Below are 72,089 nucleotides of genomic sequence, written 5' to 3' on the forward strand. Positions count from 1 at the left end.
GCCAAACACGCATACAACCATCATTGGCACCAAGGCAGAAGCGACTCTCATCGCTGAAGACGACACGTCTCCATTCGTCCCTCCATTCACGCCTGTCGCGACACCACTGGAGGCGGGCTGCACGATGTTGGGGCGTGAGCGGAAGACGGCCTAACGGTGTGCGGGACCGTAGCCCAGCTTCATGGAGACGGTTGCGAATGGTCCTCGCCGATACCCCAGGAGCAACAGTGTCCCTAATTTGCTGGGAAGTGGCGGTGCGGTCCCCTACGGCACTGCGTAGGATCCTACGGTCTTGGCGTGCATCCGTGCGTCGCTGCGGTCCGGTCCCAGGTCGACGGGCACGTGCACCTTCCGCCGACCACTGGCGACAACATCGATGTACTGTGGAGACCTCACGCCCCACGTGTTGAGCAGTTCGGCGGTACGTCCACCCGGCCTCCCGCATGCCCACTATACGCCCTCGCTCAAAGTCCGTCAACTGCACATACGGTTCACGTCCACGCTGTCGCGGCATGCTACCAGTGTTAAAGACTGCGATGGAGCTCCGTATGCCACGGCAAACTGGCTGACACTGACGGCGGCGGTGCACAAATGCTGCGCAGCTAGCGCCATTCGACGGCCAACACCGCGGTTCCTGGTGTGTCCGCTGTGCCGTGCGTGTGATCATTGCTTGTACAGCCCTCTCGCAGTGTCCGGAGCAAGTATGGTGGGTCTGACACACCGGTGTCAATGTGTTCTTTTTTCCATTTCCAGGAGTGTAGCTCCCAGATAATTTCTGAATCTGATCTTCGACCTCTTAAATGTGTCAATTGTCGGCACCAATATTCACTCTCAAAGAATTCCTGCCCCTGTTATCATGAAGCTTGGCCATGATAAACTCGCGCCATAAATGATCCTGTTTTTGTTCAGACCAATATTCTTCCGTAAACGTTTGCTTGAATTCTTCGAACGTCATTCGTTCGTTCGGATTCCCCAGCGCTTAGCGTCACCTGCTAAGGCGCTAATTACTACGTTTATCTTTTCCTGATCAGACAAGTGTTCAGGAAATATCCTCTCGCAATTTTTGATGAAATCTAACGGATGCCATCCGTTATGTTTCTTGGCGGGATCGAAGCGTTCCTCACCTTCTAACAGCTTCGTAATTGGTGTGCCATTACGGACAACACCAGGCCTATCTTTAATTTTACTCTCAAGGTCGAAAATTTTGCCTTGAATTTTCGAAGAATTTTGTTCACATTTTTGTACACATTCGGTAACTTTCTCACCTAAATCTCTTTCAGTGTCTGAAACTGCCTTTTTCAATTGTGAGATTCCGTGTTGACATTCGTTTACGATCTCAGTTTTAAGACCGAAAACGTTTTCGTCTACCTTTGTTTCGACTAGAGGTTCTACTTTCTCTTGGATGTTGAGAATTTCAACATCGAACCTACTATTAATGTTGCCAATTTCCCCCTGCATAGTATCCATATTTTTGTTAATGGTATCAATTTCGAATCTCATAGTATTTACCACAGAACTTAAATTACCCACTTTTTGTTCTACCTGTTCTATTTGTTTACTAATTTTAATTCCTTGATCTTCGACCTGTGCTTTAATTTGACCAATTTGTGTTTTAAGCTGCTCGTTCTGTGTTTTGTGCTGATTACTTTGTGTTTTGAGCTGCTCGGCAACGTGTGTTTTAAGCTGCTCGTTCTGTGTTTTGAGCTGCTCGTCAACGTGTGTTTTAAGCTGCTCGTTCTGTGTTTTGAGCTGCTCGTCAACGTGTGTTTTAAGCTGACTAACCTGACTACCGACTTGTTTTTGAAGCTGATCATTCTGTCCTGCAATTTGTTTAGTTAATTGTTCAAATAAATCGTTGATGCTTAAAATTTTCACACTGTTTTGTTCTACGGAATCTGGGTGTTCCGATCCTACTTCAGAAGTTTCTTTCGGTTCTTTCTTTATCTGTGGTGAATCAAACATGTCAGTGCATTCATTCACATATCCACTATCATCTACAAAGTCACCCTCTACTTCTTGTTTTATCCCTTGTTGTGTTCGAGGCGATCTCGACATTTCAATCTGTTCGTTAACGTGTTCTTGATATTGTATGCACGCCAATTGTCTTCCGCTAACGAAATCTGTTATCTGGCCGCGTAAACTCCTGCTACTGCCAGCAGCGTTTTCCATTACGCTCGGCACATCTACTGTTTCTACATTCTTGTCCATACCGAATGCCAATCACACCACACTACTATACTTGACGTTCACTGCTATTTGCTTTACTGAATATTATTACAATTCGTGTCACTGAACATCCACTGTTCGGTATTCACATTAATTTGTGACCGACAACAACTGGATGTCCTGTCACCGGGAAGCCACTTGTAACGCTACAAGCAGCGTTTACGTTAACGTAGCTTACACTATGGTATACCAAATTTGGTTTATTACGTAGCTTGTCCCAACAGAACAAATAGTCCTGTCACGAAAAAGCCACTTGTAACGTCCCCGCTCTTGCGTACGTTAACTCTTTAAAGCCTGTACTATGATAAGTTGACGGGCTTCACCTTCTAAGCAAGGATTTTATTAAATAAGATGACCGCGTGTACCTGAATAGAAGCAAAATCGGACTTATACCCAATCAGTAACAACAATGATACGTCAAGCGAGTATAAAGTGCAACTACACATTAGGACGGGCAAGAAACACATACAGTAGATGCTACGAATGGTTAATCATACGGTCGCCAGCCTAATTAGGCATTACGTGAGTTTTTCCCTTGTACAAGTGGATGTACGTACAAACATAACAATACGAAGTAATACTGCATTATATGGAAAATTTTAGAAGCAGAAAAATCTACTAAAGTAGTATTTTCCCTTTCTGTACTGATTTGGACAAGCTACAAATACACAACATTACGCTACAATGATTACTACACACTGCATTTTGTCTATTGATCCAACTGAAATCGGGCATAGGTTGCCCTAGAAATAGCACTTTTGAAACACACATACAATGTCAATCTTAATAAGGAAAAAACACTGATAAATTTAGGTTTTATATTGGCTTTCACTTTGCAGATCAAATCAGTTCAGTGCACTTCAGCATTTAAATGAATAGAAATGAAAAGAATGAAAAAGGGGGGGGGGGGACCCTGAAACTGTTATGGTCACTGTGTTGAAACTATTAACTATTGAAAACGTGAAGCACTCAAGATTTACAAAATAGGAGTTACTATTCTTTTTGTCTTATTAATTCCTCATTTAACTACCATTGTTTTTGTCTCTGATTAATTAAGCTTTAATACTAAACCACTTTCAACATTATCTTCAAATTTTGTCAGGTCTATTATTTACCAAAATATTCATTAACAACAAAGTTCTTTAAATATCTTTCTAGCATAGAAAGATCTGCACGTAATTCTTATTAACATGAATCTTGAATCTTCATTTCGGGACACTCGGATTGCACAACATGCGGAAAGGACCCTGTCCAGGTTAGTGATTAGGATAATTAATTAATAGGGCAATTCTAGTAAAAGTCAAGTTATTATTGAACAGTTAGGAACAAATTTAACACTGGTCCATACGGATACACTTGTAAAGATGTAACCTGTGCGAGTCGATGCGGCGGTTGGCGAGCAGCGAGATGGCGAGGCGCACGGCACACATACAATCACAGTTATGGCACTTGCTGTATCGGCTCTTTGCTTCTTCTTGGCGTCGTAATCCTTTCCAATTCAGTGCCTATTGGGTATAGCCATGCTGTCTAGTCGTCGGAAACGGCACATCCGAGGCTCAAATGAAACCACTTTTTCCAGGATAGCCTCCTCGATCTGGAACGTGTTCCTCAGACCGATGCCCAACTCCGACTGTGTTGCTGAGCCCGTTATGCCGTGCCGCGCCCGTGTGCATTTTCCCGCGCTCGCCTGCCATCCACCTTTTACCGCTCCCCTACAGATGGGGTATTCACCAAAGGTTTTACATTCCACATATCCTAATACATTGCCTACGTATGGACCAGGCCTACAATTACAACTTTCACCTCTTACAATATTCCCAACATTATTTAAACTTCATTTCTATTATAATATTACTTGAAATTTAACATAAATATTAAAATTTACATCGAAATGTGTTTACAGTGTCTTTAACATAACGACATGACAAGAAAAGAAATGGCATCAAAACATCGCTTATATTAATCCATCGAAAATCAGAAGAAAAATTTTTATATGTACAGTTTTTGTTGTTACACCATCTCCTTAAATTCCCACCTTTTTGCAGTTTCTTCAGTTTTAATCTACAGTTCATAAACAATAGATTGTGGTCAGAGTCCACATCTGCACCTGGAAATGTCTTGCAATTTAAAACCTGGTTCCTAAATCTCTGTCTTACCATCATATAATCTATCTGATACCTTTTAGTATCTCCAGGGTTCTTCCATGTATACAACCTTCTTTCATGATTCTTAAACCAAGTATTAACTATGATTAAGTTATGCTCTGTGCAAAATTCTACCAGGCGGCTTCCTCTTTCATTTCTTAGCCCCAATCCATATTCACCTACTTTTCCTATTGACGTATTCCAGTAACCCATGACTATTAAATATTCGTCTCCCTACACTACCTGAATAATTTCTTTTATCTCATCATACATTTCATGAATTTCTTCGTCATCTGCAGAGCTAGTTGGCATATAAACTTGTACTACTGTAGTAGGCGTGGGCTTAGTGTCTATCTTGGCCACAATATTGCGTTCGCTATGCAGTTTGTAGTAGCTTACCCATACACCTATTTTTTATTCATTATTAAACCTACTCCTGCATTACCCCTATTTGATTTTGTATTTATAACCCTGTATTCACCTAACCAGAAGTCTTGTTCCTCCTGCCACCGAACTTCACTAATTCCCACTAAATCTAACTTTAACCTATCTATTTTCCTTTTCAAATTTTGTAACCTACCTACCCGATTAAGGGATCTGGCGTTCCACGCTCAGATCCGTAGAACGCCAGTTTTCTTTCTCCTGATAACAACGTCCTCTTGAGTAGTCCCCGCCCGGAGATCGGAATGGGGGACTATTTTACCTCCGGAATATTTTACCCAAGAGGACGCCATCATCATTTAATCATACAGTAAAGCTGCATGACCTCGTGAAAAATTACGGCTGTAGTTTCCCCTTGCTTTCAGCCGTTCGCAGTACCAGCACAGCAAGGCCTTTTGGTTAATGTTACAAGGCCAGATCAGTCAATCATCCAGACTGTTGCCCCTGCAACTACTGAAAAGGCTGCAGCCCCTCTTCATGAACCACATGTTTGTCTGGCCTCTCAACAGATACCCCTCCGTTGTGGTTGCATCTACGGTACGGCTATCTGTATCGTTGATGCACGCAAGCTTCTCCACCGACGGCAAGGTCCATGGTTCATGGGGGGCATGTTACTTAGAGACACGTATTTCCAAAATTTCGTTACTCTACTTTAATTACTTTTTGGTGGTGTGATTTTCATTGCGCCAGTGTACGTACACCTAAAGATGTGAATATAAGCCGGCCGGAGTGGCCGAGCGGTTCTAGGCGCTACAGTCAGGAACTGCGCGACCGCAACAGTCGCAGGTTCGAATCTTGCCTCGGACATGGATGTTTGTGATGTCCTTAGGTTAGTTAGGTTTAAGTAATTCTAAGTTCTAGGGGACTGATGACCTCAGAAGTTAAGTCCCATAGTGCTCAGAGCCATTTGAACCATTTTTCTTTGCATTAAACTTGGCGCTTACACGCATAAACTGTGTGAACAGCTTAAGGAAATTAAGACTTTACATGCAGAACACTAAGCTGTCTTCCCATGTAATTGCGTATTCTTTCAGTGCGTAGCTCCAAGCAAATGCATTCAGTCGAAAACAATGTAATTACACTCGCCTGTGGAAAGAGAGACAAGACGCTGTGAAATGAACGGCTACGAAGGAATTAGCGCAGATTTTCTGAGGAGCCAGTGGCGAAGTAGCTTTCAGGTGGAAGATTGCTCGGGGAAAAGCGTTTGTCTTTGGTCCCTCGCTGTTATGCTTCGCGCATTTTTGTGAGGGATTGAAATTTAGACAGTGTCTTCTCATGCGTAACTGCCTCGAGACGTACCAGTTGCAAACGACAAAAGGGCGAGAGGTCAGCAGAGCAGCGTAAGACGTTGTTTGCAAGTGTCTTCTGTCGGTGAAGTTTAGGCCCATTTAATACTCTTTTTCCACTGCGGCGTAGAATAAAGGAAAACCGTACTCCTCTCCAGATGGTGTTAGCTTCCTTTCTCCATTCTTCTTACGTTTATTTCCCTATTTCTAGTCATCTCAGAGGTTACAGCAGGGCGAAAGACGACTAGCTACAAATTTTGCAATGGGTCTTTGTCCGAATTTCCATAACCAAACGAAGATTGGTAAAGAGACAAAATTGGTACCTAATTGACTAGAGTAGAGTCTAGTTTTACAAAGGAGGGATTATTTGCTAGAAAGTTATCAGGATTATTAACAAAACATTAATTAATGAATTGACAGAAAACGTTTGTAAGAATTTTCGTAGCCAAACGAAAAATGGGAAACAGACAAATGTGATATCAAATTGACCAGGGTGAGATCTAGATTTTAATACAATATTTAATAGTTTTAACTAATCACAATAGTTACTAGAAACTTAATTATTGATTTCTGAGAAAATTACACAATGAATTCATTTGCCTAATTATCGTAGCCAAAGAAGAGTGAAAAATGGATGAATGGGATATCAGATGTACCAAGGTGAGGTCTAAATTCGCAAAAACGCTACTTGATTGCATCAAAGTAATCAGCGTGATTAAGAAAACTTAATTGTTTATTTTAGAAAAAAGTGAGTTATTCTGATTCAACTTTTGCTAGCTATGTAAATGAATTTCCAAAATATTTATCTCTTCCAGGCGATGCTATTTTGCACATAAAAAGTTACATCTGTATGATTTTTAAATGTCAAAAAGACCTCCTTTGAATAAAGCACTGAATTTGTAATACTTCGAGCTCAGGAGATGTTAGGAACGCCAATGAGGTATCAAAATGTCCACCACTACAATGCGTAGCTAATTTGCATGCAAATAACATTGATGAGACATTTGATTTTTAAAATGGCTTCTTTCGAATCAAGTTCTAAATTTAGGACATGTCGCCAACAGCAGACACTAGGAAGACAAGTGATGTATTGAAATGTTTATACCTTCAATATCTAACTATTTTGCAGATAAAAAGTTGCACTGGTGTGTCATTTAACTGACAAAATTATATCCTTCGAATAAAGTACTAAATTTAGTACGTTTTGAAATCTGCATACGATAGGGAAGAAAATGAGATGTCAGGACGAACACGCCTTGTGAATAAAACTTCAGTCAAATGTTTTGTGAAAAATGTTTTACGAGCCTTTGAATGATGCTAGAAATCACGTGTAGCCAATGAAATGTGTCACATGTTCCTATAATCAATTTTATTGCTGTCTCTTACAAAAATAATTTCTCATAACATGTGACCGATTTTTCTTAGTTTTTTATTTCAGTGTACGTTCATCATGAATGATGGGAAGCCTCTAGTGAATGTTAATACCCCTTGTACTAGAGGAGGTAAATGAAATAAAAATCTAGATTACGACAAAGATATTATAGACGATAAAATAAATACACCGACACTCATGTGCCGGCCGCGATGGCCGTGCGGTTCTAGGCATTTCAGTCCGGAACCTTGAGACTGCTACATTCGCAGGTTCGAATCCTGTCTCGGGCACGGATGTGTGTGATGTCCTTAGGTTAGTTAGGTTTAAGTAGTTCTAAGTTCTAGCCGACTGCTGACCTCAGATGTTACGTCCCATAGTGTTAAAAGCCGGCAAACACGCAGAGCAATGCGAGAAGAGAAGGCGTCGATGGAGATTCCTGGTACTGTACCGTCTGATTGCCTCACTGTTCACTGCCAGAGAACAAAACATCCACAAGCATGGATGCTGGGTCGGTATCACCCCGGCACGCCGGTAGGAGTCAAATGGCTACGAGCACTATGGGACTTAACATCTTAGGTCATCAGTCCCCTGGAACTTAGAACTACTTAAACCTAACTAACCTAAAGACATCACACACATCCATGCCCGAGGCAGGATTCGAACCTGCGATCGTAGCAGTCCCGCGGTTCTGTAGCGTCCAGAACCGCACGGCAACCGCGGCCGGCGGTAGGAGTCAGATGCAGAATACATTTGGTACAATAATACAAAGTAAATGTTACATAATTGCTATAAAGATATGACACAAAGCGCAGACCATGTAATTACATGAGCAAATGTGTAGCTTATATCGTAATTTTAGTTATAAAACATCAAAATCCTAACAAGCATGATGTGGAAATCAAAATTTGCTCTGTAAATAATTGATACACCTAAAGACAGGCAACTCATCTTACGTCATTCTCAACCAGGATGGATGATGTAAGCTGGGCTGCTTATCTTTAGGTGCATGTTGTTTTTTCTTCTTCCGAAGACAGTTTCAATTTTGTTAGGAGGTATTGCCAAAGGCATTATTCGGCAAAGTGGACGGGAGGCTTGATCATAGTTCCCGCAATGGACTGTGTACTTACAATAGAAAGGGAGGATTGGCAGTATCACGTGAGTAGTCTTACAAGAAGAGTAATGCAGCGTGCTGCGCACCTCTGGCTTATGTAGCATTGCGATGAAATATTGACCTGGACTTCTATCTGACAACAGTCACCACGCACTCAGGGCACATTTACAGCGTAATGTGTATGAATCCAATATTCGTGGCGGGTACTCATCAAACCTGTCAGAAGGCCAATAAGTCAAAAAATAAAATATATACCAAAATAAAATCGTCAAATCGTTTCTGTTATAATTTGTGCAACAGTAATAAATACAATAAATAAGTGAGACGTTTGTAGCACCTAATTTTCTATAGACAGTTTCGCGCATCATTGCTGGTCTAAGCTGTTTCATTTCTTGCTGTTAGACAAATCATTTCACAAAACATCACGTCAAATCCTTTCTGGAATTTTTTCATTTTATAGGATTTGCTCAGAACTCTTGATCGTGTTGACACCTCATTCGCTTTACTAGTGTCTTCTGTTCTAGAAATATCCTGAATTTAGTGCTTGATTCGAAGGAAGCATGTTTGACAAATTTCATATCACTATTACTTCTTACGCTCAAAATAGTTTGGCCTGGAAGAGATTAATTCTTTGACACTTCATCTACATAGCTAGCAGTAGCTGTACGTGAAATATTTACATTATTCCTAAAACCAAAATTTTAGTATTTTTAGTACCCTGATTACTTTAAAAGAAATAAATTTATTTTATTTTTAACTGCGACACCACGCTGGTCATTTTGATATACCGTTTGTTAATTGCCCATTCTCCGTTTCGATTTGAAGATAAGGACAATGATTCTCGTGCAATTTTCCATCAAATTGCTGGTGAAGGTTTTCTTAATTACGATGATTACAATGAAGCAAAGAAAGTCTGTTTTCCATAACTAGACCTAGTGCTGCTCTCTATGATACGGCGTTTGTACATGGAAATTCTGAGTAATGCTCATTGTGCAATTTACAGGGAATCTTGTTTCCGCTCCGCTGAATCGTTTGACCAAGTCACAAACAAGCTAGCAATCATGCTAGGAAATTACGGGCAAATAAGTTATAAATCCCTGTCGTGTAAATGATGATATGAGTCACTGCCAAACCAATCACCATTGCAGTTATATAAGTACGTTTTCCAACTAATTGCTCACTATGATTATGAGATTAAACAAATGTATGAAAACAGTCTGACGACTGATTTTAGGCATCCCACGGTGATTTGTTCGTTGTTCGAATCTATTCATTGCATGACAGCGACTACAGTCAATATCTTCAGTTATGCGTTGTACGCGTCCCCATGTGTATCTTTCCTTACGCTTGTTACCTCTGTTACCTGGATGCTACTCTCTGATATCTCAACATGTATCCTGAATTCTCTCCTACTCTCCATTCGTTGTTGAACACTTATTCTTTCCGTCCGTGATTCTACTGAGTAACCCCTCATGTTTTACGTCCACTAAATTTTCGCCATACTTCTGTAACACGGCATCTCAAACGCTTCGACTCTCTTCATTTTCGGTTTTCCCGCTATCTGTGATTCACTTCCACACTACGTTGTGGTCCAAACGTACATTCCCAGAAATTCCTTCTCCATTTCAAGTGTTACCTTTGACACCATTTCACTTCTTCTAGGGAAGAATGCCTGTGTTTTCCAGTTTCCTCCTTGTTTCGTCCGTTATGCTTTATTTCTCTTCCGAGGTAGAGGAATTCCTTCACTTTGTCTACTAGGCGGTTTCCATCTCTAATGACAAGCTTATCGCTAATCTGATCCTCACAACCTCTCCCTGATACTCGTCATGGCGCACAGCGATACAAGATCCTGTTCCTCAACATCTGATCGCTCCCATCAAACACATACCTTTCATGCAGCGTTCATCTTTTCTCCTCTGTCCGGTTTTTTGTCGCGCTCCAAGACTTCTCCTCCTGCGTCACGTCCCATCTCCATTATTTGTTGGACACATTTCAGTCCATGCCTTCCCCTTCCTTCACTTTTGGCTCTTTACGAATATCTGAAGCAAAATGGGTTGCATCATTTGTTCAGTCATTCTTGTCAGCGTCTTACAATTATTTGGCGAATGGCGAAGCTCTGAACAAAGTGCTCCTATATACAGAAGCATCATCTTAATTTTCCTGTAGTATCCCCCCGCCCCCCCCCTCCCAAACACACACACTATACCCAAAACTCTGCGCTCGAGATCTTTTTCAGATTTTCAACGCTCCATGATTCACTTTCACATTTTCAAGCGCTGAGAGATTGTGGTGGTGGGGGTTTGGTTATAGGGGGGAGGGGGGGGGGGTTCACGCGCTTCGTGAGTCGTCCAATGCAGACAACGTAATTTCAGTAGCTGCATTTATGTACTTATACACATCAGCTTACGATTTCACAGCTAACTTCCTGAAAAGTTAAGTGCCTCACACATGGCGTAGAACGGTGAGAATTACAAGCTGTGTTAAATACAGCTTTTCACCTGTTTGAGTGATGATCTATCCTCGTGGACGGTTTATCGACCTGACCTACAAAACCTTAAAAATGACCTTGAAACAGATTCGCTGCACGATTCCTGAACTCATTCTCAGTTTGAGTATAATAAACATTCTTGAGACCGAAAAGCTTCTCAGTACGAATCAGCACGGTTATAGAAACTATCGGTCGTACGAAACTCAGCTTGCCCTTTCCTCACATGGTATCCTGCCAACAATGGATGAAGAGGAACAGACAAATTCTATACACCTAAACTTCCGAAAAGCGTTTGACTGGGTGAGCAATGCAGACTGTTAACGGAGGTGGAATACGTTCCCAGATACGTAACTGGAAGGTTTTTTTACGTAATAGAGCCCACTATGTTTTCTTCTACGGTGAGTGCTCATCAGAGGCAAGGGTATCATCGGGAGTCCCCCACAGAAGCGCGATAGGACCGCTGATATTCTGTGTATACATAAATGATTCGACAGCCGAGGCGAGCAGCACTCTTGTGCTGTTTGCTGATGCTGCTGTGGGTTATGGGAAGGGGTCATCGTTTAGTTATTGTAGAAGTAGACTTATTTGTAGTTTGGTGTGATGAATGGCCGCTAGCTCCAAATGTAAAAAAAAATGTAAGTTAATGCAGATCGGTAGGATAAACAAACCATTAATTTTTGGACACAGCGTTTCTAGCGTGCTGCTCTGCGCTGTCACAACGCTTAAAGGTCTGGGCGTAACGCTGTAAGGCGAGATAAGATGGACCGTGCATTTAAGGGTTGTTGTAGGGAGGGCGAATCGTTGACTTTGGTTTACTGGGACAATTTTAGAAAAGTGCGGTTCATTTCTAAAGGACACCGTATATAGGAAGCGAGTGCGACCGATTAATGAGTACCGCTCCAGTATTTGGAATTTCCACCAGGTTAGATTAATGGAAGGCGTCGAAGAAATTCATTGGCAGACTGCTAGATTTGTTACCGGTAGGTTCGATAAACAAGTTACTATTATGGTGATACTTCTGGAACGCTAATGGGGAACTCTGGAGGGAGGACAGTTATCTTCTCTAGAAACACTATTAGAAAATTTAGAGAAGCGGCATTCGAAGCTGAATGCAGAACCATTCTACTGCCTCCAACGTACATGTAACGTTAGGACTACGAAGATAAGAGAAACCAGGGCAGGTACGGGGACATATAGATAGTCGTTGTTCCCTCGCTATGGTAGTAGCACGAGATATCCACGACAACGCCCATTACGGTGACTTGTGGAGTATCTATGTACATGTAGATGTAGATTTCAAGCAGACAAAGGCCCACATTCACAGGCTGACCACATCTGCTCTCAGCAACAGAGCCGGCGCGCTTCGTTATTCCACAGGTAGAACTGGAAAACTATAGGAGAAAGACACTAAAAAAGTAAGAAGAAGAAGAAAAAAATGTGGTATGCGTACTGTAAGACCTTCGGTACACACACCATCAGATCATTTGACTTGTCGCTCTAACGAAGTAGGCGAATGTCAGCAATATGTCTCGTGGTCTTATCGTGGCGTGTTTATCTTCTGCCGTTAGGCCAGACGATAGAAATGCCACTTGCACGCTTAGAGTAGCAGATTGATGGTGACCAACTTTAAACAGAACTTGATTAATTTTCACACACATTTATTAACATAATAATAATCATATATCTTACTTAACTTGATTCTGGATGCTATTTATAATTGACAATCTGAAGTTCCTTTGGTCTTGCTACGTTAACCGTATTCTCACATATCTCTGATACTTGACAAAGTGTCTATTCATTTATCTTCATGGCTTTGAACAGGAATATGATAATCTTATTAGGTGCAGACAGAATCTTGACTATAGACAAATGCAGACTAATGCAGACTGACTAATCGGAGGTCTGTACACTCGTTATAATACCTCGCGCGTTCAGTTATCACTGCGCGAGTGTGATCCGCGAGGAGAAAAGGTTCTACGTTAGCAGCAATCTCATTGGCTGCGTTACATATTAATACGCGGATTGGCGGAAGCAGAATTTGGTCCGTCTCTATGACAGCGCCATCTCGTAGTGCGGAGACGGACGAGCGCTGCGCCTGCGCTGTTGTGCTTAGCGGGGCGCGCTCTAGTGGGAAAGTTGTGTACGCGCTGACTACACGGAACTATGTACACAACATCCCTCCCTTCCGGGGGAAGAAAAAAGCTTTTGAAGTTTGCTAGAAAAGCCTTTCTTTCCTGCGTGCCTATGTCTGTGGGTGCACACATGTTGCTCCCCATGGCATTCGCCCGCGATCCGCTAGGAAAACCCACTCAAAACCTACGGAGCAGGGAGACGGAAGAGCAAAAATTTTGTTACATAATTGGTCCTAGCTTAAATATAATTCTTCTTCGACGTCCATCTTCTCTGGGGATGTCGGCTGTGGACGTCTGGTGTAGTCGGCTGCCCCTGAAGGTGCTGCGTCGGTGTCGGCGGCGGTGTCGGCGGCGGCGGCGACGTCGGCTGCCGGGGTTGACATCTGCCTCTGAGTCTGCAAAATGAAACAGCCTAGGAGTTCTGCCTATTTATGTGACTGCTGTCTTTGCTGCCATCATTGATTAGTGTGGCGAATAACTGTGCCGCTTTGCGTTCTTGTTCTATACATGACATTTCCAATGCATTCTACAATGATTCCTTGTTTCCAAGTACGTTTTCCTCGACTGTAGACAGTTACGAGGACTTTGTCGTTTACGTGGAATCGTCGTCCTCTCGACGTTCGTTGATCATTTTCTGGATGCATTGTGGGTTTTAAGATAGACATCAAAGTCCTGCGTTGTCGCCCATGCAGTTTCTCTGCTGGTGACTGTGCCTCGTGCCGAGTAGCTCTGCATTGTGACAGAAAAATTAATAAGGAAGTCTCTTTGTTGTACTGTTGCACCAACTTTGTCATGTGTGCCTTGAACGTTCGTACAAATCGTTCGGCGGGTCCATTAGCCTCAGGGTGAAATGGTGCCGTCCTGAAATGTGCAGTTCCGTTCATCTGACGGAATGACTGGAATTCTTGCAGCATAAATTGTGTGCCGTTATCGGTCACTATGGTTTGAGGCAATCCTTCAATTGAAAAGATCTTTGACAACGCTTGAATTGTTGTCGCTGAAGAAGTTTTACGCATTTGTAGGAAAAAAGGGAATTTTGAAAATGCATCAATGACAATTAACCAAGAAGATCCAAGAAAAGGACCTGCATAGTCAATATGCAATCTTGACCAAGGTTCTGTTGCCTGTGGCGACGGAAAATATTGTCTTGGCGGAGCTGATTAATGCGTCTGACATAATTTACAGTTAGAAAGCATTGTTTCAATATCTTTATCAATGTTCTTCCAGTAGCAATGTTCTCTGGCCATGCGTTTCGTGCGTACTATGCCCCAATGACATTGGTGTAACATTGTTAGCATTTTAGTCCTGAGAGCTTTGGGTATAACTACTCTTGTTTTTCTCGTTTCACTGTGAACTAATATGACGCCTTTGTGCACTGTGAGCGCCTGTCTCATGTTCCAATAAGATTTCACTTCTGGCTGAGCTAACATGTTCTTATCGGTTGGCCATTCCGTAAGAATATACTGCTTTATCTTTGATAACACTGGATCTTTGGGCACTAACTTAGCTATTAAGGTGGCATTGACTGGGAAAGTTTCCACGACGTCCTTACAGATTACGTCTATCTGAAAACATACCACCTCTGATTTGTCAAAATGTGCATCTTGACCCGTCGGTAGACGTGAAAGTACTTCGGCGTTGGCACGTTTTGCCGTCGATCTATATAAGATCTCGTAGTTGTAATTAGACAGTAGCAATGCCCAACGTCGTAAACGCTGTGCTGTCTTAGTGGATACACTATTATGTGGTCCGAATATTGTCACCGATGGCTTATGGTCTGTGAGCAGAATAAATTTTCGTCCGTATATGTAGTTAGGAAACCTCTTCACGGCAAAGATAATTGCTAGTGCCTCTTTTACTACTTGGCTACAGTTTCGTTGACTTGAGTTTAATGTTTTCGACGCGTATGCAATCGGTCGTCCAGTTCCTTGATGTTTATGGGACATGACTGCACCGATCCCGTAATCTGACGAGTCCGCTGCAACAGTGATCAACTTTTGCGGGTCTTATGTCGTAAGACATTTTGCGTCTACTAAACTTTATTTCAGTTTGTCTAATGCGCGCTGGCATTTTTTGGACCAATTCCACGCGACTCCTTTGCGAAGCAATCTGTGCAACGGTTCGGAAATTTCAGCTGCTTTCGGTATGAATTTCCGGTAATAATTAATTTGGCCTGATACAGCTCGTAGTTGCTTTAAGTCTTTCGGAGCTGGCAATTTCTGCATTGCTTCAATATGCTGTGGTGTCGGACTGATTCCATTATTCGACAATATATGTCCTAAATACTGAATGTTCTTGACAAAAAATATACATTTGTCCTTGTTGAACCTGAGATGGCCTTTCTGAAAACCTTGAACAGTTCTTTCAGGTTATCTAGCAAATCTTGTGGAGTTTTTCCCGAGACGATTATGTCATCGAGATAGTTAACTGCGTTAGGACAGTTTCTAATTAATTGTTCCAAGTAACGTTGAAAGATGCTTGGTGCATTTGCGACACCAAATGGTAAGCGCTTGTATCTGTACAATCCAAATGGAGTATTTTCTGTATCTTTGTCGAAAGGGATCTGCAGATATGCTTCCTTTAAATCCATTTTGGCGAAATACACACCCCTGCTAATTTATACATCAGTTTTTCCGGTTTCAGAATCGGGTATGTGTCTATAATGCACTGTGAATTGAGAGTAGTCTTGAAATCTCCACAGATACGTAATGATCCATTTGGCTTTTCTATGACAACGATTGGTGTTGCCCAGGCGCTACATGTGACTGGTTCGGTAATACCATTGCCTTCTAAACGGTCAAGTTCTTCTTTTACGCGTTCTTTCATTGCGTAAGGGTCAGTTCTAGCTTTGCAAAACTTCGGCACTGCATTCGGTGTCAGCGTAATGTGTGCCTGGTAATCTGTTACACTGCCTGTCGTGGAGGAAAAAATATCTTCGTACTTCTGCAATACTGTTTGTAATTTTCCTGTCGGAACTTCATGTGTGACCTGTTTCGCTTCATGGATTGTGAAGCCTAATTCGTTAAAGAGATCCAGACCCAACAAGTTTGATGCCTTATGGGTGTTAACCACTGCTAAAGTAGCTGTCTTGGTAAACTGTTTGTAGGTTACTTCCGTCGTCAGTGCACCTTTGACTGGAATTTGTTCATTACAGTAGCTGTACAGTGAGCTGCCAAAATGCTGCAATTTAGGAGAACCTAGTCGTTTATGCGTGTGCAGATTTATGATAGAGATCGACGATCCTGTGTCAATCTGGAATTTTATAGGTATTTTGTTCACCAGTAATGTAACATACAAAGATTTTTTCCTGTTTTGTACAATAGCATTAACTTTATGTTTAACTTTTGAAACCTGAATATAGTCTTGCCTATTCACATCGTCACACGCATTGGAGGTATACTTCTTAAAATTAAGCACTTTCTTATTGCTAAACTTATTTGTAGACTGTACACTTTTCTTATTACACACTTCTGATTCGTGCCCTTTTCGTTTGCAAAAGTCACAACGTGTGTTACGATAGTAACAATTGTCTCTGTGATGATTGATTTCACATTTAAGACATGATTTCAACTTAGTCTTTGAGTTTGGGTGTGTGATCCGTTCTTAGATGGCGTGAGCCTAGCCTTGCTGTTCTGTTTACGGCCTTGGGTACGCGGGCCGCGTCGCCCGTTTCGCGTGCCTGTGTCGCGAACACGTCACAGCCGTTCTCTTGTGCCACACTCACGGAAGCTTGGCTTTGTTCGTGTGCTCGAATGATTGGTAAACAATCTTGCAAGGACGCATTGATTAAACTAAGGAGCTCTTTCCTTGATTTCTTGTCTGTTGAATGCATTATGAGCATATCACGTATTAATGAATCTGCATAGGACTTTTTACACTTTTCGTTTTCACAAGTAAATTTGCAGTTCCTAGTTAATCCTTGCAATTGTGTAATCCATTTCGTATATGTCTGCCGTGCCTTTTTCTTGCATAAGTAAAACTTATGCCTTGCAGCAGCGACATGCGTTTGTTTGTCGAAGTATTTTTCGAGCAAGTCTTTAATAGCTGGGAATGACAAATTTGTCGGTTCACAGGCCGGACTCAGTTTTAAGAGAAGGTTGTAGATAGCTGCGCCGCAATTTGCCAAAAAATAAGATATTTTTTCTACATCACCTGATATCTGGTGTGTAAGGAAGTGCTGTTCCAGGCGTGCTGCATAGTCTGCCCACGCTTCTTCACTGTTGTAAACTGCGAAAGATGGTGGCGGAAGTTTAACGTGTGGCGGAGACGCTACGGCAGGCTGCGACTCCAACGTTCCACTCTTGTAAGCAGCGCCTGTTGCGTCTGTTGTATTTGTGCCATGAGGTTTACGATCTGCACCGTGAGGTCCATGGTTATCTGAAAATTCCAAGTGCGACTAGATTACTGCAATAATGTTACATTAGCTGCAAGAGAGCGGGTTAACAGTCAAGTATGTAGCTTCCCGAAGTCCACTGTAATTCTATTTTATTTCAGGCTCACACGTGGTCATCCGTAATTGTGCTGAAATCATCTGTTTCCTTAGTACCTCGTCGCCAATGTGGTGTGCGTACTGTAAGACCTTCGGAACACACACCATCAGATTATTTGACTTGTCGCTCTAGCGAAGTAGGCGAGTGTCAGCAATATGTCTCGTGGTCTTATCGTGGCGTGTTTATCTTCTGCCGTTAGGTCAGACGATAGAAATGCCACTTGCACGCTTAGAGTAGCAGATTGACGGTGACCAACTTTAAACAGAACTTGATTAATTTTCACACACATTTATTAAAATAATAATAATCATAAACCTTACTTAACTTGATTCTGGGTGCTATTTACAATTGACAATCTGAAGTTCCTTCGGTCTTATTCTCTCATATCTGTGATACTTGACAAAGTGTCTATTCATTTATCTTCATGGCTATGTACAGGAATATGATAATCTTATTAGGTGCAGACTGAATCTTGACTATAGACAAATGCAGACTAATGCAGACTAGTGCAGACTGACTAATCAGAGGTCTGTACACTCGTTATAATACCTCGCGCGTTCAGGTATCACTGCGCCAGTGTAATCCGCGAGGAGAAAAGGTTCTATGTTAGCAGCAATCTCATTGGCTGCGTTACATATTAATACGCGGATCAGCGGGAGCAGAATTTGGTCCGTCCCTAAGACAGCGCCATCGTAGTGCGGAGACGGACGAGCGCTGCGCCTGCGCTGTTGTGCTTAGCGGGGCGCGCTCTAGTGGGAAAGTTGTGTACGCGCTGACTACGCGGAACTATTTACACAACAAAAATAAAAAGAAGGAGACATCCCAAACGTAGCTGGAAACGTCATTTACTCGCTCGAATGACTGTGGTGAGTTCACTATTGACTTTCATATTCTGTAAATTATGACATCGATCTTATTAGAATTTGTTGCTATAACAGTTCTTAAACTGCCTGTATGACAAATTTCGAAATCCCGGTCTCCTGTTTAAACTCCAAACCTACGCCTTTCCTATCAACTAAATCCGTCTGATGGCCTCCTTCCTTTCCCACCGCCCCTCCTATGTTACCATCAATAATGCCAATTCCCACACCTCCTACGCCTCTGTGGGTGTTCCCCAGGGCTCTGTCCTCTCCCCTCTCCTCTACCTCCTGTACACGGCAGATATGCCCCAACGCCCCCCCCCCCCTCCAGTACACCTCTTGCAATATCCTGATGACACCGCGTTCCTCGCCCTCGCTCCTACCCTACAACGGTCCCAACGCCTTCTCCAGAATCATCTTGACCTTTTTGCTGCATGGTGTAACCAGTGGCTCCTGAAAATCAATCCTTCCAAGACCCAGGCAATCATTGTAGGTCGTACCACTCGCTCCTTCCGGCTTCTGGATTTCACCCTTACTGTCTGCGCCTGTCCTGTCCGCCTAACCCCCCCCCCCCTCACCTACCTTGGCCTCACCATTGACCGTCACCTCACCTGGATCCCTCATCTCCGCTCCATCCAATCCAAAGCCCACAACCGCCTCCGACTCCTCAAACTCCTCTCTGGCTGGACATGGGGGTTGCACCCCTCTACCATCCTCCACACCTACAAATCCTTAATCCGTCCCATCCTCTGTTATGCCAGTCCTGGCCCCCCACCCCCAAATTGTATAAGTCCCTCCAGACCCTTGAGCGTCATGCACTCTGCCTCGCCTTCCGTATACGCCTCCTGCCCCCCATGCGGATCCTCTATGATGTCACTCCTTTCCCCCATCTGCTCCTCTTCCTCGAACATATCCGCATCCTCTACACCTCCCGCCGCCTTGAACCCCCTCACCCCCTGGTTGCTCCTCTCCTCTCCCATCCCTGCACCCTGCGACGTCTTCACTGTTGTGTCCCCCCTACCCTCCATCTCTACACCCTACATCTCCTTTCCCAAGGTGGGTTCCATCAATTCCCCCTCCCGGATGGTGCCCTCTCTCCCTCCATTTATCCCTCCTATCAACTCTGATCCTCAATCCCCTCCTTTCCTCTGGCCTTTCCCTGGGCTCCCTCTTCCTCCCCCCTTCCATCCTGTGCTTTCTCCCCGCCTACACTCTCCCTATCTGCTTTCTCGCCACCCTCCTGAGTCCTTTTGTACTCCCCTCCTCTGCCTTTCCCACTCCCTGGCACGTCTGCTCAGCACCCCCCACCCCTCTTATGGATCCTTATCTTCCATTGGCTCCTTTCACCACTCCCCCTTCACTTTTCCTCTCCTTCCCCCCTTTTTTTCCCGTCATCTGGCCAGTTTCCCGACACCTGCTCTCGGGTGTGGTATGTCATATTTGTGCCAACTTTTTAGTGCAGTGTTTAAGTGAGTTTTCAGTGTTGTGCGTCTATCCACAGTGTTGCGAACAGAAATCATGCTGTCGCTGGGAGTGCATTTTATATCTCTTGCGAACAGAACCCAGACTGTCACTGTGTTTTTTAATTGTCTGTCTATTATTTTTCGGCTTCCTGTGTATTTTATTAGCATCATCAACTCTGTGTTTTATGTTTTAAGCTCCAGAATCTTCTGCCATTTTACCTTTACGTCACCGATTTTATCGCCAACTGTTATTATTTTTTATTATCTTCATCTTTTTAAAACAAATTCTGTAGGCTGAAGAGCGGCGTAATAAGCTGCTGCCAGCTCGCCCGCTTTAGGGGGAATCGAAACTCAATAAAGGAAAAAAAAAATTCGAAAGCATGCATCTCACCTGCATTCTCTGAATTGCCATATTTTGGTCAATGTGGTAGAGTGATATACTAAGCAGTGATGTAAACAAATTGTAATAATTATTTACATTATTATATTAAATCATTTAGTATACACTGGCTGACAAAAAGGATGGCCGTATGAACAAAATAGTCTGTATAGCTTTGCAATCCCCCGCCCCCTCCCACCTTCGTGGCCTGAACGCATGCTCTGATTTGGTTGGTGTGGTAACAAAGACGTTGTATCTTTTCCTAAAGTAAGTATTCTCGCAAGTGTCGTAACTGATCTTTGATACCATTGACTATTGGGACAGAGGTGATGTTCGAGCTCGCCTCCCACATCTGGAACAGATACAGCGATAATGCTGGCCTCGCCGCGAGTGGTAGCCGAACGGTCAGGGGCGCCTAGCCAAGGTTCGCGCGGCTCCCCTTGTCGGAGATATTCGAGTCCTCCTTCGGGCATGGGTGTGCATGTTGGCCTTAGCGTAAGTTAGTGTAAGTTAGATGAAGTAGTTTGCAAACCTAGGGACCAGTGACCTCAGCAGTTTAGTCCCATAGGAACTTAGCATTACCACCGTGCTGGCCACTGAAGTATCTCAACATCAGAAATATTATTCACAGAGACACATGACATTTGTGGGTGAGCATTGTCCTGTTGAAAAATGCACCAGGATAATGTGACATGAGAGGTAAAACACGAGGATGCAAGTTATCCGTGACGTACTACTGTGTGTCAGACGTCCAACAAATCCGCACACTATGACGCCTTAAGCAACAACACTGTGCCTCTCCAAAACATTGGAAGTATGGGTGCTGTTCGCAGGTCTCCGCAATACGTATTGATGGTGGTCACCCGAGGTAGCGGAGAACTAGGATCATCGCTGAACACTTATGATGCAATTTATCGGAAGTCCATGCTTTATGGTCAAGGCACCAGTCGAAAAAAGTTGTTTGTGCTGTGGTCTTAGAGGTAGACTGTACATGCGTCAGTAGTTCGCTACTCCTGCTCCTGTTTCTTCCACCAATGCAGTGGGTTGGCACAGATTTCTTACTTGTTCTGGTATGGAAGGAGCAGCTGTGAAGGTGTTATGACGTGCTTGTTACACAGTAAGTCAATGCTACCTTGTGGTGGTCGCACAAGTGCATCCGTCCCCAAGCTGTCCAACACAACCTACCTAGCCTGGTAACTTTATTAAACTGGGCCAAAACTGGTCTGAGCCGTGCGTGGCTCGTGTTCCCGCCATCATGTATTTCACACCCTGTTTTTAACGTACTTCCAGCCCACTATGTTAATTTAAATTGCTACTGTCACTGAGTTGCTGCTTTGCCTGACCGTGAGTGGCACTAGCAGTGCATACCAATGTATCCACTCTCGTAGCATCTTTGCTCTACTGCTATTACTTCCCGGTCGTTGTCTGTCGTAAGCCAGTTCGGGTCGCGAGTTCGGGCTGCCAGTCGAGTTGTAACGCGTCGGGAGCGCAGCCCGGACCTGCCAGTCGGAGAGTTGCAATGCGGCACTGGTGCAGCCGGGCTGGGGCAGCGGTGAGGTCTGCGTCGACATGGCTCGCTCGACCATTGCCGCCACGCATCACTTGAGCAGGATCGTCGGTTGGTCGTCCTACTGGACGACGCATTTTGGCTCGCTGATCGTTCATGAGTCAGCTGTGTGTGTATGTGTGTGTGTGCATCGACTCCCGATTTGTCTTCGTGCGTGGTTAGTTACTGTTGGGTATCGTTCAGGTCTTCGTGCAAGTGTTTATCAGAATGTGTGTGTAGTTGGCGCGATTTCCACTGACGACTATTTTAGATGTTGCGGTGCAGTCAGCTGGATCGGCTGGCGGTCCCTGCGCAGTTTCAGAGCGTGTGTGGAGTTGTCCAATCGCTACGAGCTTCGTGGTTCGCCGACCCAGGACGTCAGAGTTGAGTTGTGGTTTCAAGTACCCAGGCCACTGCCATTCACGTTGTGTGGTTCGTGTCGGTAGTTCGCTGTTGGGGAGGCTTTCCTGTGAGCAAACACCGTGTGTTTGTATTGCTGAAATTTAGCCGCCATGTGATGGAATTAACTATATTGATTGACTACAATTCAAGTGCACCAGCGGAATTTTCTGCCTTGAGGCTGTTAGAGTTCCGGTTACCTGCCCTGACTAATAACGTAATTTCAGGCAGTGTCCTTTCCTCACATGTTGTCGCTGTCCAACATGGTGTGTTGTTTTGACAGCGTAATACATATACATATTTGATTGTGGATAATCACGCCCATAACTTTTGTGTTTGAATTCTCATGTACCGATTGGTGACAATCAAGTCGTTTGTCGGTCGCCTTGGTTGGGTACCGACGGATCAAGTGTAGTTGGGCTCACCACCTGTCTCACCTAAGTGAGCGAGGGCAGACCGACCCCCTGGAGGCTTCTGAGTGCTGTTGTCTTTACTGTCTGTCTCACCGGTGTTTAATTGTCTGTTTATAGTCTCTCATAGCCAATGATAAAAAAATATTCTTGGTTTTTCTTTGTTTTATGTAAGTAAGTTTGAATTCCGGCAAGTGGGTATTTGCTGAAAGGTTATTGCTGTTGCGTTGTCTTTTCTTTTAGTTCGACTTCAGCTACTTAAGGCTTATGGTTCTATTTTTTTTAAATATTGGAGAATTAATTGGGGGCCTTGAGCCTTGGAACCTTATCCTTCATATTACCTTTCAAGCCTAAACATTGTGGCCTTCTGCCTTTGAAAGGTTATGGGAATTATTTTAAAATCTGGAATATTTAATTGTGGGCCTTCAGTCGTTGGTATTCCATCTTGTTTATGTTTGTCTATCCACCCTTGCGTTGAGACTTTCAGCCTTGCTGTTGTAATTGTAACTGTGTGGTTTCAGTCACTTGAAATTTACCTTGTTGATTTTTAAGATTTCTTGTTTGGAGGCCTTCAGCCGTGAACGATTTGGGGTTTGAGACTCGCAGTTGCAAAAGTTCGGCTGTTTGCCTCTTTGGTTGTAAATTTGTTATTAAATTACAATAAAATACAATTTTAAAGTGAAACTGACCCCAACCTTATTTGGCCCTTTCCACAAACCTAATCACTTGTTCTGCCCAGCGGCTTTAGCTGGTTGCTCTATGCTGCCACAGACAGCTGAAACTATTGTCAGTTACATGACCACCAGTGGTGTGTACATGTATGAAGTTACATTAACTCTGACGATGTCTGCTGGGTGCTTCATTTTCTTTTTGTCAGACAGCGAATTTCTTGTTATTATTATTAACGTAACGAGTAGAGCTGTGCACTAAGACTGTTTGTGACACCAACTGATATTTGTGTGTAGCAGATTGCAACGTTCGCAGAACCGAGAGCTGTATCCGCGCCTTACGATTCGTTTCAATAAAGACACACAGGTACGGTTCCAGGAGGTGTATTGGAATGCCTACGTTGGGACAGCTGAACTTGGCACCTGTCACATATTACGGGTAGGTCGGAGTAACCTCTGCTTCTGACACGAGCCAGGGGTCCGCCTTGACGACTGGTCGCTGGGTGTGTCGTACCGCCGGCAGAGACCAGCACCCAACCGCCGACGGGGCGAGAGCCAAGTGCTAATGGCGGCCATCAGTCAGCGCCGGGGCTGCTGGACGTAGTCTGGTGAACCACGGGCGCCTCGGAAATTAGCATCCGCCCCACCAGCGTGACGCCAGTGCGCGTGCGCCGTGCATGAGGGAGAAAACGCTACCGGCTACTTTTGCTACCGCTTCACAACTTTACACTAACTTAAAAACAAATTACAGAATCCCAGAATTACACAGCTGGCTCTGCTGTCGACCCTTAGGAAAATAGCGTTATGCACATAAACAGATGGGGATAGTATGGCTGTGTGATGCCCTTAGGTCAGTTAGGTTTAAGAAGTTCTAAGTTCTAGGTGACTGATGACCTCAGCAGTTACGTCACATGGTGCTCAGAGCCATGTTTAGTATGGCTGTCATCCGTACACAGGTGATTCATGTGAAAGGTTTTCCGATTTGATTGTGGCCGCAGAACGGTAATTAACAGACTTTGAACGCGGTATGGTAGCTGGAGCTCGACGCATGCGGCATTCCTTCGGCAATATTTAGAGACCCACTGTGCCAAGAGTGTGCCGATAATGTCACGTTTCAGGCATTTTTTTTTTTTTTCCATCAGTCTACTGACTGGTTTGATGCGGCCCGCCACGAGTTCCTTTCCTGTGCTAACCTCTTCATCTCAGAGTAGCACTTGCAACCTACGTCCTCAATTATTTGCTTGACGTATTCCAATCTCTGTCTTCCTCTACAATTTTTGCCCTCTACAGCTCCCTCTAGTACCATGGATGGTGCTGGTGGTTAGTGTTTAACGTCCCGTCGACAACGAGGTCATTAGAGACGGAGCGCAAGCTCCGGTTAGGGAAGGATTGGGAAGGAAATCGGCTGTGCCCTTTCAAAGGAACCATCCCGGCATTTGCCTGAAACGATTTAGGGAAATCACGGAAAACCTAAATCAGGATGGATGGAGACGGGATTGAACCGTCGTCCTCCCGAATGCGAGCCCAGTGGGCAAACCACTGTGCCACCTCGCTCGGTAAGTAGTACCATGGAAGTCATTCCCTCATGTCTTAGCAGATGTCCTATCATCCTGTCCCTTCTCCTTATCAGTGTTTCCCACATATTCCTTTCCTCTCCGATTCTGCGTAGAACCTCCTCATTCCTTACCTTATCAGTCCACCTAATTATCAACATTCGTCTATAGCACCACATCTCAAATGCTTCGATTCTCTTCTGTTCCGGTTTTCCCACAGTCCATGGTTCACTACCATACAATGCTTTACTCCAGACGTACATCCTCAGAAATTTCTTCCTCAAACTAAGGCCGGTATTTGATATTAGTAGACTTCTCTCGGCCAGAAATGCCTTTTTTGCCATAGCGAGTCTGCTTTTGATGTCCTCCTTGCTCCGTCCGTCATTGGTTATTTTACTGCCTAGGTAGCAGAATTCCTTAACTTCATTGCCTTCGTGACCATCAATCCTGATGTTAAGTTTCTCGCTATTCTCATTTCTACTACTTCTCATTACCTTCGTCTTTCTCCGATTTACTCTCAAACCATACTGTGTACTCATTAGACTGTTGATTCCGTTCAGCAGATCATTTAATTCTTCTTCACTTTCACTCAGGATAGCAATGTCATCAGCGAATTGTATCATTCACATCCTTTCACCTTGTATTTTAATTCCACTCCTGAAACTTTCTTTTATTTCCATCATTGCTTCCTCGATGTACAGATTGAAGTGTAGGGGCGAAAGGCTACAGCCTTGTCTTACACCCTTCTTAATACGAGCACTTCGTTCTTGATCGTCCACTCTTATCATTGCCTCTGGTTGTTGTACGTAATGTATATGACCCGTCTCTTCCTATAGCTTACCCCTACTTTTTTCAGAATCTCGAACAGCTTGCATCATTTTATATTGTCGAACGCTTTTTCCAGGTCGACAAATCCTATGAAAGTGTCTTGATTTTTCTTTAACCTTGCTTCCATTATTAGCCGTAACGTCAGAATTGCCTCTCTCGTCCCTTTACTTTTCCTAAAGCCAAACTGATCGTCACCTAGCGCATTCTAAATTTTCTTTTCCATTCTTCTGTGTATTATTCTTGTAAGCAGCTTCGATTCATGAGCTGTTAAGCTGATTGTGCGATAATTCTCGCACTTGTCAGCTCTTGCCGTCTTCGGAATTGTGTGGATGTTGCTTTTCCGAAAGTCAGATGGTATGTCACCAGACTCATATATTCTACACACCAACGTGAATAGTCGTTTTGTTGCCACTTCCCCCAATGATTTTAGAAATTCTGATGGAATGTTTTATATCACTTCTGCCTTATTTGACCGTAAGTCCTCCAAAGCTCTTTTAAATTCCGATTGTAATATTGGATCCCATATCTCTTCTAAATCGACACCTGTTTCTTCTTCTATCACATCAGACAAATCTTCTCCCTCCTAGAGGCTTTCAATGTATTCTTTCCACCTATCCGCTCTCTCCTCTGCATTTAACAGTGGAATTCCCGTTGCACTCTTAATGTTAGCACCGTTGCTTTTAATGTCACCAAAAGTTGTTTTCACTTTCCTGTATGCTGAGTCTGTCCTTCCGACAATCATATCTTTTTCGATGTCTTCAAATTTTTCCTGCAGCCATTTCTTCTTAACTTTCCTGCACTTCCTATTTATTTCATTCCTCAGCGACTTGCACTTCTGTATCCCTGATTTTCCCGGAACATGTTTGTACTTCCTCCTTTCATCAATCAACTGAAGCATTTCTTCTGTTACCCATAGTTTCTTCGCAGCTACCTTCTTTGTACCTATGTTTTCCTTCCCAACTTCTGTGATGGCTCTTTTCAGAGATGTCCATTCCTCTTCAACTGTACTGCCTACTGCGCTATTCCTTATTGCTGTATCTATAGCGTTAGAGAACTTCAAACGTATCTCGTCATTCCTTAGTACTTCCGTATCCCACTTCTTTGCGTATTGATTCTTCCTGACTAATGTCTTGAACTTCAGCCTACTCTTCATCACTACTATATTGTGATCCGAGTCTATATCTGCTCCTGGGTACGCCTTACAATCCAGTATCTGATTTTGGAATCTCTGTATGACCATGATGTAATCTAATTGAAATCTTCCGGTATCTCCCGGCCTTTTCCAAGTATACCTCCTCCTCTTGTGATTCTTGAACAGGGTATTCGCTATTACTAGCTGAAACTTGTTACAGAACTCAATTAGTCTTTCTCCTCTTTCATTCCTTGTCCCAAGCCCATATTCTCCTGTAACCTTTTCTTCTAGTCCGCAGCTCGTGGTCGTGCGGTACAGTTCTCGCTTCCCACGCCCGGGTTCCTGGGTTCGATTCCCGGTTCAGGGATTTTCTCTGCCTCGTGATGACTGGGTGTTGTGTGATATCCTTAGGTTAGTGAGGTTTAAGTAGTTCTAAGTTCTAGGGGACTGCTGACCATACATGTTAAGTCCCATAGTGCTCAGAGCCATTTGAACTATTTTGAACCTTTTCTTCTACTCCTTCCCCTACAACTGCATTCCAGTCGCCCATGACTATTAGATTTTCGTCCCTCTTTACATACTGCATTACCTTTTCAATATCCTCATACACTTTCTCTATCAGTTCATCTTCAGCTTGCGACGTCGGCATATATACCTGAACTATCGTTGTCGATGTTGGGCTGCTGTTTATTCTGATTAGAACAACCCGGTCACTGAACTGTTCACAGTAACACACCCTCTGCCCTACCTTCCTATTCATAACGAATCCTACACCTGTTATACCATTTTCTGCTGCTGTTGATATTACTCGATACTCATCTGACCAGAAATCCTTGTCTTCCTTCCACTTCACTTCACTGACTCCTACTATATCTAGATTGAGCCTTTGCATTTCCCTTTTCAGATTTTCTAGTTTCCCTACCACGTTCAAGCTTCTGACATTCCACGCCCCGACTCGTAGAACGTTACCCTTTCGTTGATTATTCAATCTTTTTCTCATGGCAACCTCCCCCTTGGCAGTCCCTTCCCGGAGATCCGAATGGGGGCTATTCCGGAATCTTTTGCCAATGGATAGATCATCATGACACTTCTTCAATTACAGGCCACATGTCCTCTCACCAACTGAGTGCTCAACGGCCTTCACTTACCAACCGAGAGCAGCGGCATTTGGGTAGTTTTCAGTGCTGACAGACAAGCAACAATTCTTGAAACAGCCGCAGAAGTCAATGTGGGACTTACGACGAACATATATGTTAGGACAGTGCGGTGGAATTTGGCGTTAACGGGCTATGGCGGCAGACGACCGACACTAATATCTTTGCTAACAGCAGAACATCGCCTGCAGCGCCTGTCCCGATCTCGTGAGCATATCGGTTGCACCCTAGGCGACTGGAAAACCGTGGCCTGGTGTAATGAATCCTGATCTCGGTTGGTTAGAGTTGATGATAGGGTTCGAGTGTGGGGCAGGTGCCATGAAGCAGCGCGGCCAACTTGTCAACAAGGCACTGGTGGTGGCTCCAGAATGGTGTCGGGTGCGTATGCATGGAATGGAGTGGATGCTCTGCATATTCGGATAATTGAAGACCGTTTGCAGCCATTCATGGAAGTCATGATCCCAACAGCGATGGAATTCGTGTGGATGACAACGTTCCGTGTCATCGGGCCACAGTTGCTCGCGACTGGTTTGAAGAACTTTCAGGACAATTCGAGTAAATGATTTGGTCAACCACATCATCCGACATGAATCCCATTCAAAGGACATAATGGAGAAGTCAGTTCGCGCTCAAAACCCTACACCGGCAACACTTTCGCAGTTATACTATAGACGTAGCGTGGTTCAGTATTTCTGCAGGGGACTTCTAATGACACGTTGAATCTATGCCACGTCCAGTTGCTGCCCTACGCCGGACAGAAGGAGGTCTGACGCAGTATTATGAGGTATGCCATGACTTTTATCTTCTTAGTGTGTATAAGTTTTTCGTCTTATAATTACGTATTCTGAATTCAGTACTCATATTGAAAGGGTACAGTACTGCCCGACATAGAAAAGATGTGCAACAACATACTTTGTTGTTCTTCTCAGAACAGCGTTTTTGTAGAATAACACCATTTTATTTAATACACCGAAGTCGGATACCAATGTAGGAAAGAAGGGAAATTTGCAAGTTTAATTATTCAGATGTACACTTCCTTAAAATAGATCCCTGAATCCAGTTTGGCAATGTTTGTGAATTGAATGAATCGCCGGTCGTCTGCTGACCACAGATAGTGAAGGTAGATTGTATAGTCATCTGTGAGACAGTTCTCTGGTCACCTTTTTCCGAACCAATGAGAGGAAGTATACCAGAGCACCAGCGGGCCTGGAATCTGGCTGACCGCTACGGTGGCAAAGCCCTCCCCCACTTCTGCGGAGGTGCGGGATGACCGGATGAACGACCATGCTTCAGCCCTCTGTCTCTGGTTCTTATTGTGTGAAGACGTGCTCTATGTGTGCTCCAGAAAAACGAAGTTAATAGAAAATGGTATGCATGTACGATATATAGGAGTAGATGATCTAATAATTTCTCTTTTCAGAAACTTTTGGTTTGAGGTTGATGTAATTTGTTCTGAAAAAGGTAGGCAGGTAAAAATTCAATGGGGAACATAGGATTCTTCGGAAGTGACAAAGAAACCACCTGTTGTAATCATAAGACGAAATACTAGCGTGTGGTAGTATTAAGATGAAATACTTGCGTGTGTAAATCTAAGTTGAAAATAATTAAGATTTCCATGTGCATAACTTGAATTGGAGACAAGCACTTCCACGTGGTGAGCACGGTGTGAGTCTCAACCAGACTATGAGACACTAAAAAAGAATTAGAAGTGTTTGTCCTAGCATTCATTTCACGATCCGTGTGTTAAATAAATAAGATACCAAAACTTCCATTATGAGGTACATTCGTGTGACGCCAGCATGATAATCAGATACTCTGAGAGTGAATTAAGGTCAGTCAGCCATCTACCCGGCAACTCCATGGGGTTGCATTGCACAGGGAGATGTGCATAAATTCTCCAGAGTTTGTGGTAGGAAAATTATTACGTGGGTCAGTGACGTGTGAACCTGGGGTGACTATTGTTTGATGTGGGAAAGCAGAACGAGCAGAAAACCAAACATTTGGTTTTTGCAGATGTGTTTTATACTGTCAGTGTGATTTATTATGTGTATTTAATCTGTGTGATTTTCTAGAGACAGTAGCGAATTTAGTGGGTAAAGCATGATTTTTCCCAGTACAGCATGAAAGTCAGTAAATTCGTTATGTTGCTAATGAATGAGATTACGAGAGTGTGGAACAGAATGAAGTAGCAAAAGATTCCTTACCAATCCAGAAAGTTCACAGTAGCAGTAGACAGAAACATTACCATACCATAGAATAGTAAAATGCTTATTTTATATCACGTCCATTGGGCGGAGAATCAGTTGTTTTACTGTTGTGTTTAAGTGTAATGCAAGAAATTTTGTAACATTACCATGAAATAATTTATTGTAATAAAAGAGGAGTTACATGAGACAAATAGTGGTCTTGATTATTGAGTTGTGGGTAGCCATTTTGTTGAGATATTTTAACATAACCTCCATTTTCTTGCTGGATTGTCCAAGCTTTGGATAAAAAATATACGACAGGAAGGAAATGTGGCCTTTCCAGGGTGGAGTGAGTCCATCAGAAATGTGCAATAGCTCTTAGTAAAATGCGTTATCCGTTTCGTTGCATTAGAAAGTAAGGACGAGAATAAATTATAGCTTAACTGAAAGGCACTAGGGCTCATATTTCAAGCATAGTTGCAGTATGATATTCATGAAAATATTTCTGATGTACGAATAATAATTGCACTCGCCTGGTAAGCCACTCATCTAGTAGGCCTGACTATTAGGTGCCACAGAATGGGGTAAGAACCTCCCAATGTGTCCAGTGTTAGAAGTTTAGTAAAAGCCAACTGCATCACGTAGCCCCTTTGAGTCCTTACTCCTGCACCGGTCAAGTAGACTGTTGATCCCACTTGAGCGTGTGTAGCCGGTCAGATCGTTCAAACCAAGCTTTCATTATTAATTTATAAGGAACAGTCAAACGGGATCGAGACAGATTGAAAAAAGGTAAGTAATCTGTTCATAATTTCGAAAGTAATCGCCAAAATAGCTATTGCATTTATCCCACTGCGAGATGAGACGCTCAGTGCCTCCATGGAAAAATGTTTGCGACTGCCAACGGCACACAGACACAGGCCCAAATGTTTTTCCTCGGGACCCCAAGTATATGGACATCACGGACATCACATGAGGAGATGTCGGCACAGTACGGAGGATGCGTAAGGGCTTTCCAGCCTAGTCGAAACATCAGGCACACCAGCTCCTGGAAAGTCATAGTGGTCTTTTACTTTGACTGCAAGGGCCTACTGTTCATTGACTTTCTGGAACACGGCGCCACAGCTAACGCACAATGGTAAGTGGAGACATTGCAAAAACTGAAGCTTTCAAGTCAAGTCGAAACGGCATCGTAATGTTGCAGCATAATGCCACCACTCATGTTATCTCGACTGTTTCGACAATGCTGCAGAATTTTCGCTGGTAACCCATTACCCATCAGTCCCTACTTCTCCCAAAGCGATTTCTGTATTTTTGGAGCTCTGAAGAAACATATTTGAGGCCATCGATTTGCTTCAGACGAAGAGGTGCACGCATCGGTACAACCATGGTTCCGCAGGCAACCGGAAACTTTTGTCTCGCTGTGGATAAAATATATTGACACTTATAGCGATGAAATAATAAACAGCTCATTTAATTTTTTTCCATCAGTCCCGTTTTCATTTCCCTTCGTCTTATAGTTACACACTTATCTGTCTATTTATCGTTTTTGGGAAGAACACAATCATCTGGCCACCTCGTACATCTAAGTAGGAATTCTACAAATTGAACATGGTTGTAGCCTACTGCGGACGTTCATCTATCTGTAATTTGAACAAACTGTAAAAGAAACCAAGGAGAAGTTAGGAAAGGAAATTGAAATTCAGGGAGAATAAAATCTTTCAGGTTAGGTGACTACACCATAATTGTGCCAGAGACTTAACGCCAGACGTATATCCGGACGACAACGTATCCGTAGACACGAAACAAACATCGATCTGGTGTAACAACAAAGGTGAATCATCCGACCAGGTGACAGGTTGTCTATGAACCTCGGTCCATTCTCAGTGATTCTGTGTCCACTGTAATAGCAGTTGACAATGACATTGGGTCAACATGGAGTCGTCTGCGTGAAGTGATGTGTTCAACAATGGACGCTGAAGAGTGTGCTCCGAAACACTTGCGGTTGCACCAGCATCGTACTCTGTCCTCAGACCTTCTCGAGATCGCTGCCCGTCCTGCTCTGCGGAAGTGGCCAGCCTACGTCCTCCACGTTCTGTTATGAGGCGTGGACGTCCTATACCTTATAGCCTACTAGCATTTTCACCATCATTCAACCTCTTTCCGTCGATGCTCGAGAGAATATCACGCATTCAGTAGCGGCTTCGCCCTTTCTGAGATGTTCAGCAAAGACGATCGGTCATAAGTCTACTTTCTGTCAATGTCGGTTTTGATAGTGTGTTTCCTCAGTGTCGGACCGTATCGTGGATAGACTGATTGGCAATTCGTCTCTGCTCCTCTTGTGTAGTTTCCTCACTGCGTCACGCCTCTGCAGCTCTTCCGGCGGCATTCGATTTGCGGTGCGCAGTATTCGAGATGATTTGGCTGATCAGTGTAATTTCATTGTGACTGAACAGAAAGCTGTAATGCGTTTTTCACTTGCCAGGATAATTGTTCATCAACTGGTACTGACTTTGGCCTTAGTTCACCTACGCTCATTAATCTGTTGATGAGATAGAGTTATCAGCTAGTAGCGCTAGCTAAAAGCTGTTCAGATTGGTAGCACCGTAATGTTCACGAACAGGCGCCGGCCGAAGTGGCCGTGCGGTTAAAGGCGCTGCAGTCTGGAACCGCAAGACCGCTACGGTCGCAGGTTCGAATCCTGCCTCGGGCATGGATGTTTGTGATGTCCTTAGGTTAGTTAGGTTTAACTAGTTCTAAGTTCTAGGGGACTAATGACCTCAGCAGTTGAGTCCCATAGTGCTCAGAGCCATTTGAACCATTTGATTTTTTCACGAACAGGCAAACAGGGAGAGAATATAGCGGCAATAGTGTACTCCGAAGCATAAAAAATTTCGAGACTGAGCTGATGAAAAATGAGAAATGATACGATGATTTTTTAAGTGATTCAGGTTTCCTACATAGTCTCCTTTCCTCCGCGCCCCTACTCTCCCATCTCCTCCCCTCCCGCCCCCCCCCCCCCTTACATAAGTACATCGCACTGAACGTTCATACAACCATGTAAAACCATCAGAAAACTCCTTTTTTTGGATGTTGCTCAACTTTTCACTTGTTGTTTTGTAGTATGTTCCTACTGGCAACATCAAGTCTCATCACCCGTGATGACGTTTGCAGAAAGCAATTTTCCACATTCTCCATGTCAATCAAGTCGCATGAGGCGTCTACGAGTCGATGCTTTCTTCGGGTGTCAAGTTACATGGGACAGTCTTGGCACACAGTTTTCCCTTCTTCAAAACGTTCTGGGGAACATCTTGAACTGGTAATCGTACATGTTTCAGTTCCGATAAAGGCTCAACTCCAGAAGATCACCTTCAGAAATGCATTCCTAGCGATTAAATTTGTTCCACATGTTAACAAAGTGCCCTTATACTGAGATGCTTATCTTGTTGTTGCCAATCTACATTTTACATCGTACTTCTCCTGGCACAAATTGTTTCGCTGCCCTAATAGCAAAATTGATATGCCAATTTAAATGTCTCATTCCCTATTCTAACCATCAGTATCGCCTGCGTAATTCCACTACATTCCATTACCGTTGTTTCTCAGTAGTTCATGTTCATCTCATAACTTGTTTTCGAGTCAGTATTCATTCCGTTCAATTGCTCTTCCAAGACATTTACCGTCTCTGACAGAATTAAAATGATATCTATCACCCTCAAAGATTTTATTTCTCCTCCCTCAACTCCAATCCCCTTCGAAAAAAGCTCTTTTGTTTTAAGTAATGTTTGTTTTATGCACGGGGATAGGCTCCTACCCTGTCTCACTAACTTCTCAGCTACTGCTTCCATTCCACGAACTTCACCTCTTATAACTTCAGTCTGTTTCTCTGTGTAAGCTGTAAATGGTCTTTCATTTGCTATGCTTTATCCTTGCTACCTTCATATTTTCAATGATTTTACCCCAGTCAGCACTGTCAAAAGCCTTGTCTGATCTATAAACGTTATACACGTAGATCTGACTTTTATTGACCAATATTCCAACACAATTCGTAGAGTCAGTAGTGTATCGCGTGTTCTTACATTTCCCGGAACCCAAACTGATCTTCCCAGAACACGGCTTCTACCAGTTCCTCCGTTCAGTTGTAAATAATTAGTGTCTGTATTTTGGAGCCAACATATGTTAAATTGATGATTTGGTGGTATCCACTCGTGTCAGCACCTGCGTTCTTTGGAACTAAAGTTATAACATTTCGCTCGTCTCATATACCGGGTGATGAAAAAGTCAGTATAAATTTGAAAACTGAATAAATCACTGAATAATGTAGATAGAGATGTACAAATTGACACACATGCTTGGAATGACATGGGGTTTTATTAGAACCGAAAAAAAACAAAAGTTCAAGAAATGTCCGACAGATGGCGCTTCATCTGATCAGAATAGCAATAATTAGCATAACAAAGTAAGATAAAGCAAAGATGATGTTCTTTACAGGAAATGCTCAATATGTCTACCATAATTCCTCAACAATAGCTGTAGTCGAGGAATAATGTTGTGAACAACACTGTAAAGTATGTCCGGAGTTATGGTGAGGCATTGGCGTCGGATGTTGTCTTTCAGCATCCCTGGAGATGTCTGTCGATCACGATACACTTGCGACTTCAGGTAACCCCAAAGCAAATAACCGCACGGACTGAGGTCTGGGGACCTGGGAGGCCAAGCGTGACGAAAGTTGCGGCTGAGTACACGATCTTCACCAAACGACGCGCGCAAGAGATCTTTCACGCGTCTAGAAATTCTTTATTTATTTATTTATTTATTTGGTTCTAATAAAACCCCATGTCATTCCAAGCATGTGAGTCAATTTTTACCTCTCTGTCTACATTATTCCATGGTTTATTAAGTTTTAAAATTTATACTGACTTTTTGATCACCCGATATTTTGCACACAAGGTGGACTAGTTTTGTCCCAAGGATTACAGTGATCCTGAGGGAGTATTACCTATTCTAGGGACCATGTTTCGAATTAAGACTTTAGAGCTCTGTCTGAATTTTCTAACAGTATCATATCCCCCGCCTAATTTACTTCCTCCTCCCGTTCTACAATTTTGTATGCAAGTTAATTTCCCTGCCACATACTTTATACGCTGCCGGAAAAAAATTAGTACACGCTTCTGGAGGTTTTGTTGGTTAGTTGATTCAGGGGTATGGACCAAACGGCAAGATAATCGCTTCCATTGGATTATGGAAGGAACCATGCCGGCATTTGCCTGAAGAGATTTACGGAAATTATGGGAAAACCTAAATCAGGATTGCCGGACGCCGGTCTGAACCGTCGTCCTCCAGAATGCGAGTCCAGTGTGCTAACCACTGTGCCACCTCTCTTCGTTCTAGAAGTTTCCAATTCATTCAAGATTTATTGATGCAACATCGCACATGGAAAACATTAAACTCGTTACATTGACAAATCAACAGCACAAGTGGTTCTGAAATACCAGTTGTCGACCCATGCAGAAACATCCATATTAGAACGAGCAGCGGCAAAGCAGGCGCTCACTCTGACATACAGTAGGTCGTACAGACGGCAAATACCAGGTACTTCACTCCTCGCCTGCTCTACTTCTTCACGTCGTTCTGTAAAAGTTGTTGAATGACGAGTCGCACAAGTCACGTCTCGTCTCATCATGTCACACATACGCTCGACTGGAGACAAGTCCGGAGATCGTATAGATCCAGGGAAGTTGCTGCACGTCTCGCAGACTACGTTGTGTTTCACGGGGTGTGTGTGGATGAAAATTATCCTGTTAGAACAACGTATTACCTTCTTTTTGCAAGAACGTCAAATTAACAGGTCTAACAATGTTCTGCACGTATCGAGTGCTGATCAGCGTCCCCTCCACAACCACCAAAGGTGAACGAAAGTTGTAGCTCGTCGCAACCTAGGCCTTGGATGGGGCCAGTGTGACTTTCAACTATCAACTCTATGAGACAGCGCTCACCTCGTCTGTGTCGTACGCGAAACCAACAGTCACTTTTGTGCAGGTAGAATCTGCTTTCGCCGCTGAAGACCGCGGTGCGCCATTCCGTCTTCCGAGTGATCCTCTGGCGGTAGCAGTCGGGCAGTGCGCGTCGATGCTGTGACGTAAGTGGAAGACGGGACAGAAGTGTCGGTGCTCCTATTCCCATGCTGATAACCGCTTCACAACAGTCCTTGTTGACACATCTGGCCTCACGAGCCCACGCAATTGTGCTGTGGTAGCTGTACGATCTGCCACTGCTGCCCTTACAGTATGACGATCCTGGCGGGCGTCGTTGCTGTGTGGAAGTCCAGAACCTTGTCGATGGGTGTGAGAATGTTCACATGACCACTGATAACAACTTCGTTACACAACTGACGACGCAGCGCCTTCAACTTCTGTTGAAATTCTTCGAAAAGACCATCCTGCCTCTCGGAAGGCCACAAGTTAACCCCGTCTCTAAAGGCTGTTGGCTGTAGGAAGCACGAGTGCGTTTCCATGGCATGGTTGCCTACTTGATTCACACGTTCACACGTCTGCAACGCAATGAGTCTACTGGGTTGAACTGTCAATATTAAACGATAGACACAGACGGTGCTCTCATAGCTACGTCACTGCCCTATCTGCTGGAGGACGGAGTTGAAACCATTAGCGCTACACCCCCCCCCCCCTTCCACCACCACTTGGCATTTTCCGTCATCGGATCAAAATCGACGTCGTTTTTCCAGGTGTATGAAATTTTTTCTCAGCAATGTACGGTATATATTCCTTCTACCTTTCGAATGTCTTGTCATAGACCTATTGGTATTTGTACAGATGCTCTCTTTTCTTCTCTATGCTTCTACAACCTTGCGTTACTGTTCTGGCGAATCCCGTTTATGAAGTGATGTGTTATACCTTTCAACACATCTAAATTAAACAAACCAGTTTTTAGTTGCCATACAGTTCTTTATTACAAACACATGCTCTTAATGAACCACCAGCAGGACTCAGATTAAAACATTAATGCATTTAAGTCCGAAAGGCACCGATCTTTCAAATTTTACTCAACCAACAATCACTAATTAAAACAATGTTCATAAAACCACCAATAATTAAATTTGACTGACGTAACTCAATCACAAAAATCTTATAAAGATGCTGCATGACTTACATAGAAACTGGCTTTCACATAATATGAAATTCTAAAACTACTTTCAACAACTGAGACATCTTCCATGGACTGATCTTAAGCAGTTCTAAAAAATTGAAAGTGTTATCAGATTAATACACTCAACTAGGCTCCTCTTTACTATTACTTACAGGTACGAGGTTCACATACATTTCCTCCTCAGAATATAATAATAGCATATTAATAGTCTTAAAATGGGGCCGTTTCAATTTTACGTTGTAAATTAGTGACGGACGCGAGCAGACCGAAAGGTCCTAACAGATATGGGAGATTCACGGACCAGAAGGTGATGTAGAACTATACTCAACTTTGAGCTACAATTAACCCTCCGGAAAATCACAACGCTCCACCGTGAAGATGGAGTAGCAGGACAGTAACAACGTAGCACCGGCCGATGTGGCCGAGCAGTTCTAGGCGCTTCCGTCTGGAACCACGCACCCGCTACGGTCGCAGGTTCGAATCCTGCCTCGGGCATGGATGTGTGTGATGTCCTTAGGTTAGTTAGGTTTAGGTAGTTCTAAGTTCTAGGGGACTGATGACCTCAGAAGTTAAGTCCCATAGTGCTCAGAACCATTTGAACCATTTCTAAGTTCTAGGGGACTGATGACCTCAGATGTTAAGTCCCATAGTGCTCAGAGCCATTTCAACCAATTTGAAAAACCAACGTAACCATAGACACCGATCCAGGTCCTTAGATTTCCCTCTGCCACCGTGATACCCCGATGGGAATTTGCTCGCGTCGACCACTGCCAATTACCTGAATCATAAACACATCAGCGGCAGACAACATTCTGGCGCATCAGATACACAAAACATATCTGCCCAACTGGTTATGAATAAACCTTTAATTATACACGGTGCAAAATGAACCAAAGCAGAACTAACCTACGTGACCACTTGCCCCGTAACGGCTCATAAAATAAGATTAGCCAATCCTCTAGAAGAAACAAATAAAATAATAACATAGAAAAAGGAAATAGGGGATTTATTTCAGCCCGCTCTCGAACTCCAGGCATAGACTTACGCACTGCTTGGTATGACCTCTAGCTACGCATTAAGCGCCGGACGGTGAGACCGAGCGGTTCTAGGCGCTGCAGTCCGGAACCGCGCTGCTGCTACGGTCGCAGGTTCGAATCCTGCCTCGGGCATGGACGTCTGTGATGTCCTTAGGTAAGTTAGGTGTAAGTAGTTCTAAGTTCTAGGGGACTGATGACCTCAGACGTTAAGTCCCATAGTGCTGAGAGCCATTTGAATCATTACGCATTAAGCATGGCTTCATGTCTATTTGTTGTGCGTAGCTAGCACTCCCTTAAATGCCGTCAACATATTAGGCGGCCAGACCATGTACAGTGACTAGTAACTGAAGCAATCAAGATAGTTTTCAGTGCACTCGGGTATTCAATTAACATGAACAGAACCCACGAAGGAACAATTCGACGACTCCAGTTCATTCACTTTAAGTAACAAGTAACAGACGCGAAGGAAATGTGTCCTTAAAATCTCAAGGAAATCTCGATCACCGTCGGCAGCGGATCTGCATTCCAACGGCTACATACGCCGCAGCAGCTGCCCACGCTCCTCCGTCGTACCGACTCAGCCACTAGCCACGCTGAATGAAGTTTACACGTTCTACGAATCTCATTTTTTGACGTCTGTCTATTTCATGAGGTCTATATTGCATTTCACTAGTACTTTTATGTTTTCTCCTTTCGTCAGTTAAATTCAATATCTCCTGTATTGTCCAGGGGTTTCTCTTAGGGCTTACCTTTTTACCTTTTCTGTTCTCTGCTGCATTCACTATATCGGACCTCGAAGCTACCTGTTCCTCTTCCATTCCATTGTATGGTTTCCTTTATTCTCCAGGTGTAACGTACACTGTCTGACAAGAACTACGTCGTCTTTCTTCCAAGAATTCCAATTTAAGTTCCTTCATTACTTCTCTCCCACTTTCCTAAGTGCTATACCAACTTAATATGACACTAGCAACATGTCTCGCAATTACTTCGTTGCCTATTACCTTGCCTGCTCCTAAAGAACCACAAACTTTACAGTAATGACAAATTGTCGCACGTGCGTCTTTGTGCCCTTACGGATTCACTGTAATCTCAGAGAATCATTCCAACAAATCTATGCCTTCAATTTGCCTTCACCATCAGTGATTTTACTTGATTATCGCATTTCACTCTGCTTCTCGCTATTACCCTCGCAAAAAAAAAAATAAAATAAAATAAAATAAAAAAAGGCTCTGAGCACTACCGTGGTCATCAGTCCCCTAGAACTTAGAACTACTTAAACCTAACTAACCTAAGAACATCACACACATCCATTCCCGAGGCAGGATTCGAACCTGGGACCGTAGCAGGCGCGCGGTTCCGGACTGCGCGCCTAGAACCGCTAGACCACCGCGGCCGGCACCCTCTCAAAACCGCCATTCGCAGTTGAGAGAAGAAACTATCTGGTTCTTTTTCTTTGTTTGGCACTGCCTCAGTATGTGAGTATAAACGCAATACCTTTCCCTAAAGAGTCGCACCTGGACTGCCTCTGCATGCCATCATAATAACTGTAGACTCTGTAACAGAGCACAGCCGCATTAAGCACTGTTGAAGTACTCCGTTCTACGTCCTATAATGAATGGAAATGTCAGAATGTGGAAAGATGAGTTTCCATTGAAGTGAAAGTACTGCGCTTGTTTTCTCAGGCATCCAGAGTAACTTCGGTATGTATGAGATGCGCATAAAAATGGACGCTGCCGCGCGCTTCCTCCAGAATTGCAGGCAGTCTGCTAAACTGAGAGAGAGATTTAGGAACTCACTCGCTGTATGACCTAAAGTCAACAGTTCTTAACACGCAATATAGCCTTTTGTTATTTGTAAAGGAACATTGAAATCTCGCACAATGTTAGTAACTTTCTGAAGGATAACCCTCTCATTCTGATCATTCCCCTTCGTTTTGACTTTAACATATTGGTCAAAGGTAATGTGCTATCCCGTCTTCTCCAGGGTCTACAAATTTATACCCTTCTGAACATAGATTTCTCCTTCAGACACATTCTTTAAGAGGCTGTGATAGAGTTTCTGCTATTCTCACTAGTTGTCTTCCGACGTTTATTCTTTTCATTTTTCTTCACTGAGAGTGTCGACTTTCCAACATGTCTTAGTAAATTTTTCCCACAGCCTTGAAATACTTCTTGTCTACTGCCACTGGTGTACATTCTTTCAGACCCACACTGCGGCGCAGACCACAAGCACCTCTTGATAAATTATTTCTTCCTTTCGATACAAAACGTTGTAATAAATAATAGTTTTCCTCTGCTTCCAAAAAAAAATTGAAAAAAATAGCTACTGCGTTTCAGTTTCTTCCATCCCTTCTCCAGTACTAGATGACTTTTACAATTATAATGGCCAAATAGGGGAATATCCACAGAAGTTGCATTTCGTTTAATAAGTTCTTTTTCAGTTGGTAATAAGTTCAGTTCCACAAGTGATAACAATAGAATGAAAATTAAAAGAGAATATTATTAATTGAGAAAAATTGACATAAATGAAATACATCCTGTAAATAAATTTCCGGTGTAGAACTTAACTACAAATGAAACGGAAACACATTGTTCACATGGTTTTCTGTGGTAGCCTCTTGAGATCTTTCTCCTGCATATCTTGTACAGTGGATGGGAATTCTATGTTCCTCAGTTACAGTTTTCATATTAAAACTGTCTCTGTTGACAAACCTCTCCCTTTTTAATTTCTTCCTTTATTTACAGATGACTCACATTCTGACACCTACACACGAGCAGTCTGCTGGAATGCAGAAAGTTTTTCCTTTTTGATAATCTATTTCGTGTTGTGACATCTCAACAGATTGAGAGTTCCGGAGCATATGTTCAGATACTCCATTCCATGCAGTAACAGCTTCAAGCAACAGGACACGATACGGTTTATAGCTGCTTCAAGCATGAAACAGGATACTAAAGCCATCTAACTCAAGCTAAGAGTCCTGGCTGCAAACATGTGACCGCAACGTCTGGGCCAATCGTCTTGAACAAAAGATCTTTTACAAAGCATTTTTATTGTCAGGGGCTTTTACACTATGACATTCTGTAAACAAATACGGAGTGCGAAAGCTGTCCACATCTAGCGCGCTATTATTTTGGAGTCTAATTTCATCTCTTCTTCGAATCAACGTTTTCCAAATATTTCTACCCCACCGATTCTCCACCAGACGTCCGAATTTCTTATTAGGCAAACAAATATCCAAATTTTCGTCTTCAAATTTAAACGTATGTTTGAGACTAGTAGACTTATTTCAGCGAGCAATGCTCTCTTTTGCTACGCTAGTCATCCTCTTGTACTATCCTCAATACGTCATACTTTTTTTTCTTTTCAAGGCTGCAGAATTCCACAAGTTCGTGAACTACATGATCGCCAGTTGCGATGTTAACTTTCGCACTAATTTCTTTGCTGTTATTTTACTCTCAGTACATACAGGGTGCTCATTAGATTGTACATCACATTCATCAGGTCATCTTATTCTTCGTCACTTCCTCGGAGAAGAGCAATGTAACCAGCACATTTTATCATCCATATCAATTCCCTCACTAATCCCGCCTCCCAAACTTCCTCCTATTCGATATACATGCTAAATTGTAGTGGTAAGAGCTGCATCCCTGTTTTGGCTTCTTTTTAATGCGAGTACTTTTGTAGTAGACAACATTCTAATACACAGCACTTTTTCGCTACTGATTATTCCTGTTTTCCTGAGAGTCTTGTTCCATTTTTAGTTAACGAAACCTTTGTTTGTGACGACAAATTCTACGACAGTTTGAAGAAAGATATGGTTCTAGGAGGCTATATTTTAAGACGGTAATTTGTTCAGTACTACCAGTTTCATGCGTTACTCATTCTTAAGTGCATTTACACCACATCCTAATTAAATGAGTGAAAAAGTAAAATTCCATACAATTAGACTACATGTTGCGTCTTCTCAAAAAGAATAAGTCCCTAGAACAGACGTGGACACATCACCCTCACTAAATAGAGATCACGTGCGATGCACATTTGTGCATAATACAGTAGTCAAACTACACAGTCCAGTACATGAAATGCATGGATTAATAATGGGTGCGAAACTTACAGCAACAATACACAATGTTATTACTTATTGTATCTATTACCAAGCGCCTCTCTAACTGTTTTAGCTTTCCCCAAGCAAAACTGATCGCCGTCTAACAAATCAACCTTCTTTTGCATTCTTCATCATCTCTGCAACTGGGATACATGGCTTGTTAAACAGATTAGGCGAGTGTCGTCGCACTTATGCGCCTTCGCTCCTTCGGGCTTATAAGGATAGCATTCTTCCGAAAGTCCTATGACCTATGGTGTATCACCAGTCTCGCAGGACCGCACACCCGCAACAATACTGCTTTGGTTGTCACTTCCGTAAGTGGTTTTTTCCGCAGCTAGTGGTCTCACAGTAACGTTCCCGCTTCCCGAGCACGGGACCCCTGGTTCGTTTCCCGGCGGGCCTCGAGATGAAAGAGTGTTTGTGTTGTCCTCATCATTTTATCATCATTCATCAAAGTGGCGAGACTGAACTGAGCAAACGTTGGGTATTTGTACGGGCGCTGATAATCCCGCAGTTGTGCGCCCTGCAAAACAAAAGTCATCATCATCATCATAAGTGGTTTTAGAAGTTCCGTAGAAATGAGACCTACGCCCTCTGAATTGGACAAAAAGATTTGCTGATCGGCATTTCCACACATCTGGTCTGGAGGTCGCACTACCACTTTTATCACTGCCGTATAGTCACAACTTCGTGTTTTCGCCTTCCACACGCTATTCACCATGTTTCTCACTCTTTTTTGTGGTGGGCTATTGTTCTTTTGTCACTCGATACAACTATTTCGTCGTACACTGTTTTTTCACAACGTAAATACTGCGACTCCAATATGTGTTTCATCTTCGTTGGTATGTTTACCTATTTGTTGTCAACCTAACGAAGTATATGTTCGAAACTAACTTGTATTTCTGAAGTTTATTCCGTGTGGGTGTATGAGTGATTTGACTTTTCATTTCAGTATTCTGTGTAGTGGTTCATGGATGAGTGAGTGTAAAGATGTTGGGTTCTATTATTATTGTATTGGACGGTATTATTATATTAATACTTTTTGCAAACGTTATTCTATTATTTTATATATTAGTGTAAATAATGAATTGCTTGGGTTGTGTACTTGGTCATTCAACAGGATTTTCCCCTCTCCTTGGGTTTTCTGTGTGTGCTAATTTTCTTGCATTGTTAGGAGGTGTTTTTATTGTTGATTCTAATTATTTTCCTGACATCTTCTCTAGTGGTTGGTTTGTGGTCATTTTCTCTTGGGTGTTCTGCAAATGTGGAGTGGTTTGTCCCATATTTCCAGGCTCTCATGTGTTCTTTGTATCTGACATAAAATGTTCTCCCTGTTTGCCCTACGTATGTGCCTTTACAAGTGTTACACTGTAGCTGATATATATCTGCTTTCTGCTATATGTCTCTCTTTTTTGTCAGTTTTGGGGTGTATTTTTGTATAGAATTGTCTGTTGTGTATGCTATGTTTATTCCCTGTCTTTTCAGAATTTTGGAGATTTTATGTGTGAGTTTGTGTTTGTATGTCATTGTGTACCATCTTGTGTTTTCTTTCATCTTTTTCTGATTATTCTGTGTGGTTGTTGTGGGACTGCGTGTTTGTGTTTGGTTCTGTTGTATTGTTGTGTGTGGTTTGGAGCTTTCTGCTTTTATTTTACTTTTAATTTTGTTGTTTAGCTTTGTGACTGTGTTATTGTTGTAACCATTATTTTGTGCTACCTGCATTATTATGTCCAGTTCTTTTTGGTAGCATTCTTTGGTGAGTGGTACTGTGCTGAGTCTGTGGAGCATGTGTCGAAGTACTGCTTGCTTTTGTGCTTGTGGGTGGTTCGAGGATTGGGGAATGATAATGTCTGTTGCTGTGGGTTTATGGTCAATTTCGAACATACGTTTTATGTTTTGTTTTTTTTATTGTTACATCCAGAAAGTTAATTTGGTTGTTCTGTTCTCTTTCAATTACGAATTTTATATTTTTATGTACCTTGTTGATGTTCGTATGTAGTTTTTCAATTTTTGTTTGTGGTTCATCTATTAAGCAAAGGATGTCATCCATATGTTGTTGTTGTCTATACCTGAACCAATATAAACGTTGTATTCTTTTGCTACTATTTTTGTGAAAATGATTTATTCAATGTGGTTTCCAAAAATATTTACTAAGGCTCCTGAAACTGGGGACCCCATTGGTAATCCATCTTCTTGTAAATAAAATTCATTATTGAATTGGAAGTAATTTTGTTCTGTTATGAGATTTATTAGTGTGCATATTTCCTTAATCTGTTCATCAGGGATTTCACTATAAGTTATCAGGTTCTTACCTATAATTTCTGTTGTTTCTGGTACTGGTATGTTGGAATACATGTTTTCTACATCAAATGAGAGGAGTGTTGCTGTCTCTGGGGTTTTTATATTTTTTATTTGTTGTGTTAGTTGTGTAGTGTTTTTAATGTTTCTGTCTTCTTGTACTTCGAAATTTTCAGATAGTAATTTTAACATTTATCCTGCTAGCTTGTAAGTGGGGACTTTTCTGAAATCCAGTATTGGCCTCACAGGAAGATTTGGTTCGTAGATTTTTGGTTGGCTTCAGAGGACCGGTGCAGTGGGACTGATCTGTGTCAACTTTCTCTTCTCTGTATTATCCAGTATGATGTTGGTATTTTTCAGAGTGTTTTTTACTTTAGTCTGGAATCGGTTTGTTGGGTCTGATTTTAATTTTGTAATGCTATTTTGTGAGATGAATTCTTGTGTTTTTTCAATGTATTGTTCTTTGTCTATCAGTACTACTGTGTTCCCCTTGTCTGCTTTTGAAATGATAAAATTTTCGTTTTGAAGTTTTCTCCTGATATTTATGAGTGTTGCAGGCTCTGTGTTTTTGTTGTGTTTGTGTTGTTGTGTTTTTATACTGGTTATTATATTCTGTATTTCTTTTTTTTATTAGTTCTCTAGTTAATCCAATGTTGACACTGCTATTTTCATTCCTATCTTCCCTTGTTACAATACTTCCTGCTTCTGTAATAAGATTTTATATGTAAGCTTAATCTATTTCTGAAATAACATTGCATTTTAATAATTTCTCCAACAGCTGTCTTTCTTAACTGTTTGACTGTATATCTGTAAGGTTCACTAATCTTGGGTAGAATCTGTGTGTGTGTTTTTCTTGGCTGTGTGTATAAAGGTATTATGTTGTGACTGGAGTTTTTTGAGTTGGTCGATCTTTCTTCTAAGAACTGCTTCCATTCTTTGTACAATAGTTTCTGTGTGCTTTTCGACCTTGTTGACCAGATGGGAGAAAACTGTCATGTTATTTATGGTGTCTGCAAGTTGTAAATATGTCTTATACAACTCGTAATTTAACTCTTGATTTCTAGAGTGTAGGGATTTGATCTCGTATTTTAACCATATTTTCTGAGCAGCATGCATTGCTTTCGGAGTTCTGGGTGAACTGTTTTTGATCTTTACATTCATATATTTAGGTACAAGATCGCTACATTTGCTTATGTTGTTGAATTTTATGTATTGTATGGTTTTATGGGTGTTCAGATGAAGTATTCTGAATTTCTGGGAATGCCTGGAATGGCGTGAATAATAACAAGTTTTCTTGTGTGGCCATCCTCCGCAGCAAGCATATAAATACTTGTTTTGTAAATAAAACTGCCTTTTCCTGCTGCTAGTTACTTTATTTATCCCATACCCGTTTCGCCTTCTCCTGTTCTAAGGCATCATCAGTGGGATCTATAACGATACAGTTTTGTTAGTCTTAGATTATTAAACAGTTCACTTCGCGTTTATTTTGTAAAAATAATAATTACTTATGATTTGCTGATATTCGTTTATAAAATATTCATATCCACAGTCTGTGTATTATAATTAAACAAACAGTGAAACATAGTGTAGGTTTTTCTTTTTTATGTAGCCTCCTGTACTAAAAAAAGTCATCCATCCCACTCTTATTAGGTAATTCAAAGGGTGTATTTTTTCCACTTGTTTAATTTTTGAGTAGTTCATACACGTAAATTATACCAAAAATAAAAAAAGGGAAATGTTAATTTTTGTACAACAGAAGAATAGGAAACTGAATGCACCAGCAGGGTGACAACTATTGAACTATATGAAAAAAAAATCTAAATTAGTTACAAACTACGGAGTGCACGTACTTCATTCAACACGTAAACGTCAGTACAGATATTCGGTTTTAGGTTATGACATGTTCCATATGCCAGCCATCATTGGCCATGATGTGGTGTAGGCGAATAGCGAATTTCTGCATGACCCGCTGAAGTGTTGAAACATCGATGCTGTCGGTGGCTAGTTTCAGCTTAGTAGTGGTTCTGAGGTAGTTGCTGTTCATCTTGTCTTTAATGTAGACCCACAAAAAGAAGCCGGACCAGTTCAGAACTGGAGAGTACGGAGGCCAATCGAGTCCAGCCGCCTCTGGGTACCCCACAGCCACAATGTTGTCCCCAAAGTGCTCCTCCAGGACATCAAACACCCTCCTGCTTCGATGAGGTCGGGCTCCGTCTTCTATGAACCACATCTTGTCGAAATCAGGGTCACTTTCGATAATGAGGATGAAATCATCTTCCAAAACCATCATTTGCCGCCTGTAGTCACCGTGCCATCAACAAATATCGCGATTATTACTTGACTGGATATTGCACGCCATATAGTCACCCATCACCCGTTGAGGATCTAGAAATGCGGATTCCCAGTCCACAGATTCCCCAATTTTGTTTATTGACGATCCCATCCAAATGGAAGTGGGCTTCGTCGCTAAACCAAACCTTATTCACATCAAAGTCCTGTTCGTAAATTCTGTGGACAGTAGTTGGCGAAACAGAAACGCTGTTCGATCGCCCTGGCGCTTAACCCTAGCATTACCAACGTATTTTTTGTTACATGTAATACCAACGGGGGGGCCTCAAAGGCCCATAAAGAATACCACAATTTATTTTATCATAAATCAAGTTTATTTACTTCTGATACCTCTAATAACAATTCAAAATGCTTAGACATTGTTTTTGTATACTGGATAATAGAAGATGTTATTATAATAGGAATAAAATGAACAAATCACGAGATTCAGTTTATATATTTTTTGGAATAATGTTTCAAAATAGTGTTTTCTTATAAAAACTTTTTTAATTCGATACACTACATGAAGCAAACAAAATTTACTGTCTCATTCTGCAACGCATTTTTCACACAACACTGTCTTCCTGCAGTGTTTCCCACAGACGTGTTTGTGGCACTGAGAGCAGGTAACAGTTGACTTTCCCAGCTTGTTGTACTTGATCTTTTTAGATGCAGCTTCTTGGCAGCATAGGTGGCACCGTCCACGTGTTCCTGGTTCTGCTGTTGAGGATGATGGTTCTACAGAGCAGCTGAGCTTCCGTTGTGTGATGCTTTCCATTGCCATTATTACTGGCTTCTGAAGTCCATACAAATTTTGTGCCCGTTTATCTACTTGAGATCTTATTAGTTCGAGACCTAAGTTAGTGATAAAAACTCTTCTGCGGTTTAGCAAATTCTTTTTCCAATTCGGAAAGTTGAGGAGGAAGAGTGAATATGCATTTATTGCTGCTATGTCAATGAGTGTGTAGAAGAGGGACAAAGGCCATCTTCTTGTTCCTCTCTTTGTGCTGTAGTGTCTTGCCATCTGGTCTATGGTGTCCACGCCTCCCTTTGTAGAATTATAAAAAAGATTTATGTTAGTCTTTTTTGAGTCTTCATTCAACACCTCTTCTGAGTGATAAGTTGAAAGCATCAACAGCAGTCGTTTTGGCTTCTCGCGGACTAGCGTTGATGCAAGAGTAACTGGTGGCCTCTGTGTCTGAGGGTCAGTATAAGCAAAGATGGAAGAGTGTAAACTGCGGCCAGTTGTAGTCTTCAGCTCTTCAGGTATGTGTCGTCTATTAGACTGTAGGGTGCCAACAAGTGTGAGGTGAAAATCATTCCATAGAGTCTCAGCAAGCTCCACTGAAGTATAGTACCGATCTCTGGTAACATTACGGCCTGATTTTTCAATAGGTTTTATTAGTCTCTTTACAATTTCCATCGGTCCATTTGAATGCTGTGTATTTCCTGACTTGCCTGTATAGATGTCCATGCTGATCACATATCTAGTCTCAGAATCAGACAGCATTCGAATTAGAATGCCGTATTTTCCAGGTTTTTCTTTTAGAAACACCTTGAATGGACAGCGACCACGGAACAAAGACAACATCTCATCCACTGTTGTATGTAGACCAGGAATGAAATACAATGGAAGTGGAGAATTGAAGCTTTCAAAAATTTCCCTCATTGGAGCAAACTTGTCAGTCTGGCGACGAATTTCTCTTGTGTTCTTATCATCAAACCTCAATATTTTAGTCAATTCGAAAAATCGGGTCCGACTCATTGATCCATAGTACACTTGTCGGCCCTGAAGCAAAGACCATAAATCTTGGACAGGTATCTTATTGTCATGATTTGAACCCATGATTAGCAAGAGTCCTATATAACAAAATAACTCATCTTCATCTGTGTGCTGAATACCTAGTCGAGAAGCCTCTTCATTTGAGTGTAGTTTTATTAGATTCATAATTTGAGGTGTAAAAAAGAGCTCTATAGCCTCTTTCGGAGACGCAATTCTTCCTTGTTGTCCTAGCCCCATTCTTTCTCGCACTATATTTTGTACAGAACGCCGATTTTGTCGAGATGGATTCGTAATATACTCTCGTCCACTTTTTGCAATGAATTTATCACATTCCGTATCATTATCATCTGGTGGATTGGCTTCAACCTCATCTTCATTCTCAGACGATGAATCAGTTCTAATTTCTTCCACATCATCATCCACTTCACTTTCCTCTAAATCTGATTCGTTCAAAACTTCTTCTAGCACTCTTTCAATGGAACTATCACGTAAACGATGTCTACTCATGTTGCTGGTTCAACAGCAGCAGAAACACTGAAAATAACAATGGTCCGCTTCATAATAATATGTCTGAAGGCAACAATGCCAAAATTCGTTTCATGGTAAGAATTTGAAACGAGAGACTCAACCTCGTAAATCTTTCCTTGCTATTACCAACGGGTGGGCTTCTAAGGCCCACAGAGAATTAAATCAAGTAAATGAATTTTAATTACATTTTTATTCCGAAATTCTGTAATGACTCAATAGTACATTCAATAACGAACAATTACCTTTGCTTTCAAGTTCATATATCAAAGGGTGTGGATACAACATAGAAAAACTGAGTCAGTGGGGCTACGAGGCCCCCCCCCCGTTGGTAATGCTAGGGTGGCTGATGGGCTTGAATTTTGCATGGGAAGAGATGCAGGTCTGCCTACCATGAAAATAACTAATCCTACCGGTATGCACATACCACCAAGGGAAATTTATTATTCCATCTGATATCTTGTACTACTGTATTACTAACCTCAGTGCTATGTTCTCGTTATAAATGACACCACAGCTGAAGCTGGGTGAAGTACATGTCAGTACCTTGACACGAGCACAAATTTGAATCAAGGTAATCCCATCAGTGCTCTCAATAATATTTAACAAGCATACATTCACAAGAGATGAAAATATTATTGTAATAGACAGTACAAATGTACGACGACTGGCAAAACTTCCTTCTAAGCCTGATAACTGTTGAGTTTAACATAATAGCATGTATCGGCCTAATCATAAACGCAAATACCGCCAGCCTTTCATCGTTAACTGAAATTTGTGCAGGCTGTCTTATCGAAAAGTGGACTGTAATTCCAGTTATAGATTTTATTAGCAATACACCCCGTTTAACGGAGTCTACAAAAATACGAGCTTCGTCAATAGAAACATGGCGTAATTTATAGCCAATATGACAACAAACGGTGTAAAATTAGGTTAATATTGGTTTGGTTAGTTAAGTCAGCCTACGAAGAAAGAAGAAAGGAAAATCTGTTTATGGAACGGCAGTTGAGACTAGCAAAGGATTGAGAAAGAATTCGAAAATTCCCTTTTCAGGGAACGACCAAAGCATTTGTGTTGAGCGCTTGAAAGTACCATGGAAATCCTTGTTCTGGATAGTACATCCAAAGAGAGGCGTCTAAATAAATGATGAGTCTTAAGTTTGTGAAGAACAAAATATAACAAGGAAATGTAGCAAATCACCTTCTTTGTGACGTGCGTATAATAAGCGAATGATAGCAGGTAACCTGAGTCGTCAGGATACAGCCATCAAGTTCAGGCCATTTTTTATCATTATCAATAAGTATGTATAGTGTCCAATCACCAGAACATTTTTATGAGAGTAGGAAATAGAAGGTTGCCATGGTCAGCAGACAGTAAACTTGAAACGCAGGTACTGGTGCTGTAATACAAATAGCAGAGTAAAAAGAACTTCTGTTTGAAGGAAATCAAAAAGAACTAGACGGAGTATAATGAAGAATTCCTATTTTCTATCGCTTCGGTGTCACCTGATGAAAAGTTAAAACGTTTGAAGTAAATAACGGTTCTTTATTAGAGTAACCATGTCTTTGACGTAAAGCGATGCCTCAGCAATCTACCAAGCGCCATTACATGTGTAGAAGGGACAACCAAGATTGTTAGCCAGCAGACCAACCGTATAGTGCATTTAATGTTAGTTGCTACTTTGGACGTTTGGTTGACTGGAGGGGGACGTGACGCCGTTCCTGTAGGGACTTGTGACACCTTTTTTAACAACCCTGTATAATGAAAGACACGCAGCCTCGCTGTTGACAGGTATCTGATCGCAGACCCGTTCCTTCCTGCCTACACGCTCTGTGCTTGTCTTATCAGTGGACCGGCTTGCTCTGTTTCAGTGAAGGAAGCTACTGCCTTGCTCCATTAGTTTCCTTCCACAGTCGTCCCAAAGTTACACAATTTAGTCTTGTGATTATAAACACGGACTGTGTCAGAATGAAATGCAAAGGTGAGTGAAAAAGAAGAAGAAAAAAGAGGTAGCGGAGTGAGTTCTGCAGTGAGTTCAAGCAGGTAGGGAGGTGGAGGTGGTGGTGGAGAGAGCGCTGCTGTCGGCCGTTGGCGGACAAGTCTATCTGGCGCGAGTGGGGCGCTCTGCTGCGAGCGGCGGCGACTGCGTTATGCAAAAGCGCGCCGGCGGCGGAATGGATAATTAACGACTCTCGCCGGACAAAAACTTCAGGGACAGGTACATCGCGTAACGTATCTGCCCTTTAACGGGGATATATGATATGGTGGCTAGCAATTCCAGTGCAAATTTTGAGCCCACCTATACAAAGAAACGCGTTATCTTAAGACATTCCGAGGAAGACACGTTTTCAGCTTTATGCTTCCTGTTACCAATGTCACTTATGCTTTGTTCCTCTTGCGGCCATATTGGTTGAACCGCACACTCCACGAACATACGTGGCACGTCTAAAAAGATCGGTGAATGCGATCAGGCAACACACAGAGCAAAAGATACAAAGGTACGCTATGTGATCAAAAATATCCGGACACCTGGCTAAAAATGACACAATTTCGTGTCGCCCTCCATCGGTAATGCTAGAATTTAACATGGTATTGGCCCACGCTTTGCCTCGATGACAGCTTCCATTCTCGCAGGCATACATTCATTCCGGTGCTGGAAGGTTTCATGGGGAATGGCAGACCATTCTTCAGGGAATGCTGCACTGAGGAGAGGTATCGATGTCTCGTCGGTGAGGCCGGTCACGAAGTCGGCGTTCCAAAACATCCCAAAGGTGTTCTATTAGGATTCAGGTGAGGACTCTGTGCAGGCCAGTTCATTACAGCGATGTTATTGTCGTGTAACCACTCTACCACAGACCATGGATTAGGAACAGGTGTCTGATCGTGTTGAAATTGCTCTTCAACTGTTGGAAGCAAAAGCTGCTTAAAACATAAATGTAGGCCTGAGCTGTGATAGTGCCACGCAAAACAATAAGGGGTGCTAGCCCCCTCCATGAAAAACATGTCCACACCATAACACTACCACTCTGGCAAAAGACGTTCAACCGGGCATTCGCCATACCCACACCCTGCCAACGGATTACCACATTGTGTACCGTGATTCACCACTCCACACAACGTTTTCCCACTGTTCAATCTTCCAATGTTTACGCTCCTTAGTCCCAGCGCGGCGTCGTTTGGCATCTACCGACGTCATGTGTGGCGTATGAGCAGCCGTTCGACCATTAAATCCAAGTTTTCTGACTTCCACCCTAACTTTTATAGTAAATGCAGTGGATCCTGATGCAGTGTGGAATTCCAGTGTGATTGATAGATGTCTGCCTACTACACATTACGACCCACTTCAACTGTCAGCGGTCTCTGTCAGTCACAGACGGAGGTCGGCCTGTACACTTTTGTGCTGTACGTGTCCCTTCACGTTTCCGCTTCACTATTTCACTATAATATCGGAAACAGTGGACCTAGAGATATTAGGATATGTGGAAATCTCGCGCACAGACGTATCACACAAGAGGCACGCAATCAGCTGAGTTCGTTCGAAATCCGTGAGTTCCGCGGAGCGACCCATTCTGTTCTCTCACAATGTCTAATGACTAGTGAGGTCGCTGATTTGGAGTAAGTGGAAGTAGGTGGCAGCACAATGCACCCACTATGAAATACGTATGTTTTTGTGGGTGTTCGGATACTTTTGATCATATTCTGTTCTTTATTGCCCTTCAAAATAGTCGCCACCCGCTACAGCACACTTTCGACAACGTTCGTACAACTTTTGGAAACTATCAGGAAAGACCGTCTTTGAAATCGATTGCAGAACGGCGGTCACACGATCTTTGATGGCATTTACGTCCGCACGAAATATGAATAAGTCCGTAGGAGCCAGATCAGGGGAGTACGGGGGGTGTTCAAGAACAGTTACCATCTTCTGCGGCATGAACTGGCTCACACAGTTCGCGCATTGTGCATCGGCTTTGACATGGAGGAGCATCCATTTTCTAGTTCTGTGCAACTCTGTAGCAACCGGTTCAATACGGACTGGTAAAATGCAGCATTGGTTTGACCTGCAGGAACAAATTCCTTGTGGATGATGTCGTTGTTGTTGAAGAAGGCGATCAACAGTGATTTTACCTTGGATTTTTGCAGACGGTTCTTTTATTTTTACTTTTTTTTGTATTTTTTTATTTTATTTATTTATTTATTTTTTTTGTCGCGGGGAAGACAGTGAATACCACGACATCGATTGCGTATCGAACTGGTAGCACCAAGTCTAATGTCCTGTGACGAAGGTGTTCAGAAGCGGTGGGTCCTGATTAAACATGGAAATCAAAGCACCTGAAGTTTCCATCCGTCTGGCTTTCTACTCGTCTACGAGCTTGTGCGGCACAGACCGGGTGCAGATCTTTCGCTTACCCAAAGCATCGCGGACTTGCACCATGTCCTTGCTAATACCCAATTCCTCCGCAACCAATGTGAGAGTCCGTCACCGATCTTGAGCCAGCATTTGTCGCACTTTCTCGATCTTTCCTCGGGTTCTGCTTGTCGATGGCCGACCTGATCGTGGCTCATCCTCAGTTGTTTCCTTTCCTTCACGGCAGCGTTTAAACTACTCGTAAACACATTTTCTGCTCACGGCTTCCGTCCCGTACACCTGCACCAACATTCCGGGCGTCCCTGTTGTAGTCTTCCCGAATTTGTAGCAGAACTTGATGTTTACACGTTGCTCGATTGCACTGTAACATTTCCTCTCACACTGACTACGTTCAACTGGTTGCAGTCTGTTTACACAGCCAGTCATATGCAGTGCATGTTGGGTATCGATTCTCCTCAAGAACCATGCACATGCACGCACACATGCGCGAAGTTGCCGTTCAGATATGACACCATTCACCGAACATTTGAGATACACCACCTATAAGAATGTAATTATATTTCTGGTAGTCCTGCAGTTTCAAAGAATAATTCCCTACAACACATACCGGAAAAAAGAAAAAAAACTTGGACATTTTGCAGGGTATGTGATGGATCACGCAGGATGTTAAACTACAGGACTTTGTTGAAGGAAACGCTTGACAGTCGCATCCCACCCACCCACGCGATTAACGAGACAGCGCAAATTGATGAGGCCGTCGAAACCCTCACCAGCGCCGTCCACGGCGCAATAGCCGACACCATACCAACCCGCACACCACAACAACACAGTGCTGCCCTGTCCCAGGAGATCCTGGGCCTTATCTCAATGAGGAACCGCCTCAGGCGCCAGCACTTGAAACAGCGCATCAACGGGCACCAGGGAATAATCCGGGACAAAATACAAACATTTAAAACACAACAGTGGAACCAGAAACTCGAAAGGCTGGACACCACGCGACCTGGCGCGTGGCAGATGGCCCGACACTTCATCAGGGAGACACTTTAAACGCCCCACGCTACAAGGGCCCGACGGGCCAGCATATTCGGCGGAAGAAAGAGCGGAACAGAAAAAGCGGAACTGATAGCCCTCACACTCGCAGCGTCATTCACACCGAACCTGGATCCCTCAGACCCAGCGTTCACACTTGCGACCGACCAGGAGGTCACACGCTTCCTGGCGCAACCAGCGCGCAACAACATCCGACAAGCTAGTACAGCAGAATTCAACTGGGCCATTATGCGTACCACCGCTAGGAAGGCCCCTGGTCACGATGGCATTCAAAACTGTGTCCTCCAGGAGTTCACGGATAAAGGAATAGAATACTTCACACATATCACGAATGCCATACTTAAACACCAACACTTCCCAGCCTTTTGCAAGACGGCCAAGGTCCTGATGTTCAGGAATCCGGGGAGAGACCACTCCCTCCCACAAAATTACCGACCCATCAGTCAGCTGAGGGCGCTCAGCCAGATCGTTGAGAAGGTAATACTAAAATGACTCACTAGGATCTGCATCACAAACAACACCCTGAGACCGGAGAAATTCGGGTTTCGGAATCACCACTCGACAACACAACAACTCCCCCGCGTCGTTTAATACATATCACACGGATAAAACACAAACAAAGCACCTGGGGCGGTGTTCCTGGACATCTAAAAGGCCTTCGATCGTCTATGGCACAACAGCCTCATACGGAAACTCAGCGACGCAGGGTTCCCTGACGGGCTCTTACGTCTCATACACTCATATCTCACGGACAGAAGTTTCAACACCAACGGGCACGGCAAACAATCGACACGACATGGTATCAAGGCAAGAGTACCCCAAGGAAGCATCCTAGGGCCCTTACTGTTTAACCTCTACATTAACGACCTCCCAGCTACACACAACACGACGGTGGCAATCTACGCGGATGACACTGCCATCCTTGCGCAAGATTGGAAGCCGTCTAACATTAACTCACGACTACAGACTGCAGTCAAGCGGCAGAGCCTTGCCTGGAGAAATGGCGTGTCAAAGTAAACGTCAAGTGCGAAGCCGTTCTGTTCAGTGGAAGACCGAAAATACTGCGCAGATATTAGCACTGCAACCCAATAACACTACATGCGCGCCCAATACGTTTCCGCGAGAAGGTCAAATACCTCGGTGTCAGGCTGGACCGGAAACTACTCTGGGGGGGACCACATTCAACACGTGACCAAGAAAGCAAACGCGAGGCTCAAACAACTCTACCATATGCTTAACAGGCGTAGCACACTGAATAGGAGGGTCTCTAGGTGCATGTACACCACATTTATCAGACCTCTGATGACATACGCAGCCAATGTCTGGGGATACGCTGCGCCCACACGGCTGCGCCGCCTGCAGCTGATACAGAACAAAGTACTCAGAATCATAAGCAACGCTCCGCGCTACACACGCACCGCGGACCTTCACCGCGAATATCGGCTAGATACCATCTTGCAGATACTCCGAAAACTGTCCACGCGACTGTACAGTAACACGAGACACTCGCGTAACCCGTTTATCCTTTCTCTGGGTAAATACAACATCAACCATAGATGGAAACATAACAGACCAAAGACACTATTAGCAAGAAACTAAACATCTATGGTCCATAGCACGATAGCACGACAGTACTGGCGAGCCCCTGCAACACAGGAACTATTGGTAACCCCAGATGCTCGACCCGTCGAAAAACAGCACGCAAACCAGCCACACACACACCGCCTACAATGTGAGCTGATCTATGACCGATCGGCCACTAATGTATGACGACCTTGAACTGTTAGAGGGACTCAACAGCTGCAGCAAGCCCTACAACGAGCTTCCGCAATGACATAGGTAACGATGCCCGATACCTCGCACTAACATAACCACACCTTGCATGCACTGTCGCAGCTAGCAAGCCGCTACTGCCTTTACTACCCGTCCTACTGTCGGCGAGGTTTTTTTTTTTTTCCCTTGGCACTTGCCTTGGCACTTCTTTCCCTCTGCTCTTACAAACCGTTACCCTTCGATCGCTTACGTGCACTTTCTGTCTCCTGATGGACCATGTCAATGAGTAATCATACTCAGGCGAATGAATAACATCACAGCCCGCATCCTGTGACTCACGATTCGAAAACTAACATGTTGTACGGAGGTGAAAGTAGAGCTTTTGGTTTGGTCACCACGTTGGTGTGGCCGTGGAGGGGATCCATCCTATTTTAAAATCGCTTTGCCTCCGTGCACGCACTGATTCCATTGGCAGGGGTGTCGTAAAGCCACTAATTCCTCTCATCAGAAAAGCTGGCCCACAAGTGTTGTAACTGGTCTTACATATGCTGGGTACTGGCACTGTGACGGAGTTGAGTAGAAGTTATAGCCGATACGTAAGAGATAAATTGGTAAGAGATGGAACTGATCCCCCATGGTACACAAAAGAGGTCCGAACGCTGTTGCAGAGGCAACGGAAAAAGCATGCGAAGTTCAGAAGAACGCGACATCCCGAAGATTGGCTAAAATTTACGGACGCGCGAAATTTGGCACGGACTTCAATGCGAGATGCCTTTAATAGGCTCCTCAAAGAAACATTGTCTCGAATTTTGGTAGAAAATCCGAAGAAATTCTGGTCGCATGTAAAGTACACAAGCGGCAAGACGCAGTCACTAACTTCGCTGCGCAGTGCCGATGGTACTGTTACCGACGACTGTGCCCCTAAAGCGGAGTTATTGAACGCATTTTTCCGAAATTCCTTCACCAGGGAAGATGAATGGAATATTCCAGAATTTGAAACACGAACAGCTGGTAGTATGAGTTTCTTAGAAGTAGATACCTTAGGGGTTGCGAAGCAACTCAAATCGCTTGATACGGGCAAGTCTTCAAGTCGAGATTGTATACCGATTAGGTTCCTTTCAGATTACGCTGATACAATAGCTCCCTTCTTAGCAATCATATACAACCGCTCGCTCACCGATAGATCTGTACCTACAGATTGGAAAATTGCGCAGGTCGCACCAGTGTTTAAGAAGGGTAGTAGGAGTAATCCATCGAACTACAGACCTATATCATTGACGTCGGTTTGCGGTAGGGTTTTGGAGCATATATTGTATTGAAACATTATGAATCACCTCTAAGGGAACGATCTATTGATACGTTATCAGCATGGTTTCAGAAACATCGTTCTTGTGCAACGCAGCTAGCTCTTTATTCTCACGAATTAATGTCCGCTATCGACAGGGGATCAGAAGTTGATTCCGTATTTCTAGATTTCCGGAAATCTTTTGATACCGTTCCTCACAAGCGACTTCTAATCAAGCTGCGGGCCTATGGGGTATCGTCTCAGTTGTGCGACTGGATTCGTGATTTCCTGCCAAGAAGGTCGCAGTTCGTAGTAATACACGGCAAATCGAGTAAAATTGAATTGATATAAGGTGTTCCCCAGGGAAGCGTCCTGGGACCTCTGCTGTTCCTGATCTATATAAACAACCTGGGTGACAATCTGAGCAGTTCTCTTAGGTTGTTCGCAGATGATGCTGTAATTTACCGTCTAGTAAGGTCATCCGAAGACCAGTATCAGTTGCAAAGCGATTTAATAAAGATTGCTGTATAGTATGGCAGGTGGCAGTTGACGCTAAATAACGAAAAGTGTGAGGTGATCCACATGAGTTACAAAAGAAATCAGTTGGAATTCGATTACTCGATAAATAGTACAATTCTCAAGGTTGTCAATTCAACTAAGTTCCTGGGTGTTAACATTACGAACAACTTCAGTTGGAAAGACCACATAGATAATATTGTGAGGAAGGCGAGCCAAAGGTTGCGTTTCATTGGCAGGACACTTAGAAGATGCAACAAGTCAACTAAAGAGACAGCTTACACTACACTCGTTCTTCCTTTGTTAGAATACTGCTGCGCGGTGTGGGATCCTTACCAGGTGGGATTGACGGAGGACATCGAAAGGGTGCAGAAAAAGGCAGCTCGTTTTGTATTATCACGTAATAGGGGAGAGAGTGTTGCAGATATGTTACGCGAGTGGCGATGGAAGTCATTAGAGCAAAGATGTTTTTCGTCGCGGCGAGATCTATTTCCGAAATTTGTCACCAACTTTCTCTTCCGAATGCGAATATATTTTGTTGAGCCCAACCTACATAGGTAGGAATGATCATCAAAATAAGAGAAATCAGAGCTCGAACAGAATGAATATAATTAGTGTAAAAGATATAGTTAATGTTCTTGAAACAACTGATATGCAGCGATAGCATCTTTATTTAATGTCTATGAAAATAAAAAAGGGTCGAAAGAATCGCGATTGTACGGCCGAGGAGGAAGGAAGTACTTTGTGGTAGACACACTGTGTTGTCTCGCTATACGGAAAGCAGCCACTGAGCGGCTACACATATTTTATGTACGTTATTCGTATTTATTGCTAAAATAAACTTGTTATTATCATTACAAAATGTATTTTTTTATAATAGTTGTCACCTCAAATGCTCGCAGTGGGTAATTATTTTTAATAAGCATTTTTTCAGTAATTTGCGCTGCGAAGAGCTCATCTTCCGATGCAGCCTCTGGTCGGCCATTACGCGCCGAAGTATTAATTTCTTTTTCAGTGTTAACAGTAACTGTAAATGCGAGAGATTTCGTTATAAGAACCTTTTTAAATTGCAACAGATAATTAATTTACGTTAAAGTTCATATTTTTAAACTATACAGATTCCATGAGTTCGGTAAGTTTTATCTTGGCCGCTCCACGGCAACAATCGAAATTCTCTCAAGCCTTGCTTTGCAATCAATAAATAGAAATTAACAAAATTACATTCAGTTCAGTTAACGGCAACTATATTTCAGTCATCACGTTCAAAATCTAAAGTTGGTACATGAATAACTAAGGCCCTTCAAGAACCCGTTTCAGAATTTACTTATGCACGTAAGTAAAAGTGATAAGACAATACCCCTGAGAGAAAGAATCTTGCTGATAAATTTAAAAATAAAAATATATAAAATAAAATATATATGTCAATTTTTTGTATATGACGTAACGAATCCCAACCGACGTCACAAAGAGCAGTTGAACGAAATGTACAGTGTCTTGAAAGGAGGATATAAGATGAAAATCAACGAAAGCAAAACGAGGAGAATGGAGTGCAGTCGAAATAAATCAGGTGATGCTGAGGGAATTAGATTAAGAAATCAGACACTTGGAGTAGTAGATGTGGTTTCCTATCTCGGGAGCAAAATAACTGATGAAGGTCGAAACAGAGAGGATATCAAATCTAGACTGGCTGTGGCAAGGAAAGTATTTCTGAGGAATAGAAATTTTTTATCGTCGAGTATAGATTTGACTGTCAGTAAGTATTTTCTGAAAGTATTTGTATGGAGTGTAGCCATTTGTGGAAGTGAAACATGGACGATAAGTAGTTTAGACGAGAAGATATTAGAAGCTTTCGAAATGTAGTGCTAGAGAAGAATGCTGAAGATTAATTGAGTAGATCGCGTAACTAATGAGTGGATATTGAACAGAATTGGGGAGAAGAGGAATTTGTGGCACAGCCTGACTAAAAGAACGGATCGGTTGGTAGGACACGTTTTGAGGCATCAAGGGATCACCAATTTCGTACAGGGGGGAAAGTGTGGAGGGTAAAAATCTTAGAGGAAGACCAAGAGATGAATACACTGAGCAGATTCAAAAGGATGTAGGTTGCAGAGTTACTCGGAGATGAAGAAGCTTGCACAAGATACAGTAGCATGGAGAGCTGCTCAAACCAGTCTCTGGACTGAAGACCACAACAACATCATTTTGCGAAGAGTTTGGTTTCCAATATTTATTTGGTCATCGAGCAAATATTTATTTTTTGTTAATGTATTTTGTATGCGGAAATTTTCTTGGAAAGGGGCGAGGTGTCTGTTTTGACTGTTTCTTATGGTATTCATATCTTTTTCAATATTTCTTGGTCTATGGCGTTCTTGTTTTAGATGACCTGCAAACGTTGAATGGTTTGTACCGTATTTAAATGCGAGAAATCAAGCGGAAATCTAAGTAAAAACAACATATTGTTGACGAACTGGTTTTCGAACTTAAAGCAAATCAAAATGTAAATAACTTAACTACTGACCACGGAAGATTCTTTACCTCAATAAAGCGAACGCGTCTAGTGAACAAAACACGCATTTTTTGTGGTTGCAGCGACAGAACGAAATTACCCATAAGAAAGGTAAAGCAACTGCGGACAATATGGCGACACAACTGAAGAATCCATTAGCATATCTTATTTCTCAGAACGTAACGGCCGCATATTCATTCCATCGGCTTTCTAATCAGTGTTGCCATTTCTTACACATCAGGAGAAGCACGTCACATTACAAATATTTCTAATCGATCGCATCAGCTGACGGCATTTCGCTAACAGCAAACACGAAGTTACTGATGTCAACTGATTTCATTCATCTTTAAAGGTGCCCGCAACCAGAAACGAAATAAAAATTCTACAGCGTTAGTGAACTTTGGTCGCCTTATTTCATCATCGTTCACAACCAGTAAAACTGTTATAGAGACTGGCACGGCTGTGGATTCAGTGAGCCCACTTAGTACCCTAACGCTTCTCCCAACGTACGCACAGCAATTCCGACTTTGCGGTTGATATTGGAAGCAACATTAAATAATTGTCAGACACGTTCATAAGAACTGTCGACCTCTAAAAAGCGCTCGACAGTATAAAATGGTGAAAGATGTCCGACATTCTGAGAAAACTAGGGGTGACCTGTAGAGAGAGAGGGTAACATACAGCATGTACAAGAGCCAAGAGGGAATAATAAGAGTGGACGACCAAGAACTAAGCGTTTGGATTGAACAGGTATATGACGGGGATGAAATGTTTTCCTCCTACTGTTCAATCTATACGTTGAAGAACAAACGACGGAAATAAAAGAAAGGTTCAGGAGTGGAATTAAAATTCAAGGTGAAAGCATATCGGTGCTTCGATTCGCTGATGACATTCATATCCTGAGTGAGAGTGAAGATGAATTACGTGATATTGCAATGAAATGAAAGTAGCAGAAATGAGAACAGTGAGAAACTTAACATCAGAACATGCTCACGAAGTAGATGAAGTTAAGGAATTCTGCTGCCTAGGTAGCAAAATAACCAATAGCGGACGGAGCAGACTAGCAATGCAAAAAGGGCATTCCTGGCCAAGAGCAGTCTGCTAGTATCAAACATAGTCCTTAATTTGAGGAAGAAATTTCTCAGAAGGTACATCTGCAGTACAGCATTGTGTGTCCAAAGGTTGTTAAAGACGCATCATAAAATTGTAAAAAGAACCGCTGATAAAGAATTCTACTGCAAATGTAAACTGCACTTCAATTTGTAGTGGAAACGGCAGTCATTAATTACTTGATTTGCATTTAACTGTTTCTAACTTCTGAGTAATTATACAAATATGCACAAAATCACCTACTCGGCTTGTTATGGAACACCGAAGTAAATGTAGTGTCTGTGCTATAGAAGCCAAGAGTTAATTGTGTGGATTCGCTTACTAACTGTAAGGACGTAACTAAACTTGCAACCACAAGAAGTTCGCAGTTACGCTTGTGCACTTCGCTAAGTGCTATGTCATTTCACAGCTGTGGTCTTCATCCATTACAGTGCAATTTCGAAGTTGTTACGCGTGGTGCTACTGACTCTCTAAACATTAACGAAGCGTATCTTGCAAGAGATTTCCCAGTAATATCACAGATCTCCGAGAAGGAAGTATCTAAATATCTGTGAAAGAGATGATAGCGACGCTTGAAATAGTATACGTTATGGGTGATAGTTTCACTGGGGGAATAAATGATGTGAATGAAAGGATGAACAAGTGAGTGAGGCACTGTTTGTAACACAGAGGAAGACGTACACGGGTGGGCAAAGTGTGAACGAAGTCTTCGAAGGGATTAAGGACGATACATGTTTCCCAGCAGATGGTTGTCTGAAACTGATAACGCTAAAGATACTGTGATATTGATAAACTAGTTTTTCTTTTTTTCAATCATCAGTCTTCTCTGCTAGTTTGATGCAGCCCGCCACGAATTTCTCTCCTGTGCCAACCTCTTCATCTCAGACTAGCACTTGCAACCCACTTGCTCAATTACGTATCTGCTTGATTTACTTCCACTCTCTGTCTTCCGCTACAGTTTTTGCCCTCTGCAGCTTCCTCTAGCACCGTGGAAGTTATTCCCTGATGTCTTAATAGATGTCCTATTATCTTGTCCCTTCTCCTTGTAATTATTTTCCACATAGTCCTTTCTTCTCCGATTCCGCGCAGAACTTCCTCATTCCTTACCTTACCAGTCAACTTAATTTTCAAAATTCTCCTATAGCACCACATCTCAAATGCTTCGATTCTCTTCTGTTCTGGTTGTCCCACAGTCCATGTTTCATTATCATACAGTGCCGTGCTCAGGACGTACATTCTCAGAAATTTCTTCCACAAATTAAGGGCTATGTTTGACAGTAGTAGAGGCTTCTCTTGGCCAGGATTGCCCTTTTATCCAGTGCTAGTCTGATATTGATGTCCTTCTTGTTCCGTTAGTCGTTGGTTACGTTGCTATCTAGGCAGCAGAACTCCTTAGATTCATCTATTTCGTGACCATTAATCATGATTTTAAGTTTCTCGCTGTTCTCATTTCTGCTACTTCTCATTACTTCCGTCTTTCTTCGATTCATTAGAGTGTTTACTCCATTCAGCATACATGTAATTCTTCTTCACTCTCAATCACGATAGCACTCATATCATTGATATCCTTCCAACTTTGAATTTTAATTCCACTCCTGAAGCTTTCTTTTATTTAAATCATTGCTTCTTCGATGTACAGACTAAAGAGAAGGAGGGAAAGACTTCACCCCTGTCTTACACCGTTTTTAATCGGAACGCTTTTTTAGTGCTTGTCCACTCTTATTGTTCCCTCTTAGATTTTGAATAGACTGTACATTACCCGTCTCTCACTATAGCTTACCCCAATTTTTCTCAAAATTCCTAACATCATGCACCATTTCACACTGTCGAAGGCTTTTTCCAGGCCGACCAATCCTATTAATCTCTCTAAATTTTTCTTCACTTTTGCTTCCATTATCAACCACAATGTCAGAAATGCCTCTGTGATGCTTTTGCCTTTTGTAAAGTCAGTCTGATCTTCATCTAGCACATCCTCAGTTTTCTTTTCCATTCTTCTGTATATTATTCTTAGTTGCATGAACTGTTAAGCTGATTGTGCTATAATTCTCGCATTTGTCAGCTTTTGCAGTCGTCGGAGTCGATGGATGATATTTTTCCGAAAGTCAGATGGTATGTCCCCAGACACACATTCGACACACTAACGTGAGTAGTCGTTTTCTTGCCACTTATCCTAATGATTTTAGAAATCCTGAACTAGTTATCTGTCCTTTCTGTCTTGTTTGATCTCAAGTCCTCCAAAGCTGTCTTGAAATCCAGTTCTAATACTGGATTCCCAATTTCTTCTAAATCGACTCCTGCTTCTTCCTCTATCACATCACACAAATCGTCCCCCTCATAGATGTCTTCAATACACTCTTTCCACCCATCCTTTCTTTTCTCGGCATTTAACAGTGGAATTCCCGTTGCAATCTTTATGTTACCACCCTTGCCTTTCATGTCACTGAAAGTTGTTTTGACTTTCCTATATGCTGAGTCAGTCCTTCTGACGATCACTTCGTTTTCGATTTTTCACATTTTTCATGGAGCCATTTCGTCTTATTTTCCCTGCACTTCTTATTTATTTCATTCCTCGGGTATTCCAGTATCGTTGAATTTCCCTGAACATTTTTATACTTCTTTCTTTCATCGATCAATTGAAGTATTTCTTCTGTTACTCATGGTTTCTTCGCAGGTACCATCTTTGTACTTATGTGTTTCTTTCCAAATTCTGTGATTGCCTTTTTTAGACATTTCTATTCCTCTTGAACTGTACTCCCTACTTAGCTATTCGTTATTGCTGTATCTATATCCTTAGACAAATTCAAGAGTGTCTTGTAATGTCTTATCATTTCTGTATTCCACTTCTTTGTGTATTGATTCTTCCTGACCAGTCTCTTTAAGTCCAGCCTACTCTTCATCACTATTACCTTATGATATGAGTCTAAATGCTCCTGGGTAAGCCTTACTATCAGGTATCTGATTTCGGAAGACTGACTATGATATAATCTGAAATCTTCCCGTATCATCCCGTCTTTTACAAATATACCTGCTCCTCTTGTGATTCTTCAACAGAGTATTCGCTATTACCAGCTGAAATTTATTACCGAACTCAATTAGTCTCCTCTCTCATTCCTTGTCCAAGCTCATATTCTTCTTTTCCTTCTACTTCACCTACAACTGCATTCAAGTCCTCATGACTATTATATTTTCGTCTCCCTTTACGTACTGTATCATCCTTCCAATATCCTCATATACTTTCTCTATCTCTTCATCTTCAGCCTGCGACGCCGGCATGTATAGATGAACTATCGCTGTCGGTGTTGGTTTGCTGTCGATTCTGATAAGAATAACCCTACCACTGAACTGTTCACCGTAACACACTCTCTGCCCTACCTTCCTACTCATAATGAATACTACTCCCTTTATACCATTTTCTGCTGCTGTTGATGTTGCCCTATACTCATTTCACCAGAAATCGTTGTCTTCCTTCCGTTTCACTTCACTGACCACTACTATATCTAGACTAAGCCTCTTCATTTCCCTTTTCAGATTTTCTAGTTTCCCTACCACGTTCAAGGATCTGACATTCCACGCCCCGAGTCGTAGAACGTTATCGTTTCGTTGATTATTCAGTCTTTTTGTCATGGTCACCTCCTCCTTAACAATCCCCTCCCGGATATCCGAATTGGAGCCTATTCCGGAATCTTTATCCAGTGGAGAGATCATCGTGACATTTTTTTCAATTACAGGCCATATGTCCTATCTATACACGTTGTGCGTCTTTAATGCAGTCATTTCCATTGCCTTCTGAACCCCCGTGCCTTTGATCTTTTATGACTTGAGGGGCAGTTTGCCACTCCAACGGCAAGAGAGTGCCTGAACCTTAGTTCGCTCCTCGGCCCGTTTTGACAAGGCCGTAGAAGTTATGTAAAGTGAACTAGCGAAAGGAGATAACAACGACCATCCCTTCGGTTGTGGCAAGCGAAAATATTGCAACGTCCATTTGGTGCAGGGTGAAGTCATGAGAGAGCATATTCCAAAACCAATGTATCGGAATTATTTATTTATTTATTTTTTTTTTTTTTTTGTGGGAAGTCGACATGGCAACCTTGACATCGGTAGGCCCCATGATAGAGGCGAGAGATGAATAGCTGCTCAGTTTTCCACAACATGAAATACGGATTGTAGCTATGGCAGTTGTTTGATTCACGCCGTTGGTACTGCTGAAAACAACAAAATCACAGTCGCATCTACAGACGATCCCAAAATTCACAAGCTAAATAATTCATGCATGTGATTAATATACTTTTCATACGCTAATGACCAATAGATATAACTTCCTAATATGTAATTAGTTAGCATCTTTCTCTGCCTCGTGATGGCTGGGTGTTGTGTGCTGTCCTTAGGTTAGTTAGGTTTAAGTAGTTCTAAGTTCTAGGGGACTTATGACCACAGCAGTTGAGTCCCATAGTGCTCAGAGCCATTTGAACCATTTTTGAATCAGCATCGATCAATGACTCGTGACACAAACTTCATTTTTACTGCCCACCAGCAAGACTAGAACCAAATGTAACGTGCCAATATAGAACTCAGCTAGCTGCCATAAAGAATTGTACATCCTCACGGCCAACACGAATTATTTTTGTGGGGAATCTTTCATGACAACATAACAACACTCGAAGTGAATTCGACTGTTCGTAACTTCTACCATGCTCCATTTGTTATAGTGAGTCTATTTTCATTAGTACTTCTTAATGGCTAGGGTGATGGGAGATTGCCCTTACACAAATTTCAATGCAGCACCTTGTTTTAACAAAAAGTAATAAGTAACGAATGTATAGCTTTAGGGGCGTACAGAAGATCACGACAGCCAACAGAAGTACAACATAGGTCCTTCGACGACACGTGAACTAAATGAAAGAGCATCTCGAATTATGACGCTGAGCGAAAAACGGTAGGTGTAGCATTTGTTAGTTGCCTACACCGATCAGTACGTTCCAAAGACGTCAGCTGCCTTCTACAGTTGACAATAAAGTAACCATGGTCGAAAGTGTCGAAAACGTTGCAAGCTGTTTTGAGTTGCATAGATAGGACAATTCCGCACAACCGTAAGTTGTACAATATGCTCTAAGTAGGTACGATGTAATGGGAAACAAATGATTTCAATTTTGCAAAAATTGGATAATTTAGTCAAGAGAAAGAGTTTCACAAATAGGACAAATCGATAACGCTTTGCTCCACCGATGGGTCTTCTGCAAGCAGTTATTCGACTTAGCACTGATTTACAGGGTCGTTGGGTACCCTCCTTAGGGATCCCGTACCAATCTCTGTCCTACTGGCGCCTTAGATTGACAAAATGGCGACGTGGTTGGAGGGCCCTGCCCATACGAACTTTCTCAGTTGCGAGAGATCCGGCGATCTTGCTGCCCTAAGTATGGTTGTCTAGCACGAAGAGAAGCTGTAGAAACTCTTGCCCTATGTGGGATGCCGTTATCGTGCTAAAATGTTGTTAATTTCACATGAATTTAAAAACATTGACAGTTTTTAGAGATGGGGCCCCTCCACGCCCGCACCACCGTGGTGACCAAACCAAAAGTTCTACTGTAACCTCCGTCAACATGTTAGTTATCTAGTAAGTGGATCACAGGATGCTGGGATGTGATGTTATCCGTGCGTCTGAGTAAGACTACGCATTAACACGGTCCATCGGGTGATACACAGTGAACGAAACGCGAGTGAGGGTAGCGATTTAAAGAGCAGAGGGAAAAAAGTGCCATGGCTCGTGCCGTGGGAAAAAAAAACGTCTGCGACAGTGGGATGGGTAGTAAGAGCAGTAGTGGCTTACTAGCTGCGATAGTTCATGCAATGTTGGATTTGTTAGTATGGGTATCATGCATCATTACCGTGGCAAGCGATGGCGATGTATCCCAGTTGCTGCAGCCGCTACATTCCTGGAACAATCAAGATCGTTATACAGTAGTGGGAGATCGGCAATAGATCATCTCACTGTGTGGGGGATGTGTGGAACTCGTCTGCATACAGTGTACGGTACGGCTTCCCTGCGTGGTGCCAGTTATTCGGCAGTGTATTCCAGCTGGATATCCAGTAATGGCGTCTGATTAACAGGGGCTCACCTGTACCGTTGTGTTTGCGTGTGCTTGGCCATAGATGTTAAAAAAATGGCTCTGAGCACTATGGGACTTAACATCTATGGTCATCAGTCCCCTAGAACTTAGAACTACTTAAACCTAACTAACCTAAGGACAGCACACAACACCCAGCCATCACGAGGCAGAGAAAATCCCTGACCCCGCCGGGAATCGAACCCGGGAACCCGGGCGTGGGAAGCGAGAATGCTACCGCACGACCATAGATGTTAGGTCCTTACAAGTATGTCTTTTGGTATTTTATGTTTCCATCTATGGTTGTGGTCGTAGTTCCCCAGATTCAGAATAAACGGGTTCTGCGAATGTCTGGAGTTTCTGTATAGTTTTGTGGTGAGTTTGTGGATTACCTCCGTGAGAGTCTCAACTCGGTATTCCCGGTGAAGGTCCGCGATGCGTGTGTATCGTGGAGCATTGCTTATGATTTTAAGTACCTTGTTTTGTATAGGCGTGTAGGCGCAGCGTATCCCCAGACAGGAGCTACGTACGTCATCAGGGGTCGGATAAGTGTCATGTACATGGACCTCGACACCCTTCTGTTCAGTGTGCTACGCCTGTTGAGCATAGGATAGAGCTGTTTGAGCCTCACACTAGCTCGGTTGGTCATGTGTTGTATGTGGTCCTCCCAGAGTAATTTCCGGGTCAGCCAGACACCGAGGTATTTGACTTTCTCACGGAAACGTATTGGGCGTGCATGTAGAGTTATTGCTCTGCAGTAGCGGTGTTTGCGCAGTTGCTTCGGTCTTCTAGTGAACAGAACGGCTTCGCACTTGTCGACGTTTACTCTAACACGCCATTTCTCCAACCAAGGCTCAGCCACTCTGAGTGTAGTCGGTAGGCGTGACGTAATGTTTGATGGTTTCCAATCTTGCGCGAGGACGTCTGTGTCATCCGCGTAGATTGCCATCGTTCTGTTGTGTGTGTTTGGGAGATTGTTTATGTAGAGGTTAAACAGTAGGGGCCCTAGGATGCTTCCCTGGGGTACTCCCGCGTGTATACCGTCTCGTGTTCATTGTTTTCCCTGCACGTCAGTGTTGAAACTCATGTCTGTGAGGTATGAGTGTATTAGACGCACCAGCCCGTCGGGGAATCCCGCGTCGCTGAGTTTGCGAATGAGGCCGTTGCGCCATAGACGGTCGAAAGCCTTTACGATGTCCAGGAACACCGCCCCAGTAGCTTTTCTTATTCTGAAGCCATGTGTTATATGTTCAACGACCCGTAAGAGTTGTTGTGTTGTTGAGTGGTGATTCCTGAAGCCGAATTGCTCCGGTCTCAGGATGTCATTTGTTATGCAGTGCCTAGTGATGCGTTTGAGAATCACCTTCTCAACAATCTCACTGAGCGAGCTCAGAAGGCTGATAGGTCGGTAATTTTGTGGGAGGCTGTGGTCTTTCCCCGGCTTCCTGAACATCAGGACCTTGGCCGTCTTCCAAAAGGCGGGGAAGTGTTGGTGTTTTAGTATGGCATTCGTTATGTGTGTTAGGTACTCAGTTGCTTTATCCGTGAACTCCTGGAGGACACGGTTTTGAATGCCATCTTGACCAGGGGCTTTCCTAGCAGCTGCGCTAGCATGTCGAAAGTCGTCGCGCGATGGTTGGGCTAGAATGCGTGTAACCTCTTGGTCAGTAGCAAGTGTGAACACAGGATCTGATGGTACCAGGTTCGGTGTGAATGACGCTGCGAGTGTGCGGGTCATTAGTTCTGCTTTCTCTTCCGCTGAGTATGCAGGTCCCTCAGGCCCGTTAAGCGTTGGGGTGTGTATTTTCTCCATGGTGAAGTGTCGGGCTAGTTGCCACACGCCAGGTCGTGCGGTGTCCAGCCCTTCGAGTACTTGGTTCCACTGTTGTGTTCTGTGTGTTTGAATTTTATCGTGTATGATGCCCTGTAGCCTGTTAATGTGCCGTTTGAAGTACTGACGCCTGGTGCGCTGCCATTGTGTTCTGAGGCGATTCCTCATTGGGATTTGGCCCAGGATTTCCTGGGGCAGGGCCGCACTGTGTTGTTGTGAGGTGCGATAAGGTATGGTGCCTGCCATTGCGTCCTGGACGGCGTTAGTGAGGGTTCCTACTGCCTCGTCAATTTGTGCTGTTTCATTAATTTCGCGACGACTCACATTGACAGGGTTGCACTTTGGAAAATTTTGTACCACAGGAAAAGTATTATAGTATATACTGTGAAGCGCCAAAGTAACTGGTATAGGCATGAATATTCAAATACAGAGATATGTAAACAGGTAGAATCCGGCGCAGCAGTCGGCAGCACATATATAAGACAACAAGTGTCTGGCGCAGTTGTTAGATCGGTTACTGCTGCTACAATGGCAGGTTACCAAGATTTTCGTGAGTCAGAACGCGGTGTTATAATCGGCGCACAAGCGATGGGACACAGCAGCCCTGAGGTAGCGATGAAGTGGGGATGTCCCTTAACAATATTTCACGAGTGCACCGTGAATATCAGGAATGCGGCAAAACATGAAATCTCCGACATCACTGCGTCCGAAAAAAGATCATGCAAGAACGGGACCAACGACGACTGAAGAGAGTCGTTCAACGAGACGGAAATGCAACACTTCCGCAAATTGCTTCAGATTTCAGTTCTGGGCCACCACCTAGTGTCAGCGTGCGAACCATTCATCGAACATCGTCGACTGGCGCTTTCGGAGCCGAAGGCCCGCTCGTGTACCCTTGATGAGTGCACGACACAAAGATTTATGCCTCGCCTGGGCCGTCAAGACCAACATTTCACTGTTGATGACTGGAAAGATGTTACCCGGTCGGACGACTCTCGTTTCAAATTGTATAAAGGGTATGGACGTTCAAGCTGGTGGAGCCTCTGTAATGGGGTGGGACGAGTGCAGTTCGAGTGATATGTCTTGATACGACTCTGACAGCTGACACGTACGTAAGCATCCTGTCTGATCATCTGCATCAATTCACGTCCATTGTGCTTTCCAATGGACTCGGGCAATTCGAGCAGGACAAAGCGGAGCCGCACACCTTCAGAATTGCTACAGAACGGCTCCAGGAACGCTCTTCTAAGTTTAAACATTTCCACTGGCCACCAAACTCTCCAGATATGATCATTATTGAGCATATCTGGGATGCCTTGCAACGTACTGTTCAGGAGATCTCTCCACCCCGTCGTAATCTTACGGATTTATGGAAAGCTCTGCAGGATTCACGGTGTCATTTCCCTCCAGCATTACTTCAGATATTGTTAGAATTATATATTAATACCTTAAGCTGCTGACGGGCTTTGATATACACTCCTGGAAATGGAAAAAAGAACACATTGACACCGGTGTGTCAGACCCACCATACTTGCTCCGGACACTGCGAGAGGGCTGTACAAGCAATGATCGCACGCACGGCACAGCGGACACACCAGGAACCGCGGTGTTGGCCGTCGAATGGCGCTAGCTGCGCAGCATTTGTGCACCGCCGCCGTCAGTGTCAGCCAGTATGCCGTGGCATACGGAGCTCCATCGCAGTCTTTAACACTGGTAGCATGCCGCGACAGCGTGGACGTGAATCGTATGTGCAGTTGACGGACTTTGAGCGAGGGCGTATAGTGGGCATGCGGGAGGCCGGGTGGACGTACCGCCGAATTGCTCAACACGTGGGGCGTGAGGTCTCCACAGTACATCGATGTTGTCGCCAGTGGTCGGCGGAAGGTGCACGTGCCCGTCGACCTGGGACCGGACCGCAGCGACGCATGGATGCACGCCAAGACCGTAGGATCCTACGCAGTGCCGTAGGGGACCGCACCGCCACTTCCCAGCAAATTAGGGACACTGTTGCTCCTGGGGTATCGGCGAGGACCATTCGCAACCGTC

The sequence above is a fragment of the Schistocerca nitens genome, chromosome 7 (assembly GCF_023898315.1).
Source record: "Schistocerca nitens isolate TAMUIC-IGC-003100 chromosome 7, iqSchNite1.1, whole genome shotgun sequence".
In the NCBI taxonomy this organism is placed as follows: Eukaryota; Metazoa; Arthropoda; class Insecta; order Orthoptera; family Acrididae; genus Schistocerca; species Schistocerca nitens.